The following is a 72089-nucleotide window of genomic DNA, read 5'->3' as shown; positions in this document are numbered from 1 at the left end:
AACACCAAAAATCCTAACTTATCAGGCAAACATGAATCAGAAGAATCAGAAGTCAGAAAATAAGAAGAAAGGAATGAAGAACAGAACGACACAGCAGCTGGAGAATGTTAAATGAATAGCCAAAGCTACAAGTAGTTTAGGCATTGTTTTCAGTAGCAGATAAGTCACACGTGTTGTTACTAATGCTTGCACGTGCTGTTACTAATTTCCTCATAATTAGGATAGTTAGTTAATTAGTTATACTCTGTTATGGACGTTTAGGTCCAGAGGTTGGGGATTACTGTATATAACTCTAATTTGTGTACAGATTCATTAATTCAATCAATTCAGAAATTTCTATACCTCTCTCTCTCATTTTCTCTGTGATAGCTTAGCTTCTTTTCCCTTTATTCTCTTATATGGTATCAGAGCTCGAGCCTTCATCAATGGCGCCGAATACTCAAGCTACACAGACCAGTTCATCTTCCTCCTCTCAGCGAGAGCTGACTCCAATGGAAGATCCACGAAGCCCATTCTTCTTGCACCATGGTGAAACACCAGGTGCGATTCTGGTTACTCAGCCACTAACTGAGGATAACTACCCTATGTGGTCCAGAGCAATGAGAATGGCTTTGGATGCCAAGAGCAAACTTGGATTTGTTGATGGCACTATCAATGCTTCCATGGCAGTCACGCCATTAGAGAAGCAAGCTTGGTCCAAGTGCAATTCAATGATCTCATCCTGGATCTTGAATTCTGTTTCTCCTCACCTTACTGCTAGTGTGATTTACAGAGACACTGCATTTGAGGTATAGAATACTCTCAAGAAACGATTCTCTCAAGCAAATGGACCAAGGATCTCTCAGCTTCAGAAGCAAATCACAACTATGTTGCAAGGTGCTGCTACTGTAACAGGATTTTTCACTGATCTTCAAGCTGCATGGGATCAATTGTTGAATTTCAGGCCTTTACCGTGTTGCTCATGTGGAAAATGCACTTGTGGAGTAAATGATAAAATTGCATCTTTTCAACATCAAGATTCTCTCATGTAATTTCTGAATGGCTTGAATGATTCTTACTCTCAGGTCAGAACTCAAATCCTTATGATGGAGCCTAGTCCTTCCATTGATAAGGCCTTTTCCTTAGTGATTCAAGAAGAAAGGCAAAGGTGTTTGGGTTTTCCTGCTATTCCTTCTGTTGAATCAACTGCTCTTGCAGTCAAGAATCAAGGATTCAACCAAGGAAATTCGTTCCAAGGGAACAACAGTAAGAACTTCAAAGGAAGTAATGCAAAAGGGAGGCCTGTGTGTAGTCACTGTGGGAGGCTCGGTCACATCATGGAGAAATGCTACAAACTGGTAGGATTTCCTCCTGGCTACAAGCAAAAAGGAAGAGTAGCTATGGCAAATCAAATCTTGGTTGAAGATGATCAAACCAATTCTGGTACTCAGCAGATTAATTCTTTCCCATTCACTTCAGAGCAGTATCAACAGCTGCTTTCAATGCTCAGCTCTCAGGCATCTACATTTGGTGGTGCCAATGATGCTTTACACTCAGCAAATTCTGCTCTTTCAGGTAATGTCTGTAATACTTGGTCTGATCATGTTTCCTTAGATTTGCATCATTCAGTTTTTGCTATTAACCCTGTCAACAAAAATGCTTATGGTAATGATGTATGGATTCTTGACACTGGAGCCACAGACCACATAGTCCATTCCCTATCCTTATTTACACATATCACTAGCTCAATTTCAACCTTTGTTCAACTACCTAATGGTGAAAAGGTCACTGTCACACATATAGGAACAATTCAAGTTACTTCAACCTTGAAACTTGAAAATGTTCTATGTGTTCCTTCATTCAATTTTAATTTGATTTCTGTGAGTCAATTAACCAAAACCTTATCATGTTGCCTTGTCTTTCTCTCAAATTTATGCTTTATACAGGACCTTACTTGTTGGAAAACGATTGGAATGGGTGAATTACATGACAACTTGTATCTGCTGCATACAACTTCATCTTGCAAGTCTGTTTCAGAAACTTCCTCAATTCTTGAGTCTGTTTTTCATTCCTTTGTTAATTCTGTGTCAAAGTCTATGTCCATTCCTAGTGTTACTAAGCCATACCTGTGGCATATGAGATTAGGACATGTATCTGATAATAAGCTGCATGCTTTACACAGTTGTATTCCTGATGTACATGCCTTTCACAGCAATAAAAATTGTATTCTTTGTCCAATTGCTAAACAGAAAAGATTAAGATTCCCTTCTTTTAATCATATTTCAGAGAATGCCTTTGATTTAATTCACTGTGATGTCTGGGGTCCTTTTGCAAAATTTACTCATGATGGTTATAGATATTTTCTTACCATTGTAGATGATGCAACTAGGTCCACTTGGGTATATCTTATGAAATCAAAGACTGATACTAGACCTCTATTGATTTCATTCTATAACATGATTAAAACACAATTTCATGTAGGTATCAAGAGCATTAGAACTGACAATGCTCATGAATTTTTCTTAAAAGATTTTTATGCCAATCATGGCATTATCCACCAACATTCATGTGTTGCCACTCCACAACAAAATTCAGTTGTGGAGAGGAAGCACCAACACATTTTGGGCATTGCAAGGGCATTAAAGTTTCAATCTAATGTTCCTATCTCTTATTGGGGTGAGTGTGTCTTAACTGCTGTCCATATCATCAATAGGCTGCCTTCCAAAATTCTGAAACACCAAACTCCTTTTGCAAAGCTTTATGGTAAACCTCCTTCCTATGCTCATTTGAGAGTCTTTGGTTCCCTATGTTTTGCATCTACTCTATCTCACAACAGATCAAAATTTGACCCGAGATCCTCATCTTGTGTTTTCCTTGGTTATCCATTTGGTGTTAAAGGTTACAAGTTGCTTGATTTAACTACCAAAAGGATTTTTATATCTAGGGATGTTCATTTTCTTGAAACAGTGTTTCCTTTTGTCTCATCTTCTCATTCTTTCTCTCCTCACACTAACATCCCTTTGCCTCACCTTTTCCCATCAGTGGCTCAACCATCTGTCTCTTTGTTTGATTTTCCTCTCTCCAACCCTGCTTCTTCCCTGCCACAAGTTCATCATTCTGATACTCCACCTAATCCCATTCTTCCCTTAGAAAATTCATCTTCCCCTATTGAAGCTTCTGCCAATTTACCTACTCATACTTCTGCAGATTCCTCAGCCCTTATTCCTTCTCACTCTATTCAGTCTTCTGCAGATTTACCTACTGTCATTTCTGCTGACTTATCAACCCATAATCCACCTCTTTCTATTTCCCCTATTCCTCATTCCACCATTGTTCCATCTGCTCCTTTGAGGAAGTCTTCTCGGGTACATAAAACACCTGCTTACTTGGATGATTTTAAGTGCAGCATAGTTGTCAGTGATCCTCTCACTTCTTCTGCCAACAAGTCAGGTACACACTACCCCTTATCCACTTACCTTAACTCCTCCAAACTCTCCTCCAATTATGCCCATTTTTGTTCTCTCATTTCTGTCATCCCTGAGCCTACATCTTACCAAGAAGCAGTCAAGGATCCTAATTGGCAGGCTGCTATGGCATCTGAAATTGCTGCTTTGGAAGCAAATCAGACCTGGGATATTACTCCATTACTTGCTAAGAAAAGGGCTATTGGGTGTAAATGGGTGTATAGGGTTAAATACAATGCTGATGGCTCCTTGGACAGATACAAAGCTAGGCTTGTTGCCAAGGGCTTCACCCAACAATCTGGTCTGGACTTTACTGACACCTTCTCTCCTGTTGCTAAGCTCACCACTGTCAAGACTTTGCTTGCTATTTCTACTGTGAGAGGCTGGCATTTGGTTCAACTTGATGTGAACAATGCCTTTCTAAATGGTGATCTCCATGAAGAGGTTTATATGCAATTGCCTCAAGGCTTTCACAGCAAGGGGGTGAACTTAGTTTGCAAGCTTAACAAGTCTTTGTATGGTCTCAAACAGGCATCAAGGCAGTGGTACTCCAAATTCTCTTCCACCATTTTGAAGTATGGATTCAAGCAGTCTAAATCCGATTACTCCTTGTTCACTAAGAAGTAGGATCAGATTTTTATAGCATTGCTAGTGTATGTTGATGATATCCTAATTGTAAGTAACAATATTCAGGCAGTTGAAGATCTCAAAAGTTCTTTGAATCATGACTTCAAGTTGAAAGATCTTGGAAATTTGAAATACTTTCTTGGTCTTGAGGTGGCTAGATCAGAAATGGGGATTTCATTATGCCAAAGAAAATATGCTATAGAGGTTCTTAAAGATGCTGGCATGACTGGTTGTAAACCCAGCAAAGTGCCAATGGAACAAAACTTGAAATTGAGTAAGTTTCAAGGGGATTTGCTGCCTGATTCTAGTATCTATAGAAGACTAGTTGGGAGGCTGCTCTATCTAACTATAACAAGACCAGACATCATGTATACTGTCCACAAACTTAGTCAATTCATGGCTAAGCCTAGGAAACCACATCTTGATGCAGCCTACAAAGTTTTGCAGTACATTAAAGGATGCCCTGGTCAAGGCATTCTCTTATCATCAAAATCAGATTTGCACTTAAAAGCTTACACAGATACGGATTGGGCCTCTTGTGTAGACACTAGAAGATCTACCACAGGTTTTTGTGTGTTCTTAGGAGATTCATTGGTCTCATGGAAATCTAAGAAACAATATATAGTTTCTAGATCCTCAACTGAAGCTGAGTACACGGCGATGGCTTTAACAGTGTGTGAAATGACTTGGCTACTGTCATTGTTAAAGGATTTAGAAGTTGAACATCCACAACCTGGCATGCTTTTCTGTGACAACCAGGCTGCAATTTACATTGGAGAGAACCCTGTCTTTCATGAGAGGACAAAACACATAGAGGTAGATTGCCATTTGGTTAGAGATAAAGTACAAGACAAGGTGATACGTTTGTTCTTCACTCCTACACATACACAGCTAGCTGACTTGTTTACTAAAGCTATTAGTAGTCAGCAGTTGAGGTTCCTAATTTCCAAGATGAATGTGTTGAACATACACAGCAGCGAGTCTCATCTTGAGGGGCAATATCAGGCAAACATGAATCAGAAGAATCAGAAGTTAGAAAATAAGAAGAAAGGAATGAAGAACAGAACGACACAGCAGCTGGAGAATGTTAAATGAATAGCCAAAGTTACAAGTAGTTTAGGCATTGTTTTCAGTAGCAGATAAGTCACACGTGTTGTTACTAATGCTTGCACGTGCTGTAACTAATTTCCTCATAATTAGGATAGTTAGTTAATTAGTTATACTCTGTTATGGACGTTTAGGTCCAGAGGTTGGGGATTACTGTATATAACTCTAATTTGTGTACAGATTCATTAATTCAATCAATTCAGAAATTTCTATACCTCTCTCTCTCATTTTCTCTGTGATAGCTTAGCTTCTTTTCCCTTTATTCTCTTATAACTCTTTGTTTTTTCCTCTAATCCTCTCATCCCTTCTCAAGAACATACTTTTCATACACATATCCTCTTAAAAATTCCAAGAAAACACTTTTCATCCATATATCCACCCATCCTCAAGAACAATCATCTCATTGTTCCCACCATCTCACATAAGGTAAAACTTTGTTTTACACTTTCTTTGCATTTTGCCAAGTGTGTGGGTGTGTTTATCTTTATTTCTTGTCTAGTTGTCTTGTTGTGATTAGATTATTCTACTCTTGTGTGTGTGCTTTTTTTGAATTTGGGTTCTTATGGCTAGTGTGTAAATCCATTTTCAAGCCCCAAAATATGATATCCTCTTCTTGATCCGTGGTTAGGTTCTCGTGTTAGGTAGGCTTGTTTGTTACACAAACCCAAGGACGTGTTGAGATATTTTAAATTCTGTCAATATATACGTCTGCTTTTTTACATTCTCATCAATAAGTATATTGTGTATTTTTGTATCTTTCATTCTTGTGAGTTGTGAGTATATGTGATTATAGGTGTATTTACGTTTCTATCATGTTATATTTATGCAAATACGCACACAATAATGCATGTTTATGCATGCGTGGTGAAATAAATTTATGAAAAATGTTATTTTCGCAATATTTTTTACAATATTTTCGCAACAAATCTTAAGATTATTACCTGTTATTGATGGATAAAAAAATAATTTTTGTAGTAAATTTAAATTAAAACCAATAACAAATTGATACTTAAGATTTATTGTGAAAGTGTTATGAAAATATCATTGAGTAATTATTTTTTCTAGATATTTATATATAATAGATATATAAAACGAGAAAATAAACAACCACTTTTTTTCTCTTTTTTATTTTTTTTTTGGAGTCGTTTTACGGTTTTTGTTTGTTCAAGTGGCGATCCGTTTTTGCCACATGGATCCAGGGGCCCACCTTGGGTGCCTCATTGGGTTTGTCTTCTTAGCCATTGCCCATGTCCATTGGACTCATGGACTACAAACGTGCTAAGTAAAATGCTTAGAATTGACCCATCTTTTTGCTCTAGCAAATACATACAGTGAAAACACAAATAGTTTTATCTTTTCACTTTTTTATTCTCTCAAAATGTTCTATTCCTCGATCCTTTTTTTCTGTCTTTCCAACCAAACAAGGATGAAGCAGCATGAGTAGACACATTAGTCATCTTTCCTTCTTACTTCTTAGTCACTATCAATTCTTCTAATCATTATTAGACCAATAATTTTAAGACCACAAACTTTATCAAATTATTTTTCACACCTATCCTACATAGTTAATTAATTATGAGTGGTAAAAAAAAAAGGTAGTGGGTCCATATAAAAATAATAAGAAGTTGATATCCATATAGAATAGTGCTAGAAAATAGTATGGTAAAGATTATGGTTCTAGAATAATTTGTTTATAGATACATAGTCCTTTTTTCAATAACTTCTAGTTTTTTTATTTTTTATTTTTTAATAGGAGTCAATAAATTCTTGTTGTTAAAAGTGCACTTGTGCAAGACATGGTCTCTTGCCTCATACCAATGGGCGAGGATATTGACGAAATGGAGATGCCTCTTGAGTTATTCTAGTACAACAACCTTTTCTACAATTCTCATATGTTGCATACTATAATTAGTTGCGGCAAAAAGTGTGTATGATTTGTGGTCCTAAAATTTTTGGACACCTCTCCCATTGTTGAGTTTATAAACATTACTTTTACACCACTCATACAATTTTTATTAGAGGAAATTTTGGAATATTATTTTTGTGCTTCAATTTTTGTCACAATCCTAATTTGGCTAAGGTGGAGACAAAATGATAAAACAAGTGTTGTGGTCCATTTGATTGAAGGGGTAGAAAAGTGGAAAGATAGAAAATATTTTAGTTTTCGTGTTGTTTGATTTGGAGGTGGAAAAATAGAGGGATAGAAAATGTAATTTGTATTAAAAAAAAGTAACAAACTAGGAGAAAAAAAAGGGATGAACCAAAAAAAATACAAAACAAAACATATGGAAAAAAAAAAAAAACAGATGAACACAACCGAAAATAAATAAATAAACAACCGAATGAGAAGTACAGAAAAAGATAAAAAGGAAAAAGGAAAATTATTTTAAAAAAAAAGGTCCCAAAGAAGAAACCAAGCAAAACCCAGTTAATGTTGCATGTTGCAGCATGGGGGTGCTTTAGTCCAGATCTTTTTCTTTCCATTTTTCCTTCCTAAAATCACACCAACCAAACACCCAAAAAAATTATTTTCTCTCAACTTTTTTCTCCCACCTTTTCCATCCTCCCTAAAATCTCTCCAATCATATGACCTTTATTTTTATTGATCTCTTCCAAACCTCAAAAGTAGATCAAACAAAAAATAATGGCTCACAAATGTCTTTCAGAACTATTTCTTTTTTTGTTATGGGCCTTATGGCATATTGAATCATTGATAGTCTTGTCCAGTTTTTTTCATCTCTCATTGTATCGGATTAAAAGATCTCAAAAAATATCAACTAGATGTAAGGTTTTTGAGAAAGAGGTGTTAGGTTTTTATCATTCACATCTAGAAATGAAAAAAAATTAAAAATTAAAAAAAATACAAAAAAAATACAAAAAAAAAAAGAAGCATTTTACATCATCAAAAATAATTTTATGTATTTTACATAACCACTTTAATAACACACCCAACATCTCGATATTTATTTTACAATTCAACTTACTAAAATAATACTATATTTTATATAGGAGGCAGAAAACAAAAATTATTTTTATTCTTTTTGTTGACATTAGAGGAGAGAGAGAATAAAAGGGAATAAAAAACTTATACATTTTACTATGTAGCAAGATGCAATTTTTTTTTCTTCTCCCAAAATGCCTCACCAAAGACTTTTCTGGATCTGATGTTACATAATACATACAATAAAATCTAAAATGTATAAAAATGCATTTTGCATCACCAGTTAATGCCCATTACAAGGACGAGCCCAAAGCTAGACCAAAGGGGCACTAACTCTTTTTATTTTTATTTTTAAAATACTACATGTATACACACAAAATTTTAGAATTGATATCCAAAATTTTGTTTAAAAGAATCCGATAGATCGAATGCTCATTACATAGACAAACAAAGCTAAATAGAGGGTCCATGGCCTAGATTTTTATTTTATTTTTTTAAAGAAAAATGCTACATATGTATACACACACAATTTTAAATTTTAAATCTAAAATAAGTATGCTTCCTTAAAAATTTGGTTAGAAGAATCTAATAAAAAAATTAGGCGTTAAACTCATATAAGCATTGTGAGATGAAATATTGTGCCTTTGTAATGTGTTGGATTTTACTTTTTGTTCACTTCAAAACACATTTGTTAATTATTTTCTTTTTGTTTTTTATTCAAAAGACTTGTGTTGTTAAGTTTTTTGACTATATTTGTCCATTAATTAATTAGTTTTTTAGATCAAAAAACAGTTAAGATACAATTAGATGATAAATATGATTTTATTTTATTGGTAAAGTATGGGAAATCTATTTGGTTTTTTCAAAAGAAAAATGCAAATAATTCAAAAACAATTACTTTGTGCATTTTCTTTTATTTATTGGTCAAAGAATTTATTTAGAATGGCACCACAACTACTATAAATTTTTACTTCATAGAATTTAAAAATTAATGCATCAATTTTTAGAAAACAACTAAAGCAATTAGAAAATTTATTTATTATATTGTTAATATGACACTAATAACATGTCAGTTTGTAAATATTATATAGTAAAATTAGTAATAGTTATGACTTTTTTTTGTAATCTAGATAATGCTAAATTTATTACAAATTTTAATGTCTCAAGAATATGATTGGTTTCACATTTTTTTTGTTTGATAGAGAGATAGTGAGGAGGATATAAATAAATGAACATTTAAATTACTATTTTTGGGATCAATGACATATCAATTTGTATGATTTATGTAATAAAATTTGTAGTATCCCTAACCTCATTTTTATTTATTTATTATGTTTTTGATGTGACAAATCATGTCTATTGTCACATCAATTTAAAATTTTTTTGCAAAATGTCAAAATTTAGTGTAATTCCTTAGATGTAATTAGTACATTAGGTTTCCCAATTTGATTCAATGTATATGTGTTTCAATTAATTGGAAAACCTAATTTACTGCTGTTAATGAGCATTATCTAAGTTTTACTCTTCATTAATTTTAGTAGCCGTTTCAAAGTTTCTCTTGTAGATATTTTGTAAATTAATACTAATAAATAAATATTAGTTTGCATTAAAACAAAATGGCTATACTTTGGTCCCCCAAGTTACCAAGGTTAAAATATTCCCTATTATATACTTGTTAGGTTAGGTCTCAAAATGGCTGCTAGAGCAATATAATAATCTATGTTTTTAGATTGTTGATCTTCGTGGCAGGATGCTTGTGGTTTAATAGAGTACAATACATAAAGCACGATATTAGAATCTGATCTTTTCCTGTTTTGTTTGTGCCCTTGTATTTGAGAGCTCATCTCAATAATATTAAATTGTGACTAAGGGTACGTTTGGTACACTGAATAGGGATTACGATAGGAATCGTAATCTTTATTACTAGGAATAAAATGTGTTGTAATGTAATAACTAAACTTATTCATTAGTTTGGTTGTAAGTTATAACATTATAATGAAACTTAACATTTATTTTAGGAAATTTCTTACTCATACAATTATATGTCCTTAAAAATTGTTATTTTTAAATTTAAGAGAGATATGTGTTATTTTTTATGATTTTTTATTTTTATAATTATTAGATGTATATGGAAAGTTTGTTTACTTGGAAATATATTAAGTTTTGAAATTATTACACTTACTAAAGAATAGCTAATACAACCTTTTAAAGAGGAATAGTTATTCCTCATTTTGAAGAATAGCTATTCATAAGGAATGATTATTCCTTGTAATAAAAACATAACCAAACTAAAGAATAACTAAATCATAGGAATAACTATTACATTACAGCGCCTATTACAGTCTACCAAACATGCCCTAAGTGTAATGTTGTATCCCAAGTAATGATGTATAAGTTCTAACTGCTTGTCTTTTGTTTTCTCAGCAACTAAATCATACGGTCGGTAAGTATAAGAAACAATGGAATCAAACTCAAAACGCCAGAGAATTTCTTATTCTGTGAAAAGCAATAGGCAAATAAAATATCAGGGTGGTGTTTCCTCAAGACGCCTGAACATTTTGAAGGGAGTCATAGTCCGCGAAAAGGAAGATAGGATCAGCAATTTACCATGCAAAGTACTTTGTCACATCCTCTCATTTCTTCCAACAAAACATGCAGTGGCAACTTCTGTTTTATCCACCAAGTGGAAGAATATTTGGGCTTTAGTCCCCATTTTAGACTTTGAGGATAGCTTATTGTTACATGAAGAAAACCTTCTCAATAAACCAGTAGGAGATTTGAGAGTGAGCTTCTCAAGTTTTGTGGATAGAGTGCTCATTCTACACAATGCACCACGCCTACATTGGTTTCGTTTGAAATGTGCTCAAAATTATGAATCCTCACATGTCAATGCATGGATTTACCAAGCACTTCGGCGTTATGTACAAAAGCTTGATCTGTGTGTCCCCACTGTGCATGGTGATCTTTTTAGATCAGAATCACTGGTTTACCTAAAACTAGGCACTAACTTTGTGCTCAATGTTCCTGCTTCTGTACTTTTACCAAGCCTCAAGACTCTCCATCTGAACTCAATTGAATTTTCAGATGATGCTTCTACTCATAAGCTCATTTCAAGTTGCCCAGTGCTAGAACAACTGTTTATAGAGGAATGTGGAATGAAAAACATTCGTTGTTTTAACATTTCTGCCCATGCACTCAAGTGTTTGGCCATGGAATGTGCTATATTAGATAATAAATATGCTACAGAATTCTGTGGGTATAAAATTGTTATTGATGCTCCAAAACTTGAATACCTTAGACTATATGATTATGTAGCAGAAGGGTATCATTTTAAGAATCTAAAGTCACTAATTGAAGCTCAAGTGCATGTGGATTTAAGCACTCGAAGGATAGAACAAAGGGATCGTGCTTATTATGGTCAAAAAGTACTGGAGCTAATCAAAGGTATTCATAATGTCAAGGTCTTGCATCTAACTGGTGATTCTATGGAGGTTAGCTTTCCTAACACTTACATTTTGTCCTTTTAAAATCTTCTCTCTGGCTCTCTTTCAGTATGCTAGTCAATTACTTTAGAGTTAAGAGTAGTGTCTATTACACACACTCTAATAGTGACTTAAAGTCACGAGTTCCCTTGTAAATTGCAATTTGTGTGTGATATGTATACACCTAGTTGTGTGCACTACTCATTTCTCATTACTTAATATGATTAAACAAGACACCTTTCAAGATTTGTTGATTTGACAAGTATTTTTTTAATGAATGAAGGCTCTCATGTTATCAGGTAGCAACCTGCCTACACTGCATAATGTGAGCCATTTGGAGGTAAATGCTAACAAACTTGTTGGATGTATGTTTTTGCCGGACCTACTCAAAAGCGTGCCTAACATACGAGCTCTTGACATTGGAGAGGTGAGTTTGTATTAGATTAAGTCTTCACGACTAAGCACTATTTCTGAAACTTGGTTTTTGTAATTGTTATCAAACATATTGGATGGCAGTTTCTGTCGAAGTTTCTATCGAACCGAAGTAGAATTGTGCCTAACGTAGCTCTCGCCCTAAAAGAGGTGAGTTTGTATTTGATTAGTCTTCACTAATAAGCATTATTTCTGAAACTTAGTTTTTGTTATTGTTATCTAACATATTGGATGACAGTTTCTGTTGAACCGAATCAAAAGTGTAATTAACATACAAGCTCTCGACTTTGGAGAGGTAAGTTTGTATTTGATTAGTCTTCACTAATAAGCACTATTTTTGAAACTTAGTTTTTGTTATTGTTATTGTTATCAAACATATTAGATGGTAGTTTCTGTCAAACCGACTCAAAAGTGTGTCTAACATACAAGCTCTCGACTTTGAGTTTGTATTTGATTAGTCCTTGCTGATAGGCAGTATTTCAAAAACATAGTTGATTTTTTTTAGGGCCTTGGAAGCAAATGGGGAGTGGCGGAATACAAGGGCAGTATTTCCACAATTAGCCACAACATTTTTAAGAAAGCCATAGTCCAAGAAGCCGAAGACAGGGTTTATCATAGCGAAAAGGAAGAGAAAGATGGAATCAACAGATTACCGTACAAAGTGCTTTGCCACATCCTATCTTTTCTTCCAACAAAATATGCGGTGGGGACATCCATTTTATCCACCACGTGGAAGAATCTTTGGTCTTCAGTACCCAGTTTGGACTTTGATGATGAGTTATTGTTACATGGAAGAAAGCCTTGCAGTAAATCAACACAAGATTTGAGAGTGAGCTTCTCAAGTTTTGTGAATAGAGTGCTTAAACTACACAATGCACCATGCACACACAGGTTTCATTTGAAATGTGGTCAAGACTATGAACCCTCACAGTTGAATGCATGGATTTGCAGTGCAGTGTGTGGTAAAGTTCAAGAGCTTGATCTCTGTTTCCCCATGAGAAACTCTAAATACTCTCTATATTGTGGCCTTTTTACATCTACATCACTGGTGTACCTTAAACTAGGAACAAAATTTGTGCTCAATGTTCCTGCTTCCGTACTTTTACCAAGTCTCAGGACTCTCCATCTGAATTCAATTGAATTTTCAGATGATGACTCAACTCATAAGTTATTTTCTAGCTGCCCTGTGCTAGAAGAACTGTCTATAGTGAAATGCGGAATGAAAAGAATACGTTACTTTAAGATTTCTGCCCCTATATTGAAGCGTTTGACCATTGAATGTGCTATAGAAGATGAATATAGTACGGAGTTCTGTGAGTACAAGATTATCATTGATACTCCAGCCCTTGAGTACTTTAGATTGTATGATTTTGTGGCAGAAGGGTATGATTTAAAGAATCTAAAGTCACTAACTGAAGCTCAATTTCATGTTGAATTAAGCACTCCAAAGTTGGAACAAAAAGGCTATGCTTACTATGGTCAAAGACAACTGGAACTAATGAAAGGTATTTGTGAGGTCAAAATCTTGCATTTAACTGGCGATTATATGGAGGTTAGCTTTCCTAACTCTTATATTAAATCATTGATCATTTTAAAATCTTTCTCTCTCTCTATTGAATATTAATCTTTGTTGCTTGAAGGTTCTCAAGTTATCAGATTGCAACCTGCCTACGTTACATAATGTGAGCCATTTGGAGCTGAGCATTAACAAACATTCTGGATGGCAGTTCTTGCCGGACTTGCTCAAAAGCTTGCCTAACCTACTAGCTCTCTACTTTCCAATGGTGAGTTTGTATCTGATTAGTTCGATCTGGCTGATAAGCAGTAATTCTGAAACTTGGTTTTTCTATTTTGCTTAGGGACTTGTACATGAGCGGGGAGGAGATTGCCCACGGGATCAACCTGAGTGGGTTCCTCGTTGCTTGTTGTCTTGTCTCAAGAAAATATTAATTTGGCAATTTCAGGGGCAGAAAGGTGAGTACAAGCTGGTGAAGTATTTGTTGCAGAATGCAAGCGTTTTAAGTGTGTTCAGTATAAAATCTCATAATAATTTGACTATAGAAGAAGAATTGAAGATTAGTAAGAAGTTGTTGTTGCTGCCAAGGGGCTCAAAGACATGTCAGGTTGTATTTTCATAATTCTACTTCCTATTTTGTATAGAAATTTATTATCATCGAAACTTTATAAGGGTAAACAAATACAAAACACAACAGGGTCATACTGCTTGCGCTATAGGCTTGTTACACACTACTACAATGCATGCGTTACAAAGGACCTACACTTGTTCTTCATTTGGACTGAGGTCACCTTGAATGATGGCCCGCCTATATTGGCTTGTTTGTACTCCTGTAGTTGGAAACAAATCTCTATTCCTAGCAACCCATATTGCCCATGTTAGCATCAAAACCATTCCTCAAACTATTTATCCCCGCATTTAGTGTTAACTTGTTCAAGGAAGGCTGCAAAATCTCTTTGTGAATCCTTGCTCCACTTATGAAAAGTTTCCTTCGTCGATGATGATGTATTCGTTGCTAAAGGGCATTGCCACAAGATATGAAATGTAGTTTCATCCTGCTGTGGCAAATGCCGCATGATGCTTCAATCTCCACCGCTCGGCTTCTCAAATTCTTTGTTGTTGGAAGAATTTTGGTACATTCCCTCGACACAAAGTGCTTGACCTTTGTTGGGATAAATGGAGAGTCCGTTTCTTAGTCTGGATTGGTATGAGGTAAATCTATGGCTAGAATATGCCAACATCATTTAAAAGAAAACAATTAATGCTAATTGGAGACTTTAATGGGGCATAACTTTAATCTCATTGTTCAACTCTTCGACAATACCAAAAGCCATTGTTCAAGGACAGAGGTAGCCTTTGACTTGGGGGCAATTGTCCCTCCCAATTTTTTCTTAAAAAAAAAAAAAAAAAAAAAAAAGAATATATACCGGGTATTAATCTTAGCAATTTTGTTCTATAAAATTATACTTTGCCCTCTTAGTAATATTATTAGTTCTTTTAAGAGTGATGTTATAATCACAAATTTTTCTACAATATTTTTATAAGAGAGATGTTACGTCTACAATATTTTTACAACAAATTACAGGTGGTTAGTTAGTTGTTATTGGTTCAAATTTGAAACTAACACTAAGATTACTTTTTTGCTCCAACAATAACAACCAGTAACAACCTGCCACTTCGGATTTGTTGTAAAAATATTATAGACATATCATTTCTCTTTTTATAAACTCTTGAGGTAGCAAATTCTTATTGGTTCGTATCTAAACCCACAATTTACTCCATTTTTTTACTTACCAATAACCACTCACTATATTAGTATTTTGTAAAAAAAATTGTAGCTCTCCTATTTTTTTTCTTTTTAAAAAACCATAAAAAATCTATAAATTTAAAAATTAATACAAAATATCTAAGCCCAAAAAAATTAGCCTAACAAAAAAAATTACCAATAGTGAAACTAAAAAATATTTAAGTTTAATCAACCAATTTTTCCCAAAACAAATAACCCAACCTTTTAAAAAATTTCAAACAAAATAATTGTCCTTACCTAACAACAAGCATCAAAGTCACAAAAAAAGACACCTTAAGGTGTGTTTAGATACCTCTTATCTTATTGAAAACTGAAAATAATAAAAAAATAATTTCTGGATTACTATTCACACCGAAAACACTGTTCATTTGCCTATTTGCACTATTCATGTCCAATGAACAGTGTAATAGGTGCTAGTTAAAAAAAAAAAAAATGGCTAAAACGCATCAGCGTGAAAACACAGACACAATCCAAACACCTTCCTAGTTGCTAAGAGCATCCACAGCAGTGGAGCTAAATTTTTAGCAATTTAGCTCCACCAAAAGTTACTTTATCTATTTTACCTACACACATACTGCAGCAGTGGATCTATTTTAGCTTTCAGCATAATAAAATAATATAAACATCACAATAAAATATTATAACTACTACAATAAAATAATATATTCCACTACCAAAAAAAATATTACACCACCAACCTCAACCACCTCTACCATCAACCACAAACACAACCACCACCACCACCACCACCACTACCGGCAGTCCACAGCAAAAAAAAAAAAAAAAAAAAACCACAACGAGCACAAGCCCACTGCCACAAACACAAACACAAACCCACTTGCCCACAATAGATCGGAAAACATAAACACAAACCCACATCGGCGCTGGGCCTCGCAGAGAGAGGGTGGAGCTCGGTCGGCACTGGGCCTCGCAGAGAGAGGGTGGAGCTCGGTTGGCGCTGGGCAGTGAGGAGTGGTCGGCGCTGGGTTGGGCTTCGATCGACGATTGGCGCTGGGCAGCGAGAAGTGGTCGGCGCTGGGCTGGGCTTCGATCAGCGATCGGTGCTGAGGAGTGGTCGACGTTGGGCTGGGCTTCGATCGGCGATCGGCGCTGGGCAACGAGGAGTGGTCGACGCTGGGATGGACTTCGATCGGCGATCGGCGCTGGGTAGTGAGGAGTGGTCGACGTTGGGCTTTGGAGCAACGGACTGAGCAGAGAGGTCGGTTTGATTAAAATGGAGGACTGGAAGAGGAAGAAAGAGGAAGAAAGAAGAGACACCGGAGAGAGAGAAAGAAAAAGAAAAAGGAAAAAATATTTTTTTAATAAAAGAGGAGAGAGGAATTTAATAAAATAATATTTTTTTCTTTTAGATGTTATGAACAGTGCACATCTATAAATAGATGTGCACTGTAGCAATGGAGCTAAATTTTTTAGATTTAGCTCCACTGCTGCAACAAGGTTTTTGGGTTTGAGGAGCTAAATTTTAGCATTATAGCATTTTAGCTCCACTGTTGCAAATGCTCTAAGCCACCATACACAACCAGCAGCAAAGTCGATCCTTATATATAAGTCTTAGCTTTGTCCCTGGTTCAACCCTTTGACAACATGTTGTTAAGTTTACCTAGAGAGGGGAAAAAAGGCTGAATACTAATAACAAAACAAAGAACAGGGAAGCAGGAAGACGAAAAGACTGAAGTTGTTAGATTGATTTAGAGTTGCTGGGTTGAATCTATTATTAAGTGAACAATCTTCCTCTACTTCACATTCACACAGGTAAACACTCTTCTCTTTCTCTGTTACGTTATTTTCTCTTTTTGATTTTATGTTCTATTTGTAATGCATTCATTTGGTTAATTGGCAATTGGGTTTGGTTCTCCTTTCTTATTAGCATTTTCTTTTTCTGGATTTTGTTTCATTTTTCGTTTGGTTGCTGAAAACGAAGGAAAGTGCTTATGTCCACATGTGATAAACAAATATCTCCTCTTTTCAACATTAAACTATCTAGAATAAAAATCACCTCATTTGTGTAGATAGAGAAAAAGTATATATCTTGGCAAAACAACTTTCTTCTTATAAAAAAAAGACAAATTATAACTTACTCACTTATGATTTGACCGAAATTTAAGTTGCCTACATGTAATTTGAAATTTAACAGTTTATCCACCTGAGGTTAACTTAGTTAGAATTCAGTAACCCAAAAACACAAAAAAAAAAAAAAAAAAATACATAAAAAATACAAGATCAAATAAGATAAAAAAAATAACCCAAACAGAACACTTGCATCATGGGATTTTAAATTACAATTTAACAACTTAAATTTTGATTAAACTTCAGGTGGGTAAAGTATCAAATTTTAAACCACATATAAGTAATTTAAATTTCGATCAAATCACACGTGGGTAAGTTGTAATTTATCTATATACACGTAAAAATAATTTGCTAACTATTCCTGAATTCTTTCAGTCTAACTCTAAAGTCTAGAAAGACAATGCCGACAAATCTTGGGCACTCAAATTTCCTGCCAATTCAAATTTCCTGATTTGTGTTGCAAGGTATTGAGGTAGGAAGAGTTAAACAGATGGGATGTCCTTGTGCATTTCTTCAGTCTCTTGTAGGTTCTCATGTCTGCATGCCAATAGACCATTTGGGAGTTCCCAGGCTTTGTCCAGTGGGCTTTTATCAGATTACATCAGCATTGGGTAGATAGTGCTATAAAGGGCACTTTATTGAGTTCAAGGTTTCCAGAAATAGGAATTGTTTCTTTCTGTTGTACACAGATGACACCTATCTTCTGTTTGATCTCAATTTGTATCATTTTCATGTTTGTATTGTATATAGGGATTTTTCCGGCCTGGAGAGGGGAGGGAGGAGGGAACTGGGGGCAAATTTTAAATCTCTCTTGGTCAACATGAAGGATCATTGATGTGTTGGTTTTAGGGTATCGTAGATTGGTTTAGGAAGTATCATTTTAAAAAGGTTTTGGAGTATTTTTTATCCCTGCCCTCCATCCAGGATGGGGTTTGGTCATATGATTAACATGTGACTTCTGTAAAGACTGCAGTCCATGCATGATTGCAGAGGAAATAGTGTTAAGTAATAGATGAGAAGGAAAAATATGTGGAACACACACACACACAGAGAGGGGGAGAGAGAGATCTTAGCAATTATGCCAGGTAAAGAAATTAATAATAATAATAATAACCCTTACTAGTTACTACTTCACTATAACAGTAAAATGAACCATACCTGCTGTTGGATACCTGCAATGTTAACACTATTAATTTGCTAGTAGCTGCTGCACCGCTTTAGGACTTGACAAAGGTAATTTATGCTGACTACCTAACCAAAAATTACAAAGTATGAAGCCAGATTGACTATATTATGACCATTTCATACGAAGAATATATATCCTGTATGAACTTAACTTTTACCTTTCTTGTTAGCATGCACGTCATCAAGGATATATATGAAGGAATAATGGGCCGCACTAGTTGTTGATGTGATGATACTTGGCCAAATTCAATATTGATGTTAGATCTTGATTGTTTGTCTGGCTGGTACAGTTGAAAAGGGAATTAGAAACTTTCTTTTAACAGGTTTGGCCTTAAACACCTCCATCAGTGATAGTATCCGACTTTTAAGTTGTATTTTAAACTTGTTCCATCACTTTTTTACTGTATTGGAGATTTTATTATGCCCATATTTTGCATTCTTTTTTGAATTATATGTTAGTGGATGCTGTCTTTTTGTTTCCATCGTCCCATTGTTAGCCCAATTTCTTTTGGGCAATTATGTTTACAAGAAATTGGTCTAATTGGCGTTTTGCTTTACCGGCAATTATGTTTGCAAGAAATTGGTCTAATTATTAGACCAAATTATGTTTAATTAGACCAATTTCTTGTAAACATAATTGCCCAAAAGATCCCAACCAACCAAAAACAAAAAGACGGTTTTGGCGTTTTGCTTTGCCGACTTCTCCACCAAGTGTGACTAGTATTCCTGAGATACCCTCCTCCTTTTTTTTATAGATATATAAAGGTAATTTGGTTTGGAGTGTAATTAGAGCACTGTATTGGATCTTTTGCCGTTGAAATGTTGGTTGAAGACGTGGAAATTAAGGGACAAATTAATGTGGGTTTAGGCTGAAAATTTTGTGTGTTGGTGTTGGAAGAGGGGATTTGCTTACACAAACAACTCTCTAGAGCATCTCCAAAGGCTTCTTTAAAGTCAATTTTAGAATATCAACACCCTCAAAAACCCACTCCAACAGTTTCTCTATCTCTATTTTTTAGAGTAAAGTTGCTACAGTATTTCTCTATAAGTAGAGATCATTGTAACTTTTACTGTTCATCCTTCAAATATTTTTTTCTTTTATAATAATTAAGTATTGAATAAAAAAAAATGTTAGAAGATGTTTAGTTATTAAAAAAGAATAAATAATAAATGAAGAAATAATATTTAAATGAGATAGAGAATCTGTTGGAAAGTGTATTTGAAAAAGTGGGTAGCTAAAAAGTAAAAGTCACTGTTCATTTTTAGAATAATAAAAAAATTTGAAGAATCTGCTGCAGATGCTCTTACCTTGATTCTTTAAAAAAAAAATTTCTCTTACTTTTTTTTACTAGTGACTGCTTGAAAACAACTTATTTAGCTGAAACTAAAAACTCTTTGTCTAAAATACTTTAAAAAAAAGAAGAAGCTAAAAGCTAGCTAGATAAATGGTACAGTAAACCCTATAAATAGTATTAAAAAGTGTAATAAAACTTATAAATAATAACAAAAATAAGCTAAAAACTCTATAATAAGTTGCGGGTTTCATCACTTCCAAAACACACTCTTAGAATATCATCCTTTCAAGAAAAGAAGTTCTAGATTTTGTTAGTGTAACTTGTCTTTTGAAGAGATGAGATTTAGGTAGACCAAAACTTTTAAAATGGTCACATTAGTTTTAGCAAGATCAACACATGCTTAAGGAATTGTCTTTCAAGAAACTAATTCCATGTGTAGATACAAAATTAAGAGCAGACACCATAAATTAAAATTCTTTAAAAAAAATGTAGAGACAAAAAAAATAAAAAATAAAAAATAAAACTACTATATCTAGTACTATTTTGCCAACATTTTTTTGAAAACTAATTAAACCAAAAAAATTTAAAAAAAAAAATTGCCCCAAAATAGTATACAAGAGTAAAATTGATATAAAAAAAATTTCCATCCCGATAATCAAACCGGAATAGTCATAGTCATTTAATGTTTGTCATATTCCTCCAGCAAAGAAAAATAACACTACATTTCGGGGAGACAACCTTGACCTATGATAATTTAATTATAGTAATATTGGAAGAAAACATTTTGGAACAGAAAGGTTATGTTAGGTGAGGCTCAAGTGTCAAGTGATTTTTTTTTTTTAAATAATTATTATATGCTCATATTGTGTAATTTAGTACTGTATGTATTGTTATATGATTATTTAAATCCCCACTCCTTTTGGGGTGGTTTCTCAAAAAAATATGATTATTTAAATAGAAAAGAAAAAAATTATTTAAAAAGTTAAAAAAAAATTAGAATTTTAAAAACAGAATGAAAATAGAAAAAGGAACGGCTTGACTGGCATATACACTAGTCAGATTTATAAAACTTTGTATTTGTTATTGAAAAAAAAAAAGAAAAATGAGGTGTGCTAAATCAGCCCGTAGTACATTTCATGTCAATTCAACTTGCTTGTCATATTCTAAATTCTCCTTACACTATGTTTCGGTTCTTCTTTTTCTTTGTTTATTTCCTTTCTAGGGAGCAACGCTCATGTGATCTTTCCACTAATCTATTTCCTTCTTTATTTTAATATCCTTCGAATATATTAAGTGTTTTTTGGGATCCAGATGAAAAAACCAACGTGTCTTGTCTGGCGTTTTCCTCTTTTTTTTTGTCTTTTTTTTTTAATTCACGCATTTCAGGAGACAGAGCATTGTTCATGTACTGTTTATATACTGTTTATGGGACCCACAATTACTTTATTCATAAAATATATATATTAAAAATGGATCTCACGGCATATTCACACATTTAAAAATTATTTATTATAATATTTTTAGTTTTCAACAAAATAAGTTGTAATACACAAATATTCCCTTTTCACCTCCTCTGTTCATGACACGAACACACAAATATTCCCTTTTCACCGACACAAGTTGTGGCTTGATATGGTCTATTGGTGACAACTTATTTAATTTGAAATTGAAATTTTTTTTCTGAAATTGTACTAAGTATGTTTGTTCCTTAAAAAAATTGAAAATATAAAAAAAAATGTGAGAAAAGTAAGGTTCTAAAAAGTTATACATAAAAGTAAAAAAAGCTAAAAACTAAAAACTAAACTTATAAACTCATGCATTTTTCAAAAAAAAAAAAAAAACTTATAAACTCATGTCAAACACATTTTAAGAGTTTTATTACTTGCAAGAAATGAATGGTTCAAGTGATGGTGGTTCGGCAAATCTATTGTACCTACAATGATAAACCCATCAAAACTTTGGTGGTATATATGATATTACTTTTACCGTCACATGACATGAGTCGATGAGTTCACATTGAAAACCCCCTTTTTTTTAGTCTCTTCCCTCTATTTTTCTTTTAAAAAATTTAATAATTCTTTTTCTTTTTGAAAATTTTGTTTCTCTTGATGGATATTCACTCTAATACTTGAAGGGTTGTCTTTCAATTATTATTTTTAAACTATATTAATTTTTTAAAGATATGCTATTTTGTTGCCATTATTTTTTAGCTTGTGGTATTGTTAATTATTTACTTCCAAACCGCTGATTCAATCCGACTCATCATTCAATGAACTATTCTTGCCTCTAATCACATTCTTTCTAAGTCATCATAATGTGACATTTTATTAAAATTTCAAGTTTTGACCTTGAATATATTTGATTAAAATTCTCTTTAAACTAGACAATTCTCAAAACATAAGGTTGATTTTCATTAATATATATATATATATATATATTTTTTTTACATTTTCAATAAAAATGTCCAAGGTTTGTGTCCACCCTACTTAATATGTATAAAACAAAAATACCATGAACCATGCAACCAAACATACAACCCTTTAACACCCCCATTTTAGGCCGGATAATACCTTCCTAAGCCCTAGAGCATGGGCATTGAGGGTGGGTCTCAGGTTCTAACTTTAGGGTAGCATGTTAGGACTTAGGATAAATTATGATAGATTAATAACTAGTTCAAAAAAGAAAAATCACAAGTACAAATGTACAATAGTTTCTAACTAATTAGGATTCAAACTTTACCTTCAAGAATCTTATCCTTTAATCCTTTAAAGGTACTGTTTGATTTTTTCCCAAAAGAAAATTTAAATTCAAATTCCCATTCCTACATATTTTAGTTATTCAAAAGGAAAAAAAGGAAAAAATTCAGCCTTTATCACTTAAAGTTTCTTAAACAAATTCTAGAAAACATTGTCATATGTTGCTTATTACGCTTGACCACTCCATCATAAGAAAAAATTCACCAATAAGGTGGTATTAACAATCAATAAGTTTAGTGACACAGTAGGTTACAGTTAACTCAACTAGTAAAGTCTTCGATGGTTGTATAAGGGATTTGGGATTCAATCTGCGCCTACACCAAAAATTGATTGGTGTTTTGGACTGATGATAAAGAGCTATCATCAGGTATTTTTCTCTCTCTCTGACACACACACACACACACACACACACGCACGCATGCACGCACGCACGCACGCACGCACGCACACACACACACACACACACACACATATATATAAATATTTATATGATTTGTTGTTATTGGTGTATAATAATAATAAGAGAAAGTGTAAGTACATATTTTTTGTTAAAATGTAATGCAAAGTGTATACTTATACTTGCACCTAAGCCAAGTTAAAGTGATATTTTTTAAATGTTTGTTAAAAATATTAGGGCAAAAGTTTAGCTCCAAATTTACTTGGAACATTATTCTTCACAACGTGAAAATTTGTAAGACTATTCGTGTATATTATTTAGAATAAAGTTTGGTTGCAAATTAATTTGTAGCTATCTTTTCCAACTAATTATGTGATGATTTATAAGATTATTCATTGCATTATTTAAATATGTCATATGACACATTTAAAAAAGTTACACAACTAAAACTACAAATGAATTATTTTTTTAATCATGGATTAGAGTAAGATCACTTCAAACTAGTTTAGAGTTTAACTTTATTTTATTATTTAAACAAGATTCATGATTTATTAAAAAAAATAAAATGACATTGTGGGGGGGGGGGAGCTGAGGACCGAGGAGTTCAATCTGAGGACGAATTTGCCCAATCTAGGCAAAGGCAAGCAAGCAAACTTCCAGGACTGCGCCTACCTGAGGAGAACAAGATTGCCAAAGGACAACTGGAATCCCTTAAAGGCCCAATGATAAGGGAAGTAATAGCAACGAGAGGGTACAAGACCTGCAAGGGTGGTGGGAGGAAGTTTCTTGAAGAAGACACTTCCCACCTCCACATTCAATGCTCTGCACCAACCTAACCAACTGCATTAATGAGAAAATGACTCCTGAATAGTAACTTCACAGCTAACAACTCCCTTTACCACCTCCAGAAGAGTTTTGATGGGACAAGTATCCTATGGAATCCCTTGAGACGTACAAGTGGAGGTTTCGGATGCAAGGGAAAGAGCTATATAAGGAGGGGAACCCCATAGAAAAAAAGGATGAACATTTTCCAAGAAGAAAGGAACAAGTGAGAGAACAAAGAAGTATGTTGTATAGCAATATCATCCTGACTGATCAATATAAGACCCATCCTCGAACTTGCCAGAGGAAGTATTTTCATGGAATCCCTAGTTCATTTACTTCTATTTCTCACTTAAGCTCTATTAGCTTTAGACTTGGAACAATTTCAGTGTTGCACTTGGTTTAGAATCCCTCTCTATTAAAAATTCATTATTTGGGCTTGGTTTGAAGATCCAGGTAACACTGTTCTAAGTGGGCTTAGGCCATTACATTTCTAGCTCTTATAGACATGATTAAAGTTATACATAAATGATCTCTTCAATGGCTACACTAGCCCAGAGCATTGTGGAAAATTGTTTCAAACGGTCTAAGAGCATTTGCATTTGTATATGCATAATAGAAAAATGTGTCAAATTTACACATTCAAGCCCCAAAATCACTCACATTAGTCAAGCTAAAGATGTGGAAATTTGCAAAGTTGTTATACTAACCATGTAAATATACATTATTAGAGCATTCACATCAGCTTATACAAAAAATTTCGTATATTTTAGCATAAAAACCTACTTTTTCTATTTTATATACTCACTTTTCAAAACAATTCACATCAGATTATCTATTTTACTCTACATTACATTAAAATATCAAATTTTCTTGATTTTTTAAAATTATTTCTCTTTCTTCATTCACAATAATTACTATCCACCTTCTTTCTTCAACCTCTGGCTATGTAAAGATGCAAACTAAATATTGTCAGTGTAAATTTACATAGTTACTATAGAAACTTTGCAAATTTACACATTTTTAACTTGATTGATATAGTTGACTTTTTTTTGGGTTGAATATGTAAAATTGACAACTTTTTCTATTTTACATTGTTTGATGCAAATACTCTTGTTGTAGCTTTGTATATCATTATTTTAATTTTTTTTCTCTCACTTCTTGTCTCATCAAATTCCTTTCTCTCTCTATGAAGATAATAATAAACAAAGAATGAAGAATTCTTATTTAAATAAAATAAAATAAAATGTAAAATAAATAATCTAATATAACTTAGTGTAGGTACTCTAAAAGTAAAAGCCCAAGCCCACTTAGAATAGTGTTGCTTGGTCCTTCAAATTCAAGCCCAACAATAGAATTTCTTTAGAGAGCGGGCAAATAATTCAAGTGCAATTCTAATTTGAACTCAAGTTGAAAACCGAAGAGTCTTGAATAACAGAAATGATTGATACAAGTATATGGAAAGAACAATAGCTCTCCTCGGGTTGATCTGAGGACTGGTCTTTTGCATACAAGGTCTAAGTATTACACTTAATAATTTATTGAACACCCTCTCTTTTTCCTAGTTTTCTTCTTCCCCCTAAAAGATCCCTCCTTTTTGGGGGACTCCTTTCCTTTTATACTCATCTTCTTCATACCCTAGCCCTCCATCTGTATGCCTCCAGGAGTTTCTAAGGACATTTGTCCCATCAATACTCTGTTGAAGGTGGTGGAAAGGGCTGCTAGCTGTGAAGATATTGTTTAGGGGTCATTTATCATTAAATGTAGTTGATAAGGTTGTTCTAGGACATTTAATGCAGAGGGGGAAGGTAAACTTCTCCATGAAGCTTCCTCCCACCATCATTGTTCTAAGACATTTAATTCACGTTTTAGTCCTCTTATTCGGTCCTCGAACCCCTCACACTTAGTATTAGATTTGTATAACTTAGTATTTGTTGTTGAATATAAAAAAAGAAAAAGAAAAAAAGAACTGAGGTGTGCTAAATCAGCCCGTAGTATATGTCTATTCAATTCTTGAGTTAGGGTGACTCAACTTGCTTGGCATATTCTCCCATAGTATGTTTCGGTTCTTCTTTTTCTTTGTTTATTTATTTTCTAGGAAGTAAAGCTCATATGATCTTTACCCTAATCTATTTCCTCCTTTCTTTTAATATCTTTCGAATATTAACTCTTTCCTCTGTTCATCACACAAACACAAGAATATTCCCTTTTCACCGACGCAGGGTGTGGCTTGAAATTAGAATTGTACTGTTTTATGTGATATTTGACCGAAGTTGAGTGGTTCGAAAAGTGGTGGTTCAACAAATGTATTGTGTCTACAATGATAGACATATCAAAAAAAAAAAGAAAAGAAAAAAAGATAGACTTATCAAGGCCTTCGTGCCTTGTTGGTACGCATAATGTTATCTTTATTGTCACATGACATGTTTTGAAGAGTCCATACTGAAGACCCATTTTTTATTCAGTCCCTTCTCTCTATTATTTTCTTTAAAAAAATTAATAATTCTTTTTCTTTTTAAAAATTTCATTTCTCTTGATAGATATTCACTCTTATACTGGAAGGGTTATCCTTCTATTATTATTTTAAAACTATATTAATTTTTTAAAGATATGTTATTTTGTTGCCATTAGTTTTTAGCTTGTGGTATCGTAAATTATTTACTTTCAAACAGTTGATTCAATCCAACTCATTATTCAATGAACTATTCTTGCCTCTAATCACATTCTTTATAAATCATCATAATGTGACATTTTATTAAATTTTTGAATTTTAAGTTTTGACCTTGAATATAAAAATATTTCATTAAAATTTTCTTTAAACCAGACAATTTCTCAAAACGTTAGGTTAATTTTCATTAATTTTATTTATTACATTTTCAATTAAAAAAAATCCAAAGTTCGCGTCCACCCTACTTAATATGTATATAATAAATAAATAAATAAATAAAAACCCATGAACCATGCAATCAAACATACAAAATTTTCTATCGTTTATCTCAAAAAAAAATACAAACTTTTACCATAGTTTTAAAAATCAGACTGGCCGATCTGATCGGTTGAACCAGAAACCGACCACTAATCCGGTCTAGAAAAAACACTAAAAATCGGTCAAGGCTGGATAAAATTGGGAGCTGAAGGCAAATTTGGTTTTGCCCCAATTCGATTTTTAAAACCATGCCTTTAACACCCCCATTTTAAGCCGAATAGTACCTTCCTAAGCCTTAGGGCATGGGGCTTGTGGGTGGGTCTTGGGTTCTAACTCCACGGTAGCACTTTAGGATAGATTGTGATAGATTTATAACTAGTTCAAAACAGAAGAATCACAAGTACAAATGTACAATAGTTTCTAAATAATTAGGATTCAAACTTTACCTTCAAGAATATTATCCTTTAATGGTACTGTTTAGTTTTTTCCATGAAAGAAAATTTAAATTCAAATTCCCATTCCTACTTATTTCAGTTATTCAAAAGGAAAAAAAGAAAAAAAAAATCAGCCTTTATCCCTTAAAGTTTCTTAAACAAATTCAAGAAAACATTGTTATATGTTGCTTATTACGCTTGACCACTCCCATCTAAGAAAATTCACCAATAATTGAGCATTCACAATCAATAAGTTTAGTGGCATGATATTCTTCGCACACATATACATATATAAATATTTATATGATTTGTTGTTATTGGTGTATAATAATAATTGTAAGAGCCTGATTTTAGACTACTAGCCCAACGTGTATATGGACTTAAGCCCAAATCAGCCCAAAACAATAAATTTGTAGAGAGTGTTTTGGAAAACTGGGCTCTCGTGAATCAGATAACAGAGAAACAGATTTTGATGCTAAAAAGAGAAAGATAACAGAAGTTTGTTAAGGAATAACGCTCTCAGACTGGTCCGAGGACACTGATTCTTAAATATTTACTCTTAAAACTTTATTACAGATTTGTTTACAGTTTTTTCCTCCTCTTTTTCATGGAGGGTCTTTCACGTTATATAGCCCTCCTCGAACCATCTTGATCCTACACTTGTTGATCATCTGAGCCCTTACTTAAGTACTTGTCCCATCAGACACCCTCTTTGGCTTTCTGTGAGTTGTGTTTGCCAAGGCAGCACTGTTCAGAGGTCTTCTCCACATAAATACGGCCAGAAAAGTAGCTGTAGTGCATTTAACGCAGTGGTAACAGCTTTCCCTTAGATATTTTGAGTTTCCTTCCTTCTTGCACATTCATGAGACACATTCCTATTGCTAGAGCTTTTTGGAGGATTACCTTAGTTGCTGGAATATACGCTTGAGCTACATTCATCATATTTGAAGAGGAGTTCCTCCTCGGATCACCTTTCGTTCGTTCCTCACTTATAAGACTTTCACTAGAGGCTTCTGATAACTACTTGCTTCTCCTTGGACAATTCAGTGTTCCCAGACAAAGGCTCAAGGCCCAAGGCCCAACATGTCATTCTGGGCCTTGATCCCTACAATAATAATAATAAAGAGAAAGTGTAAGTACTTTTTTTTTTTTCAAATGTAATGTAAAGTGTATATTTATACTTGCACCTAAACCAAGTAAAAGTGATATTTTTCATACAGTTTTGAAAAAATATTAGGGTAAAATTTAGCTCCAAATTGATTTGGAATGTTATTCTTCAACTCACAACATGATGATTTGTAAGACTATTAATGTATATTATTTAGAATAAAGTTTTGTTGCAAATTAGCTTGTAACTATTTTTTCCAATCAATTACGTGATGATTTATAAGATTATTCAGTGCATTATTTAAACATGTTATATAACACATTAAAAAAGTTACATGACTAAAACTACAAATAAATTTTTTTTTTTAATCATGGGTTAGAGTAAGGTTGCTTCAAACTAGTTTAGAGCTAAACTTTATTTTATTATTTAAACAAGTTGTATGATTTATTAAAAAAAAATGACATGATTAAAGCTATACATAAATGATCTCTTTAATGATTACACTAGCTCAGAGCATTGTGAAACATAGTTTCAAACATTAAGAGCATTTGCATTAGTATGTGCTTAATATAAAAATATATCAAATTTATACATTCAAGCTCCAAAATCACTCACATCAATCAAGCTAAAGAAAGATGTGTAAATATACATTATTAGAGTATTCACATCAGCTTATACAAAAAATTTCGTCTATTTTAACATAAGAACATATTTTTCTATTTTATATACTCATTTTTCAAAACACTCTATATTAGATTATCTATTTTATTCTACACTAGTCGCTAACCCGTGCGATACACGAGAAAACTATTAGAAAATAATAAAGCATGCATATATTAAAAGACAATTTAAGTTCATGTGTGCTTGCAAGGAATACATACCTAAATAGTTCTTGCGGTAGAAATAAAAGCCTTATCTTTGAAATAAAGAACTGATGGAAACAAACTAACCTTACATAAAACAAATTAAAAAAAAAAAAAAAACATAAAACTGATGTCACGAGAAATTCAGCCACATAGTAGTAATATATAAATCTCTTAAAACCTAAACCTAAACCTAAACGTAAGGACTAAATATTTATGCACCTTCTCTTGCTTTCCTGATGTATTTGGTTAACAATATAAAACTGATGTCACGGGAAATTTAGCCACATAGTAGTAATATATAAATCTCTTAAAACCTAAACCTAAACCTAAACCTAAACCTAAACCTAAAGACTAAATATATAAACAAACTAACCTTACAAAAGCTGAACTTTATAAGCTAAAATCTATACCGTGAGTTGTAGATCTTGAATGTTATACTGTACGTTTAGGGCTTCCTACATTTGGAGAGAGAGAGAGTTTGCAGAAACCAAAGAAAATCTCTTTATACCTTAAGAAACACAATATAATAAAATCAAAGAGATAAAATTTTCAGAAGACAAAATATTATAGATAATTTAAAAGAATTTTGGTTTAATTCTTGAACACTGCAACTCCATAAAATTCATACTAATAATAATATTTTATGATAGCGCAGTTAGAATTTTGGTTTAATTCTTGAACACTGAATTGGAAATTGATTATATGAGTATTCAATGGTGAACAAAGTACTACGTATTAATTAATATATAAACAAAACTAACCTTACAAAAGCTGAACTTTATAAGCTAAAATCTATACCGTGCATTGTAGATCTTGAATGCTTTAGGGCTTCCTACGTCTGGAGAGAGAGAGAGTTTGCAGAAACCGTGGCTTTATATTTCTTAACTTGAGAGAAGGGTAAGGTTGCTAGGGTTTTGAGGAGTTATAATTTTTTTTTTTTTAAATATTGTGCTGACGTGGAAAATTGTGGTACCAGTAAAGGCTTCGGTTATATATATATATATATATATATATAGATTATATTAAAATATCAATTTTTAAAAAAATTATTTCTCTTTTTCGCACATAATAATCACTATCTACATTCTTTCTTCGACCTTAGGATATGTAAAGAAATAATAAAATTACTATGCAAACTGAATAGTATCAGTATAAATATACACAGTTACTATATAAATTTTACAAATTTACATATTTTTAACTTGACTGATGTAGTTGACTTTTTTTGGGGTTGAATATGTAAAATTGATAACTTTTTCTATTTTGCATTGTTGGATGCAAATACTCTTGTTGTTGTTTTATATATCATTATTTTAATATTTTTTTCTCTCATCTCTTGTCTTATCAAATTTCTTTCTCTCTCTATGAAAATAATAATAAACAAAGAATGAAAAATTCTTATTTAAATAAAATAAATAATATAATATAAGTGTTTTTTAAAAAAATTGTGTAAAAAAAAAAAAAAGTCCCTGTGCTAAAATAAACATAAATTTTTGAAAGGACTGGATCCAAATGTTCCTCCAAAAAAAGATTTTGTAATTAGCTTTACTTCCAAGTACAGCACAACTCACACAAGAGGAACAGTGGGTTTTCACTGAGAGAGTGGATTATTGGCTGCAACCATAAAAAAAATATAACACATGACCACAGCATAGCAAAACCCAAACAAAACCAACTTTCCTCACCTTTTACAACAGAGGGAATTGTTGGTCCAAATAACCTTTTTAAATGCAAAAACATAAAAAAAGGGAAACAAGACACATGAATATTTGGTAACAAAAACACACAGACTGGACTGAGATTTCAGAGAAGCAACCATTGTAGATTTCACTACCAAGCATCCCAACTCTCAAAGTTCAAACCCTTTGTTGACCTCCTCATCAAAATTCACCTACCCTCCTCATCCAAAACCAAACAAATCCTCTTTCTCTCTCTTTCTTTTATACTCATTACTGTGTCAAAGTTATTTATAGATCACACCCGTAATTCACTCCTACTGTCTGCCTATAATATTTTATAGATCATCATAACCCAAATATCATTTTTTTTTTTTCCTGTTTTAAGCCTTGATCATATTCATAAGTTGGAAAAAATAAATAAATAAATAAATATATATATAAAAGATCGTTGCTTTTTTTTCTTTTCTTTTTTAGGTCAAAGGCTTTTTGGAAAAAGGTTTTTCAAAAGCAAAGCAAAGCCGTGAAGGTTTTGGCTTTTACTGCTTCTTTGAAGTTTGATCTCCGTGAACAACTAAAACTATATATATATTTCTGTGATCGTGTTTTTGTGAAAGACCCATAAAACCCACTTGGAATTTTGCTCTCAAAGTTCGAATCTTTTACGCCATGATTTGTTCTGTGAAGCAATCCGTGTCCCCAACGATTAATGGGTCCGATTTGTTTCTCCGAAAAAAGCCGTATCCGGCACGGCCGGTTCTGCAACTCGTACCGGCGTTGAGAAAACCGGAGCGACTCGGCTTGGTAACGGTGTCGAGGCCTTTGCATGTAAATTCAGTTGAGAAACTGAGTTTTGGGTCGGTGAGATATCGGGAGGATCGGATCAAATGCGAGGCGTATGAGGCTGCGGATCAGTCTAAACCGGTCGAACCGGCCGAGACGAAATCGGAGGCGGCGCGGAAGTTGAAGATCGGAATTTACTTCGCTACTTGGTGGGCTCTGAATGTGGTGTTCAATATCTACAACAAGAAGGTGTTGAATGCTTTCCCTTACCCATGGCTGACCTCAACTCTCTCGCTTGCATGTGGGTCTCTCATGATGTTAATCTCTTGGGTCACAAGGATCGCTGAGACTCCCAAGACTGACTTTGAGTTTTGGAAGACTTTGTTCCCGGTGAGTTTGAAAAAAGTTTAAAATTGGGTCTTGTTTTTATGGTTGCATGTTGTTTTGGGATGGAAGACTTTTTGATTCTTGTGATTTTGATTTGATTTGGTGGGAAAAGTGGAGCAAGTTGAGAGTATATTATGAAGTTTAAGGTTGTGTCTGTTGATTTTGTTTTGATGTTTGATGGAAGAGTTTGTTTGGGGTGAGTGAAAATTTGGGTTTTGTTTGGTTGGTGAGAAGGAGGAAGATGGAAAGAGTATGATTCTATTTTAGGCCTTTTGATGTTATTTTTGGTTTGATCTGATAGTTGATTTTAGGATTTGTGATCCGTTAGTTGATTTTGGAAATTGTGAATATATTTGAATATAAGAAAATGTAGAAAGTTACCCTTTTGTTTGGTTGCTGAGAAAGTTCAGGAGAGAGAAAGAAAGTGATGTTTTGAATTGTTTGTTTTTGTTGTTTGATTTCAAATATTCAAGAAAATTAATAGCCTCAAGTAGGCCAAGTAGTTGAATTTTGTCCAGTTCACTGGAATTTTTTTGTGCTTGGGGGTTTTAGTGATAAAAATTTGGAGGTATATAAATTATGATTCCATGATTTTACCTACATTTTATTGGCAACCAAGGAAACAATCAGGGTTCTGGTGTCTCTTGGGTTTATTATATGGCTTGGATTTTATCTCAATGATTGAATTCTTTGACTTTCTGGAATGGATTGTGATCTTAGCGTTTGCCTGTGTTTCAATAGGTTGCTGTGGCACATACGATTGGGCATGTTGCGGCAACTGTGAGTATGTCAAAGGTTGCAGTTTCATTCACCCACATCATCAAGAGTGGTGAGCCTGCTTTCAGTGTATTGGTTTCAAGGTTCCTGTTGGGTGAGAGCTTCCCTGTGCCAGTATACCTGTCCCTTATCCCAATTATTGGTGGTTGCGCACTTTCTGCTGCAACTGAGCTCAACTTCAACATGACTGGTAAAAATAAAACTTTATTATGTGATACACTTGCGATTACTTAATTGCTTGATCTATCATCTTATCATCTCTTTATATTGGTGTTCCATTTTCCAAATGTATATTTTTAACTGTGTTGACTGCTCAGAAGAGGCAGGAAAAGATAAACATTGAATTCTGAATTTTTATTTGTTTATTTTTTTAATATTGGGACTTTGGATCAAAACTACTTTTGTTTAATAAAGCGAAGTATGGGCAAGTTTTGTGTTTTGCCTAAAATTGTGACACATAAATCATAAATATTTTCTCTCTTTATTCAAATGTTCTCAGCAACCAATTTGAAGGTGAATCTTTTAGTTTATGTTTTTCATATTGATCTTTTTGCCTTTTCTGGTGACTTAAATTTAAGGTGTCAAAATTGGTTTGTTTGTTTACTTTTCAACCCAGGAGTCTATAATCTGTTGATGACAGTTTTGTGTTGTAGAGTATATCGTCATTGGAGGAGGTTATATGGTTGGACTTCAATTTTTATTGTTTTGTGTCTTGTTTTCAGAGCCCTGAATTTGGTTTCTTGAATTTCACTATTCAGGTTTTATGGGTGCCATGATATCGAACTTGGCATTTGTCTTCAGGAACATCTTCTCAAAGAAGGGCATGAAGGGGAAGTCTGTTAGTGGGATGAACTATTATGCATGTCTGTCTATGATGTCCCTTTTGATTCTCACACCGTTTGCTATTGCTGTAGAGGGACCACAAATGTGGGCAGCTGGTTGGCAAACAGCCATCTCTCAAATTGGACCCCATTTCATATGGTAATTATGTAGCAACTGTCAATTCTAGCCTAATGTCCTTGTTTGGTTGCATAGTTGCACTCTTTGTTTCTACGCATTTGTTTTTCCATGGTAGATCATAGAGATGTATGTTAAATCGATTCTTGAAAGTAATAATTATTCCTGATTCAGATGAAAACATTTTATGCCATATTTATTGGCTTTAATTTTTGAGAACCTGTATATGCTTTTCATATTGTATGACTATCTCACTAATAATTCAAGTTTGACATTTTTCATACCATCTATTTTTTCTACCAAGTGAAATCTCTTCTAGAGATGTTTTGGATCTTCTGGGTAGGATGCACATGGCACGTAATTGCTTAGGATGTCGTGCACGTTAAGTTGATCCTCTCAGATGATAATGTGTATACCATTTGTGTCTTTCTTTTCTTGTTTTTTTTCTGCCCAGATAAATTAGAAAATCAAGAACCAACTTGTGATATTTAACCTAGGAGCTCATGTAAGTTTTCAATAATCTATTTTCTTGCTTTTGTTCATGCTCAAATCTGTGAAATGTACAGTGTTCTTGAGGGTTCTAGAATTTCATATCTGAATGAATGTGCTGTCCTGTCTCCAATAGAACTCAAGAGCTTTATAGCTTTGCTCATGGAAAGACAATCAAAAAATTTACTTGAATGCCTTATTTCAAATGTACCCAACTATTATGTAGACTAGAAAATAAAAACTTAGTCCATCAGCCCTGGCCCCTGGGGCTGCAGGTCTGGTGGTGAGGGTGGGGTGGGATTGGGATAGGTGATAGGTATTAAGGTTCAATGTTGACAAGAAAAATAGGAAACTTAGTTATGTGGCAGTCAATGCCATATTATTTGGGTTTGTTTAATGATCCATCCAGCATTGTTTGACCATGGTGAATTTGAAAATTTGTTTCTTGCTGATTTTCACTCATATATTGCAGATGGCTCTACAGAATAGTATGTGGGTTATCTAGTATTCTGCTCAAAGACTTGATTCTAATAATTTTGGTGTTCTAATATGTTAATATTATGCCATTCCACCAATTGATCAGATGCTGATAGTAAACTTAAATTTATGACTGAAGGTGTTAGATCTTCCTCATGATGCCGTCAGGTTTTTTCTATTCTTTTTTTCCTTCTCTGGGAATGTGATGATGTTTAGGCTTTGTGACAGAATGTGTACATTGTATTTCATGTTGGATTCTGTTCTTCTTAAAAAGTTTGATGTTATTTTCCTTTTCCCTTTCCATTTACTAATGGTGTGGCTGTTAATTGTACACATAGGTGGGTGGCGGCCCAGAGTGTGTTCTATCATCTCTACAACCAGGTGTCATACATGTCCCTGGACCAGATCTCTCCCTTGACATTTAGCATTGGTAACACCATGAAACGAATATCCGTCATAGTCTCATCAATCATTATATTCAAAACGCCAGTCCAGCCCATCAATGCTCTTGGAGCTGCCATAGCTATCCTTGGAACCTTCTTGTATTCCCAGGTATTTTGTTGTTCTCTTTATTTGTTGAACAATATTGCTGTTCTCTCTCTCTCTCTCTCTCTCTCTCTCTCTCTCTATATATATATATATATATATATATAAAATTGGAATAGAACTCTTTAGTGTTGATTTTTCCATACTTGAAAAAATAACCTTATCACTTGGGTGTGTTTGTTTGGAGGTGAAATAAGGTAGATAGAAAACTTTGGAGAGAAAATGGGAAGAAAAACTTTTTTGAGTGTGTTTGGTTGGGTGGAGAGGAAGGAAAATAAATGATGGGGTCCAGGTGTTTTCTCCCCGGGTCCACTAAAAAGTTTTCTCCCCAAAATGGAGAGAAAAGTGAAGAGAGAAATTGGGCATCATTTTTGGACGAAAATGTCCATGTGCAATTGCACTCGTTGCTTTTCTTCACACTTTTTTTTTTTTTTTATTCCTCTTGGATGTTGCCTACTTTTTTTTTTTTTTTAATGGACAATGCTTGCCTTTTTTTTTTCCTTTTTTTCCTTTCATTTGTGTGTTTTTCTTTTTTTAGATGTAATTTTTTTTATGGACATGATTTTTATTTTTTAATAAATTTAGGTGATTGATTTTTTTTTTGTTGTTTTATCACTTTTTTGGTTTTAATTGGGCATCATTTTTTAATAAGGGTATATGCGTAAATTTATATAAACTCATTTTTTCCATCCCTTCATTTTTTCATTCTCAACCAAACAAAAAGGAAGGAAATTAAAATATTTTCTGTTCTTCTACTTTTTCATCTTCTCACCATTTTCTATCCTTTTACTTTTCCACCCCTCAAATACCCTAAATGAAAATGATCTAATAAAAAGACAAATTAAAAACATAAAGATAAATTGAGAAATTTAAAATTCTCCTTCATAGGGGGACCACACTAGAAAATCTTTACCTACTTCTGAAAGCATGGAAGGGTTTGAGTTGAAGTTTAGGTGGAACAACGACTCAAACTCGGCGGTTCTGGAGTCTTATATACGTGGTAGGCTAATTCGATAAAACACCAGTTGGGTTGATTAGTTGCCCTCACTACAAGCTTGTTTAGGTGTTGGGGTTAGGTGGGGTGGGGTTGGGGAGTATGAGTGTGGATCTTAGTTACCAATTATGATTGATTTGTTGTTAGGTGAATTTATATTAGCTACCAAAAGTAATATTTTTTGGGTAAATAAATATTATTCCTGCTGATAAGCTGTAGTTCAAAACTTCAAATGGCAGTCTCTTCTTTCAAGTACTAGGTGAGGGGTCATAAGATTGTGTTTCTAAGACCAAGTTGGGTGCATGTGTAACTTATTATTAATAAAATAATTAGGATATTCCTTTGCTTATCTTTTTTATAAAAGTCAGGATGACTTTGAGTGAAGTTGACTGTAGCCATATGTTATGGGAATATGCTTAATTTATTCCCTTTACATTAGAGCCTTGTATCTCATATGTTTAAAGATTGCCATGAACTTAAAATGTTTTCTATTTTACAGGCTAAGCAATGAAAAGCTTGGGGGTTCTGCAATTTAGATTCGTTGCTTAGAGCATAAGAAGGCGGAAGAGTGTGGCGTCAGGATCAGCTCTGCCAGAGGCGTTGTTAAGAATTTGCTTTTCAGAGTCCGGACTACTGGATTTTATTCCGATGAACCAGCAGTTTTATCTTTTTGTAGATAATAATAAATATTATCTAGTTATCAACATTACTGGTATACGGGTTTACTGAGTGGCTTTTTATTTATTTTTTTATCCCCTAGTGAGGTTGGAAGGAAAAATGTTTTAATAAACAAGGATAATGTCTTAACCTTGTCTGTTTTGAGAAACATAAAATTGCAAAATATGTTCTTTGATTTATTCACAGTTCTTTATTATAAAGTTTTTTTTATTTTTTATTTTAATGGGAGTGTGGACCAATGGGTTTGGTGGAGATGGAGATGTATGAGTAATTTACAGGGATCCGGGGGTAGGGTATCTGGATATAAAAAAGCATCTTCGTAATTACATTTTGCGGCGAAGTTGACTTTTTGGTGGCAACTGTTTTCATTTGGGACATATCTTGTGAGAAATTCAATACGTTGATTTGGAGTTTTTGACTTCTTTGGGTCGGCCATATTGTGTCATGGGAGTGTGCCGAATAGTCAGAAATGGTCAATCTTCTATGTTTTAGATGATCGGACTATTTTTGGGCTAAATAGAAGATTGGATTTGTTAGAGTATCAAACTCATACGTCCAATCTAAGCAAAATGCTCGGCTGTATATTTCTTTTAGCTTTGGACATTCACATTGGGCTAGGTACTAGCTTATAGATGATTTTTCCAGTCAAATTCTAGCTAGCCCTGCCCTAAACATATGCTTCTCACCAAGCTAGCCACCAGCTATCGCTAAATTGTAAAAAAGTTATAGTTTCTTGTCAGGCTTGTTCAGGTATCAGCCTAGCAAATTATTTCTTCTCTTTACTCTTTGCAGTCTAGCAAATGAATCTCTTGTTTTTATTACCTCCAACGTTCCTCTTTCTCTCTCTCTCTCACACACACACAAAAGGGCTTGGACGCCGATCTTGAACTCAACTGTTGCAATACCATGTGAAAAGCTTTGTAACTCATCTAGTATCTTATTGTGTTTTCAACAGAGATATTTCACTCCTAATTATTAATTTTTTTTATTAAAAAAAAAATCTGTTGCAATACCATGATTTTCAAAACCTAGCAAACTTCAAATCGCAAGCCAGCATAACCCATATTTAACTTATTTAAATAAGCAAAATAAGACAATGAATTGTTTATTCACGAGTTTTTCAAAAAGAATGAATTGGATTAGGGGTATTTATTACACACAAATTGTTACACATTTTTAAACACCCCATTCTTAAACTGAAATAATGACTTGAAGTCAATTTTAAACTTGGAAATCGTGATTCCATATCACGGTTTCAGTTAAAAAATGAAACGTGTATAATAGCTTGTGTGCAACAAGTATTATCTTTGGATTTGTGGCCATTTATAAATCAAAGGATGGTTTTTTTTTTTTTTTTCCTTTATTGAAAAAAAAGTTTTTCCTTTTTTGGCATTGAGAGATAGTTTTGCAGCAGCATGGGCAGCCACATTACAGTCCCTCTTAATTCAACGAAAAAGACATCATGAGAACTCTTTCAAAAAAAAAAAAAAAAGACATCATGAGAACCTGGACTTAAAGTCAAGTATTGCACATAATATTAGCGATGGACCAATAGGGGGTTACTTCTTTTGAAGAAAGACGATCAAAACAGTTTTTTTGAGTCACCTTCTACGATGATATGATTCCAAAATTCTTGATGCACTAGCTGGACAGCCCAAGGAATGGCAGAAGCTTCAGCTGAAATGGGGGAGCATTTGGTATGGATTTTGGACCAAACTTTAATGATGTTTCCTCTAAAATCTCTAGCAACTATGGCTAGTGCTGAGAAGGTCTCGGTTATTATTTTGTTGAAGTGGCATCAATTACATTCATTTATCAATTTATAAATTTTTTTAAAAAATAAATTTTATAATAACTTTGCACATCAATTTATAAAATAACTTTTAACATTTTTTTTTTTGATGGCTTTTCAAGTTGAGCTGGTGGCCTAAAAAGTGACCATGGGGTCACTAGGTTGCAAGGTTCTCATAAAACTTTCATCTTTAATATTTTTGAGATAGACAATGTAAAAAAATACTCTATTGTCCTTTTTTTTATTCAAGAAATTGTTCTTGAAACGGTATATTTATAAAGATCACCAATTAAATTGAGAAATACTCTTTTGAAAGTGGTATAAACTCCTCATCTGTCCTGTCTCTTTTTTGCTCAGGAGTGTCTCATTCCGTTTGCAATAGCAAGCTTTCAAACCTCTCATCTCCTCGCTCCTAAGGGCTTTCTTTTTATTTTCTTTCTGTTCTGCTTCTACTTTCCTTCTCTTCTACAAAAAATGGATGACGATTTTGTAAACTTATGGAAGCTTTTAATACTCATTGAAGCTGAAATTTTGATGAAGAAAAAAAGATGTAACAGCTTTGCCAATGAATTTAATTTATTGTTTAAATTGCAGTTATATATCTACAAAGTTTGTATGATTATTAACCCAGCATCACAGCAACGGGACTGGTTTCTTGCATTAAGAGTGCGTTTAAGAATTTTTTTTTTTTTTTTTTTTTTCAGAGAATAAACAGTAAAAGTACTGTTCATATACTGTACTAGAGACAAATTTTACTGTACATATACTGTTTACATACTGTTCATGAGACCTACATTTACTTTATTCGTAAAAAAATATTAAAAATGAATCTCACGTACTATTTACACATTTAAAAATTATTTTACTACAGTATTTTTTAATTTTCATTTAAAAATTATTTTACTACAATATTTTTTAATTTTCCAAACGGACCCATACGTATCCATAGTCAATAAATAAGAATTACAAGATTTGAAAATGTTTAACTAGCATTTTTAGGAGCTTTCCCATAGGATAAACTCCTCCAAAAATAGGCGTATGCCACCATTTGCGGCGTGCAGACGGTATTCTTTAGTAAAAGGCGAAAGAATAGTTCGCTCTGTGCTCACCGCGTGGCTGCGTGTATTGGAAATGAAATGACTTGCCATTTTAATAACAGCTATCTTACACAACTTTATTGTCTGTTCGATATGGGACATCAACGCGAATTTGAAAGCACTTCTTCATACATGCGTAAATTAAGACTATGGCCGTGGAGAGACTTTGGTCTTCTTGAGGCAAAAGTGCCAGGCTAATGGGAACGGAGAACAGTAATTTCTTCCTTTAGCTCATGTAATATGATGTATAAAATGGAGTTGAAGGTTGTAACTAACAGGATGAAAGCCAAGATAAGTCCAAGCATGGCTCTAAAGCTGAATTTGAGTAAGGCCTATGATAGAGTGGAATGCAGAATTTACAAGCAATAATGCTAAAGATGGGCTACGTTAGACTGGGACAAGGAATTAGGAAAGGAAATCCTATCTCCCTACCCCTTTCTCATTTGTGCAGGCGATCCATCTGCATTATTGATAGCAGGTGTGTCAATCTCGAGAGGACCAAAGATTTTTCACTTAGTTTTTGCAAATGATAGCATTTTATTTTGTAAAGCCATAGCGGAAGAATGTCTGGCTATATCAGAACCCTTAAGTTGTGAGAACGGGCATCCAGACAAGAATTGAATTTTGGTGATAAATGATTGGCATCAAAATAGGAAATAAAGTTTGTCCCATGCTTTCCAAGCAATGAACTTACTTTGTTTTGATGCCAAGCATAGTGTTTGAACTTAAAAACAAGGGTGATACAGCTCAAGATTGGTGATAAAGCTCGGGTTTGAGGTAATAAATGATTGGCATCAAAACATGGACGAAAGATAGTTTCACCATATATAGTTATTCTAGAAAATGCATTCACGTCCCCATCTTTTAGAAATTCTTGATTGATTCTATTTTCTTCCCTTTGTAGCTTCTCAAATTCAAGCCGGACTCGTTAGTGTGGATGGGTACCTCAAATGGAAAATTCAGAGTGGAAAGTCAAGTTATTAGTGAAGGTCTTGTAGAATATGGCTCGAATTAGGAGTTCAACTCTTTGTTGGATTTGGATAAGAAATGAACTTTATTCATTTTGGGTAACTGTTACTTGAAGTTATTAGGCTCTATTTGAAGTCTTGTCTACTACTTGATTTGGAATTCCTTTTCGAATAGGAGTGATTCTCCTTTGTGTGTGGAAAAGAAGTCTAGTCTTTTTTGGTTTTGGATATACTAGCCGAATCAAGTCTCCTATATAAGCATAGTACTGCTACAGAAAATTAGAGAGAAAGATGAGAGTGTGTGAAAAAAAGGCTTTCTCTTCGTTTGGTTCTTTGATATTTGTGGGTTGCAATTTGGAATAGTGAGAGGGGTTTGTTGCCGCTTAGTTTTGGTTCTGCGGTTTGGTGATTTACTCTCTCTTGCTGTGTTGCAACTTTTGGATTTGCTTTGTGGCTCTCTCTTTGGTTTGTGTGCAATTTGCATTTGGTATTTGGTATTTGTAAACCTTTGGTTCTTTGGTTTTGTATTTGTGAGAGAGAGCTATTTGGGTGTATTTGAGATTTGGATTTGTGAGAATACCTCTACACCAATTTGTATTATCCCAAATTTGTTATAGTGAAATTTGTTTGTCGTCACCCGTGGATGTAAGCTATAGCCGAACCACGTAAATCTTGGTGTTTTGTGTCTATTTTCTTTTGGATTAATTTTCTTCGTTCTTATTATTAGTTTGAAGATCTTTCACAATCCTAAAATATTTTCACAATCAATTTTGATAATTTGAGCTTTTGCTATTTTACAACAGGTGTGAAGGATGAGACTCAAGGGTAATGCTCATGATATTTGGAATGGTCTTTGGGCTTTCTTGGTTTCTCATAAATGAATCAAGTCATTTGCTTGACAAAGGAATATCTTCTACATTTGCTTGTGTCTACTGCTTGAAGGAGGCTGAAACTGTTTCTCATGTGCTTTGGAGTTGTGATTTTGCAGAGTCGGTGTGGAGTGGATTTCGATTCAAGGTTTGATCAAGTCATATCCTTTCAAAGAGAAAGTATCTTATACACCCAGCATATAAGACCTATGTGAGACAAACATATGAGTCCCACAACTATACACTGGACGAATACAAGATTTTTGTCCATTTAAGAGGTGGTTCACTATGTTGAAAATCTAGGAACTGGACACTAATGGTTATGTTTGAGACATAAAAAGATAAGAGGGAGAGGAGAGAGGATTATGCAGGTAGTCGGAATGTACTAAATTTTGGTATATTCTGACTATCTGCCCTCCCCTACCTCCATCTCCCTCCGTCCAAAACATGGGGTAGTGGAACCTTTCTAGGGATTGTGCACGCTGATAAAATGATATCAAACAGCATATCTGAAAAACAGAAATTTTCAACTATGTAAAGATAGCCAAGCTATTAAAATAATGCTTGAGAACTTTCTACCACCACATTATGCGAACGTGTTTTCTTATCATTCAAATATGAACTTTGATAAAGCAGTTATCTTTCAAAAAGAAGCATCAGAGTGCTCCATAGTCCATACTAACACTCATACATCCAATCTAGCAAAATTGGTAAAATACTCAGTTGTATGTTTGTTTTAGCTTTCAGCATTCACATTGGGCTAGCTACTAGCTTATAGATGATTTTCCCAGTCAAATTCTAGCTAGCCCTGCTCAAAACAATGCTTCTCACCGTGCTAGCCACATGCTAGCTAAATTGAAAAAACGCTATAGTATCTTTGTCAGGCTTGGTCAGGTATTGTATTAGTAGCCTAGCAAATTATTTCTTCTCTTTGGTATTGTAGCATGCAAATGAATCTTTTTTTATTACCTCCAACGTTTCTCTCTCTCACACAAAAAGGCTTGGACACCGATCTTGAACTCAATTGTTGCAACACCAAGATTATTGAAACCCGTTGCAACCTCAAGTCATCGGCACAACCCTTGACTTGTCTAACTTGTTTAAATAAGCAAAATAAGCCAATGAATTTAAAATTTTCCATAGAGTTTTACCATTTTTATTCACAAGTCTTCCAAAAAGAATGAATTGAATGTGTGCCACTAACAAATCAGAGGTTGGTGGTACTTACAAAAGCCGTGTTTTAGATATTACAAATTTTGCTATATAGGTCTTACAACCTAATATGTTACTAATCACAAAAAAATAATTCAAACACTCATTTATTATCTTATTGATGTGTAGTATTGATTATATTCATTATCACATCAATTAATAAATTTTTTTGTGATAAATTTTATAGTAAATTAACATTTTTTTGTAGACTACTTTTCGAGTCAAGCTAGTGGCCTAAGAACTTACCATGGGGTCACTAGGTTGCCAGGTTCTCAGAAATTTTTTTGACGTAGACCATGTAAATTTCCCTATCATTGTATTTTCAATTTTTTAAATAAATTATTCTTGAAAACAATTTCTTTAGAAAGATAAGCAAAATATTCTCTTTTAAAAGTAGTTTTATTTTTTATCAAAAAAACAGTGGTTTTTTTAATTAAAAAAATTAAATACGATAAATAGTTTCACACTGCCACTTTATACACATAATATTCATAATTTCACATATGCTCATATAAGCATGTTCACATTTAACACATGAAATAGATGTTGTATAGGGCCATGTAAACTAAAGTGTGCGATAGTCAATGCCCCAAGCTTTCAAACCTCTCATCTCCTCATTCATCATTTTATTTTCGTTCTGTTCTCTCTGCTTCTACTCTTCTTTTCGTTTTGGTTCTGTTCTCTTTGCTTCTACTGTTCTTCTCCTGTAGAAAAATGGATGATGGTTTTGTGAATTTATGGAAGAATTTGAAACTCTTCGTGGCTGAAGTAGGGGAAGGGGGGTGAAATTTTGATGACGAAAGCAAGCTCAAATATTTAGTTTATTGTTCAAGCAGTTTAATGAGGCTTTCAACACAAAAAAGGAAAGCCTATTCTTAGCTGTGTTCGAGAAGGAAAAGGATTTGGAGTCTATTCTCTTAAAATCCACAATAGCTCAAGCTGTGGAGTCTCATTGTGATGAGGTTATATGATGGCCATCCAACAAGTCACTCATCATATGAAATGTTATATACATCACCTCCTATGTAGTTAAATAACTGAAACTTCCATATATCACAGCCATAGATTTTAGTTTCTGGAATTGCGTGTTCTTTAACAATATTTCTTAAAAGAGGCTGAAACAAGGTTTTGAAAATGTTAGACTAGTATTTTTAGGAGCTTCCCTTTGGGAGAACCCCTCCAAAAATAGGCGTATGCCACTATTTGCGGCGCGCACACGGTATTCTTTAGTAAAAGGCGAAAGAATAGTTCGCTCTGTGCTCACCGCGTGGCTGCGTACTTTTGACAATAAAATGACTTACCGTTTTAATAACAGCAATCTTACACAACCTTAATGTATGTGTTCAATATGGGACATCTTCGCGAATTTGAAAGCAATTCTTCATACATGCGTAAAATAAGACTATGGCCGTGGAGAGACTTTGGCCTTCTTGAGACAAAAGTGCCAGGCTAATGGGAACGGAGAATAATAATTTCTTCCTTTAGCTCATGTAATGTGATGTATAAAATGGAGTGGAAGGTTGTAACTAACAGGATGAAAACCAAGATAAGTCCAAGCATGGCTCCAAAGCTGAATTTGAGTAAGGTCTATGATAGAGTGGAATGCGGAATTTACAAGCAATAATGCTAAAGATGGGCTACATTAGACCGGGACAAGGAATTAGGCAAGGAAATCCTGTCTCCCTACCCATTTTTCATTTGTGCTGAAGGTCCATCTGCGTTATTGAGACGTGATGAGAGAGAAGTCAATATTAGAGGTGTGTCAATCTCGAGAGGTCCAAAGATTTTTCACTTATTTTTTGTGAATGGTAGCCTTTTGTTTTGTAAAGCCACAATGGAGGAATGTCTGGCTATATATCGGAACCCTTGAGTTGTATGGACGGGCATCGGGAAAAAATTCGAATTTTGGTAAGACGTTCTCGTTTTTCAGTTTAAACACTATGCCTGTGTGAAGAATGATACTAGGACAGCTTTACGTGCAACTTCTCTGGTTCCTTTTGAGAAGTACCTTCAGTTACCTCCTTTAATTGGTAGAGGCAAGAGTTTGGCTTTTGAAGAGATAAAGAGTCCAGTTCATAAAAAAAAAATTGAAGGGTGGAAGGAGAAGATTTTATTTCAAGCTGGTAGGAAGATCTTGATCATAACAGTAGTTCAGGCTATCTCAATTTATGCCATGAGTTGCTTTAGTGAACTGGATGGATTTTGCTCTGAATTAAATTCTTTAATGAGTAGGGTTGGGCTAAATTATCTCAATTTCACATATCATCACATAAGCATATTCACATTTAACAGATGAAATAGATGATGTATAGGGCCATGTACACTAATGAATGTGTAATAGTCAATGCCCCAAGCTTTCAAACCTCTCATCTCCTCGTTCATTGTTTTGTTTTCGTTCTGTTCTCTTTGCTTCTACTCTTCTTCTCTTGTAGAAAAATGGATGATGGTTCTGCGAAGTTATGGAAGAATTTGAAATTCTGTGGCTGAAGTAGGGGAAGGGGGTGAAATTTTGATGAAGAAAAGCAAGCTCAAATATTAATTTAGTTTATTGTTCAAGCAGTTTAATGAGGCTTTCAACCCAAAAAAGGAAAACCCATTTTTAGCTGTGTTCGATAAGGAAAAGGATTTGGAGTCTATTCTCTTAAAATCCACAATAGCTCATGCTGTTGAGACTCATTGTTATGATGGCTTACTGTCATGACATTGTGGTATGAATAGAGTCCATCCAACAAGTCACTCATCATATGAAATGTTACGTACATGACCTCCTTGTGTATTTAAATATCTAAAATTTCCCTATGTCACAGCTAAAGATCTAGTTTCTGGAATTGCGGGTTCTTTAACTATATTTCTTAAAAGAGACTGAAACAACGTATTGAAAATGTTAAACTTGTATTTTTGGGAGCTTCCCCTTAGGAGAAACCCCTCCAAAAATAGGCGTATGCCACTATTTGCGGCGTGCACACGGTATTCTTTAGTAAAAGGCGAAAGAATAGTTCGCTCTGTGCTCACCGCGTGGCTGCGTGGTTTGGAAACGAAATGAGTTTCCATTTTATTACAGCTATCTTATACAACTTTATTGTATCTGTTCTATATGGGACATATACGCGAATTTGAAAGCACTTCATACGTGCGTTAAGAGTTAAAACTATGGCCGTGGAGAGTTCTACCTAACAGGATGAAAAAGGTGCTGCTCTGCATCATCTCTGAAAATCAAAGAGCATTTGTTCCTAGGGGATTACTAACAAACATCAGCTTGGTGGCTTTTGAAATTTTGCATCATATGAAAACCAAGACAAGGGGTAGAAGTCCACACATGGCTCTTAAGCTTGATGAGTAAGGCATATGATAACAAGTGGAATGGAGATATTGTCAAGAAATAATGCTAAGATGGACTTTCATTTTTGTTAGGTTAGTATCATTATGCAATGTATTATGTATCTCCTGAGTCTTAATTCCCTTTGTCTTCACTCTCTAGCATGCATCAAACGGTTCCCACCAGTTTATTACCATTTTGGCAAAGACGCTTTTTTAGTAGAGAATCTCCCAAAAGAGCTCTTCCAAACCATCCTCTCTGTAATCTCTTCAGCCACGGGTCCCACCTCCCTTGCATTGGCTAGGTTACAAATTGGTGGGACTCTGGTCGTTCTACTCTGTTTCTTTCTTATGCTTTTTCTTTTTCTTTCCCGTGCATTTTTTGCCACTATTACCTGGTGTTGTTTCACTGTTTTTACCCTCGCAGAATTAAGGTTTTCCCTCATCCCCTGGGTAAGAGCAGCATGGGCTTCTTAAGCTTGCCATATTACATCCTGCTGGGCTGGACTTACTGGCTTTTTGGCTCCTCCCCTTTCTTTTTCATTGGATTTTGCTGGGCAACATTTGTCGGGTCTTATCTTACTCTTTCACTTTTGGGCTTTTCAAGACCCATTTTACTCTTCAATAAGGGTCATTCTACTCTTATGTAGGAATGGCAACGGGTCGGGTTCGAGGCGGGTTTTTCTATACCCGGACCCGACCCGTTTACTAAGCGGGTTTTTTTCCCGGGGCTCAAACTCACCCCCGTCGGGCCCTATGGGCCTCGTTAAGGGATTGGGTCCAATTCGTGGCCCAACCAAAAAAAAAAAAGAATTGAAGCCCAAATTTATTTTTGCCTACATTCAAGCCTAGATAACGTGGCCCAAATGCCAAGCCCAACCAAAAAAAAAAAAAGAATTGAAGCCCAAATTTATTTTTGCCTACATTCAAGCCTAGATAATGTGGCCCAAACCCCAAATGCCAAATCAATCCAAATCATAAATCAATAAATCATCTGTTACTTATAAATCTATAAATCAATAAACCATAACTAATACCATAATCATAATTCAATAAATCATAACTAAGATTTTAAATCAATAAATCACCAAGCTAAGATAACTATTTAATCATTAATCAACAAAATCATAACTAAAATCACCAACTATGAATTAATTGTGACACAACCCCCATCTTCTTCATTTGGCTCCCCATCATCAAGAATTGATTGAAATGTACAATCTCTAGATATAGTTAAAGAACCTACAACAACAATGAATTAAAAAATGGAATAAACTTCATCAAACTGTAACTAGTAAATATAAAAACATAATTTTGATTTTATAAATAGAAATTAGACAATTGCTAACCGTTGATTTTACTTCATAACCAATTCTGAGCACACATCATTGCCTCTATAGTCTTGGGATGTAGCCTACTACAGTGTGGACTTAAAAGTCTCCCACTATTGCTAAAGGTAGATTCTAAAGCAACAGTTGTAACGGGAATGGCTAAAATATTTCTTGCAATCCTTTGTAAAGTAGGATATTTGAGACCATTACTTTTCCACCATGCCAAAATATCAAAGTCTTCACTCCTCTTCAACAGTCCCTCATCTATGAAATGATCAAATTTCATTCTAGCACTCCCATGTTTCTTTGAACTACTTGAACTATTGTTCACAAACAAATCAAAACATGACATTGCCCCACTCAACCTAAATTTCATTTGTGCCACTTGATTTGAAGTACTTGCAGGCATATGAGAACTTCCTTCATTATCTACAGGAGACTCATCTAAATCTCCATACTCATCAAGCAAATCATAACAAAGATTCTTAATTTTTTCAATCTCCAAATCAGAATTATCACCATAAATGTTAGGATAATAAAACTCCAATAACTTCATCTTATATTTTTTATCTAAGATAGCAGCAACAGCCATAACAACACTAACATTAGCCCAATAAGAATTAAATTTAGCAAGCATGCTTTCTGCTATCGTACTTATCATCTCACTTGAAGACAAACTTCATTCATTCAATGCAATTTTCAACTCACACACCAAAGCAAAATACAGATTAGTTGTGGGGTACTTACGACCAGAAAAAAACTCAGTCACACTATGAAACAACTCCAACCTCCCACAAATATCTTTAGCTACCTCCCAATCATAATCATGTGGTAGACAAGTATAAGATGTTTCACGTTTAGCCAAACGCGAGAAAACATTTTTATAAATCAATGCAGTAGAAAGCATTAAGTAAGTTAAATTTCAACGAGTTTTACAATCTAAGACTAACTCTTTGGTGCATTGAACACGCAATTGACGTGCATTTTTTTCAAATTTCAGTCTCCTTTTTGGTGACCCAATTCAATAAATCACACTATCACGAATCCTTTCAATACCATCACCAATAAGAGACAACCCATCTTGAATAATCAAATTTAAAATATGTGTAGCACACCTCATATGTAACATAGACCCACCCAATATAAGAGAACTAGTATCAAGCTTATTCAAGAGAAGTCTTATCATGACATCATTAGTACTACAATTATCAACAGTTATTGTAGACAACTTCCTATCAATGTTCCACTCTAAAAAACAATCAACAAGGATTTCAGCAAGGACATCTTTCGTGTGTGGAGAAGGAACATAAACAAGCCTAGAAAAATAATATGAATAATTATAATATAACTCAATAAACATTCAATTTAACATAACTCAATAAACATTCTAAATGTAAAGTTTTTAACATTCAATTTACAGATAAAAAAATTAACTTAAAACCCGGCTTTACAACGTCCAAGTATGATCAATAAAATGAGCGGTAATGACCATAAACCCTCTCTTTTTGTTACTTGAAGTCCACATATCAGTTTTAATTGCCATCCTACTTCCATTCTTGTCTGTCATCTGCAAAGCTTTCTCCTTCTCATTATCATAGATTTTAAGAATGTCACTCTTCAAAGTATTTCTTGTGACAAGTTTAAACATAGGTTGAAGATCAGCCACAAATTCTCTAAACCCAATGTGGTCAACTACTGAAAATGGATATTCATGTAGGATGACCATACGAGCAAGCTTATTCCTCACTCTAACTTGATCAAATTGGTAAGTATTCAAACTCATAGTTTCATCCACCTTATTTTGTTGTTTAATTAAGATTTGTTGTCGCATATCCCTTATATCTTTAAACTTCATTCGTGGACATCTTGCTAAATGATTACGCAAATGAGTTGTATATTGGCTAGACTCACCCAAGTAAAGTTTGTTACAATGATGGCATTGGGCTTTAAATTTCCCATTAACTTTCTTCCTTGTAAAATGAGCCCAAACATCTGAGGTAGTTTTTCTTTTTTTACTTGTATCCAAATCCTCATTTGTAGGCTCTTGCTCTCCCTTTTCCTCTGTCCCTTCTTGTTCCTTTACCTCTAAGTCTTCTCCCACTAAGTCCACCGTCGGGGATTTCGGATTCCTAATTGGTTCAGAAGTTTGAGAGTTAGAATCAAAACAAATTATCACAAATTTATTATTACACATACTCATTGATTGATAGGCACAAATTCATAATTACACAGATTCACAAACTCTATCAACGCAATCATAATTAAACATGATTAACTACGAATTCAAATACTTACTCGTTGTTTAATAGTGATCCTGAGGGTGAGCTGTCAGGCGACAATGGTGAGGGTGATCGTGAAAATGGCGAAGGAGACCGCATAGTTGGCAAGGGACAACGTCCGGTTCTCAAGGGAGAGCCACTTGGCGAGGAAGAACCAGATTTGTTTGTGTCTGTGTTTGTGTCTTCCATCTCCGTTTTAGGCTCTACATTCCCAACAAACACAAAAAACAAACAATTTCTTCCATTAAACAAACTATGCAGATATGAAGGGAAAGAACAGGGGAACAGAATGCTTTGAGGCTTGAATTAGGTAAAAGATATGTGGACAAAAATTCACTACCATATTTCACGCTTAGTTTCACTGATTTCAACATCCCCAATGTATTACTTATCATCAAATCCAATCATAATTACCAAAACAAACCCAATAACACCACAAAAACCTTAACCCATAAACCAAACCCTCACCCACCCAAAACCCAAATAAACATTATTATCATCACAACAAATTCAATGAACCACCACACAATCAAAACCTCCAAACAAATTTTAATGAAACACTGAAAAAAAAAATCCAAAATTTTAAAACAAAAACCGGACATTTTGCCTCTTTATCAAATCCAAAAATCGCAATGATAGATCATACATTTTGCCTCTTTATCATCAAAAAATCCAAAATTTTAAAACAAAAACCGAACATTTTGCCTCTTTATCAAATCCAAAAATCGCAATGATAGATCATACATTTTGCCTCTTTATCATCAAATCGAACAACAGAGGAAGAGCGAGGTGTACACAGTAAAAGAAACTACAATGTGAGCTTGTCAAATCCTTTTTGTGGCAAGCTAAACACAAAATCAAAATGATTAAATTAAGAGTACTTACAATTGCTACACCTTCCTTATCAGCACAAGTAATATATACACAAAATGTGGCTACTATGACGAAGGTCAATGGAGCAATAGCAGATACTCAAAATAATCGAAATGAGTGAGATCATATAAAAAAGCTTTACAAATCGGACAACAGAGGAAGAGCGAGGTGTACGTAAGGTCCCGAGAAAGAGCGAGGCCGTGAGAGTGAGAAGGCGAGGCGTGGCATGACTGCATGAGTGAGGGCATGTGCGTGAGGCAGTGACTGAGAGTGAGTGAGGGCTGTGAGGCCGTGTGCTAAGGGAGTGTCGGAGTGAGGGTGAGGAGGCGAGGGAGGTGTGACTGAGCTGAAATGAGGGAGTGTTGGAGTGAGCTGAAATGAGGGACTGAGCTGAGGGAGAGGGAGTGTCAGACTGAGGGAGGCTGAAGAAATGAGGGATTAGGGTTAGATTGTAGGTATATATATAGGGTATTTTTGTAATTTAGGGTACCGGGTTTCGGGTCGGGTCTCGGGTTGGGTCTCGGATTTTTTTGATAAAACCCGGACCCGCTTCGGGTTTTTTTTTTTTTTAAAAACCCATACCCGACCTTATTCCTAATCAGATCGGGTAAAACCCGGCCCATTAGGGTCAGGTCGGGCCGGGTACCCACGGGTCGGGCAAAAATTGTCATCCCTACTCCTCTGCATTACCCCTCTCTTAAAGAGGGCCTATGAGCCCACTTTGGGCTTTTTTTTTTTTTTTTCAATAAATATTCTTTCTTTTTCGGCCATTGCTTGGGCCACATTTGTGTGCTTTCTTACTTTTCGAGCTCTTGGAGTACGGCCCAGTTACCTTTTCTTTGCCCACACCTCAACTCATTCCTGGGGCTGACTTGGGCATTTCTCCTCATTGGGCCTTCGGGGGCATGGATTGCAAAAATAGGTATCAATAATAGTTTTGACGTAGACCATGTAAAAATCCCTTATTGTCGTATTTTCAATTTTTTAAAAAAGTTATTCTTGAAAAAAATATTTTTATAAAGATCATCAAATATGTTCTTTTAAAAGTAGTTTTTCTTTTTTTTAATCAAAAAAAGAAAGTGGTTTTTTTAATTGAAAAATATATCAAATACGATAAATATATATACATCAAAACCTCCTAAAGCATGTTTCTGGAAATGCCATACTTAAGTGTGACCCGTGGAGTCTCAATGTTTATGTGGTTATGACCTGAAAACCTAGTGTCACATCTTATGAAATGTTATATACATCAACTCCTGTGTAGTTAAATATCCAAAACTTCCATATATCACAGCCACAGATTTTAGTTTCTGGAATTGCGTGTTCTTTCACAATATTTCTTAAAAGAGGCTGAAACAGGGTTCTGAAAACGTTAGAATAGTATTTTTAGGAGCTTCCCTTTGGGAGAAACCCCTCCAAAAATAGGCGTATGCCACTATTTGCGGCGTGCACACGGTATTCTTTAGTAAAAGGCGAAAGAATAGTTCGCTCTGTGCTCACCGCGTGGCTGCGTATTATTGAAAGCAAAATGAGCTTCCTTTCTATAGCAGCTATCTTACAAAACTTTATCGTACCTGTTCGATATGGGACACCTACGCGAATTTGCAACCACTGTGGAATTCTCAGTTGACTGATTCTATTTTTCTCCCCCTTTGAAGCTTCCCAAATCAAGTATACCTTTGTCTCATAGACGATTAGATGTCAGCTGGATTTGTCATTGTGGATGGGTGACTCAAATGGAAAATTTGTTGTGAAAAATTCATGAATTATTAGTGAAGGATGCGACTCCTAAGATATAAAATAACATCAGAGGGCTCTTCATCCAATCAAAAGGGTGTGCATTATTTTTGGAATGGCCTTTGGGCTGTTTCGGTTCCTCATAAATGAATCAAATCATTTATATGGCGTGTGCCAAGTGAGGGTAGGTATACTTCCTACAACAACAAATTTAATTCACAGGGGGATATCTTCTACGTTTGCTTCTGTCCACTGCTTGGAGGAGGCTGAAACTGCTTCTCATGTACTTTGGAGTTGTGATTTTGCAGTGTTGGTGTAGAGTGGATTTCGGTTCAAGGTTGATCAAGTGGTATCTTTTCAAAAGGTGGTCCACTGTGTGTTGAAAATCTAGGAACTGGACACTAATGATTATGTTGCACACTGATAAAATGTTATCAAACGCCATTATCTGTAAACCAGAATTTTAACTAGTCAAGCTATTAATATAGTGTTTGAGAACTTTCTACCACCACATTATGCGAACATGTTTTCTTATCTTTCAAATATGAACTTCGATAAAGCATCTCTTTCAAAAAGAAGCATCAGAGTGCTCCTAGATGCCCAGATGAAACTCTCAAGCAATCTGCAGCCATTCACTGAAAACTACAATATAAAGATGATCTGCAGTGATAACTGCATTTATACATTCCAAATTTGTTTTAAACTTGAGTATCAAAGGGTTGAAAATAGTCTTACAAGTGACAAACAAAACTGAAACATCTCAACCCAAAAAAAAAAAAAAAACAAAGAGGGTGTTCTTTAGTTTATTTGTAATGGCATACCGCATACATGAACACCACCATCAAAGCTGCAAACGCTTGATAGCTGTTTGAACATCCTTATCCCCTCTGCCACTTAAATTAAGCACAACCCTAGTTCCATTGGGGAGAGTAGGGCAGAGCTGCTCCAAATAAGCCAGTGCATGAGACGTCTCCAAAGCTGGGATTATGCCCTCTAGTCGAGATAATCTCTTGAAAGCTACATATAAAAAAATAACCAATAAAGGAACAGATTTAAGTGGATAAAAAGACAATTTTAAAAGCAACTTCAACCTAGGGCAACAGTGAAATAACAGATTTTGCCAGTAATGGTAGATTGCTCATACGTAACCTCAAAAAAAGCATTCAGGGCCTCATTATCAGTTGGAAACAGCAAACAGGCATTTTTCTGGGTGGACAAAGTTTTCCTCCAAGCCAATACATGGTGGTTTCCCAAGTTTATATAATTCCAACAAGACTATTAAGATTATGTTCTATCAATATACTGTAATCCAACACCTAAACCATCAAAAACATGCCTTCTTCTGAAAATAAACCATTCATGTAAAGCTAGAGGTAAAATAATGTTCTAGTAAACTGTATTGGTTAGTTCATCATATCAAGTCATTCATGACAAGATTGCAAATCCAAAACAAGGTGAATGTGAGACAAAATACGTTTGTAAACATGGAATCAAGGTTGACGTTTTCAACAGCAGAAAAAGTTTCCATCATAATGATCTTTGATCAACAACCATCTGTGTTGTAAAAACATGGAAATTTTTTTTTTCAGAAAATGTGATTCTTTTCAATTCTTTTCTAGTTTGTCTAAACTTCAAATAAATAGAAGCTGTTCTCTCTCTCTCTCTCTCTCTCTCCCCAAAAGAAAAAGGAAGAAGATGATCAACCATGTGCTACTAGAGGCCTTTTTACCTTTTTTTTGGCAAGAAAAGTAACTGAAAAGAAAATGACTTCTACAAAGAGACAAGAAATTGATGGTTGAATGACAAATACATCATACTATCATAGTACATTAGAGGACTCTAATTTGATAACAGTGTTATTTAGGCCTTGTATGTTAAGTTTCAAAATTTATCCTATTAGAAAAAGGAAAAAACTCATTGGCAAAGAGACAACATGCATCCCCATAATAATGTCAAATGTCGCAGATATAAACATATTATTAGCAACAATCAATGCAATGCAATACTCATCATCATGTATGACATAATTGACCCCCCTTCCGAAATAAAATAAAATAAAATAAAAAATTACCAGCACCCCCCCCCCCCCCTGCGGGGGGCGGGGAAAACCCCAAGAATACAACAGAAAACGTAAAGAAGTTTGTAGACGCCATACCTTCTAATGCTTCATCATCTGTGACACTATAATATTCAGCACGTCCTATATCTTTCAAGTAACTGTGCTCTGGCCCAACTCCAGGATAATCCAAGCTATAAGCCATAAAGACAATATGTACATTTAGAAAGAATACAACATAAATTACACCAAATGTGATAATGGAAAAAATCAATCAACTGTCTTACCCCGCACTTATGGAATGTGGTTCAATGATTTGCCCATCATCATCCTGTAATAAATAGCTCATAGCTCCATGCAAAACCCCAACTTCCCCTTTTGTCAGAGTAGCAGCATGCTTACCACTATCCAATCCAAACCCTGCAGCTTCCACACCAATTAACCTTACATCTTTGTCATCTACAAACTCATGGAAGAGCCCCATGGCATTCGAACCTCCACCAACACATGCGACCAGAACGTCTGGTCCCCCTCCCCATTTTTCCAGTGCTTGTTTTCTGGTTTCTTTACCAATTACCGCGTGGAATTCTCGAACCATCATGGGGTATGGATGTGGCCCAGCAACCGAGCCCAAAATATAATGAGTCGTCTCTACATTTGTTACCCAGTCCCTAATAGCTTCTGATGTTGCATCTTTCAGGGTGGCTGTCCCAGAATGGACTGGTCTAACCTGTAATAGGAAAAGAGAAATTCATAACTTAATGATGCAACATTGGCAAGAGCAATTTCATATAAAAATTGAGGATAACTGCAACATAAAAATCCATCTGAGCCCTTTAAATACTACAATTAGTAATATATCAGGAACTAAATGAATCTTGTCATCCCAAGAACCTAAAAATGATTTTTAAGAGAATTTGATGGTGGCATTTAATGAAAAAAATAATTAAAAGAAAGAAAATATTCAAAAGAGGAATCAATGACATATACAAATTGTGTTCCCAATCCCAAAGACTCCTTACAAACAGTTGCAAAACCAAGAGATTGCTAATTATCAGCAGAATGGATTCCATACTATAAGTAAAAGATGGGTGACCTAAAAGCTTAATAGCAAAGAAAGAATGTAAAACCAGCTCAGACTGGAACACCTAGGCAACAATCTCATTTAGCACTGTCTGCCTATAAGAACAGCCAGAAGTATGTTTCTGTTTGGCCCTGCTTGGTACATAGTACAAAGTTTGCTTCAGATATATATATAACGAAGAGCCAGTTAAAAGAACATTATTCAAATAAGGCTGCTAACATCACAAAGGATTCCTCAACTTCTAGGATTACTTTAACTTTGTTATGATGAGAGAAAATGAAACAGCAGTGCTGGAAAATATGCAATGTCTAATCAGACCAGTTAAATGAACCATGGGATTGTGAAATGGTCTATGTATAAATTAGGCTACATAGCTCAAAGAACTGAAGGATGAAAACTATGACAACCAACCTCAGCTCCAAGAAGCCGCATTCTGAAGACATTAAGTGCCTGCCTCTCCATATCTTGTGCGCCCATATAAATGATACATTGCAAACCAAACCGAGCACAAACAGTCGCTGTTGCAACTCCATGCTGACCAGCTCCAGTTTCAGCAATAATCCGCTTTTTGCCCAACCGCTTAGCAAGCAAAGCTTGGGCAATGGCATTGTTGATCTTGTGAGCCCCAGTATGATTCAGATCTTCTCTCTTGAGGTAAATGAGTGGACCTTCACCATTGGGACGCTTATAATGCTCCGTCAGCCGCTCTGCAAAATAAAGAGGACTCTCCCTCCCTACATAGTCTTTCAAGATCCCGTTCAGTTCTTTCTGCAAAATCGAATATTTCCCCTAAATTCAATAGCTTTGACATATATTCACACAGAAACACACACGCAATCAGAGTTCCTCCCCCCCCCCCCCCCCCAAAAAGATACTTGAGTAGTCAATTACATTTTCAATGAAGATTGAACTTTATAGTCTAATTCAGCTTTGGCAAACAAAAACAAGTAAAATTTTCTCTAAAAAAAAAAAATTTAAGGTTCATTGCAATGCCAAGACGTAAGATACAAACTTCTTTTTTGTAATCAATAATGGATTCCTCAAAATTCATAGTAAGCAGTAAAGTCCCATATCAGAGTCTCATCAATCCCACACTAAGCTAATACTACCATAACACATCAAAATAACATGAAAATCAAGGCAATAAAAGCCTATGCCAAGATAACCATTTCCTTAAGACCTTCCATTTGGTAATTGAGAAAATTAAGGAAACCAAAATAACCCCACATTTCTAGAGAATTTTTTTTTTTTTTTTTAATAAAAATTATTGGTAAGCTGCACACACTGGAGTGGGTCTAAAACCCACGACCTCACCATTATTATGAGACAAGGAAGTACCATTTGAGCTATATGCCTATATAGCTCATTAGCCCACATTTTTACAAATCCAAACAAAATGAAAAAAGCTTTTCAAATTGCAATATAGAGCTTCTACTCTAGCAACACCAAAATCATTTTCTGCATTCAATACCATACCAATTTGCTCCTCAAAACTAATTTCTTTTCCCAAACTTCCAACAGAACCAAACACAGCCAAAGCACAAAAAACAAACCAAAATTGAAAACAAATATTCAAAAATGAAGAACCCCAACAAGTCCCACAAAATAGGTCCTTCTTTTCAAACAAATTATCCAATCCTCAAAGTAATCACATTAAGCAATTAAGGTCTTATCAATCCCCACACTAAAAATCCAAACAAAACTTCAAGCATTTCATTTTCACCCCCAAGAAAAATTCACTCTTTTTCTTTTTCCCAAACTTTCCACGGAACCAAACACAATTGAAAGGATTGAAATGGAGGAGAGAACCTGAAACTCGTGGTCACCAGCGAGAGCATGGAAAGCAGACTCGAGCTCGGAGAGGGCGTGCATTAGGGTTTCAGGGACGTACTTCCCGCCAAACTTGCCGAAACGGCCGAACGAATCGGGTCTCTGGAGTCGGGTGGAAGATCCGTTTTCGTCCATTCGGAGCTCCGGTGGGTCACGGGTGGAGATAGTGCAAGAGATAGCGAGCGAAGAAGCAGAGGGGTAGGTGGGCGTAAATCTGCGGAACCTAAAGGGCAAATGTATAGAGGGCTTGAAACGGTGAGTTCTAATAGAAGAAGAAGAATGGGTTGGTGTGGTGGTGGTGGTGGCGGCAGCAGCTGATGCCATTATAGGAAAGAACAAGGGTTGTTTACTTTCTTTTTTGGTTTATTTGGGTTTTTGATGGCAAAGTTTTTTTTTTTTTTTTTGAGTCTGTTTTTTGGTTAGTTAATAATGACCACTTTTTGATCCAAAAAAATGTAACGTTTTTGGATTTTTTCTGATGATATCATATCATACACCTTTGGAATTGTGTTGGACCATAACCATTATGTGTGTCCAAATCAGGACTTGCGAAGTACACGTGCATGTAGTTTTCATCACGAATTGATGTGTACACGTTTTAGTTTTTACTTTTACCTACTGTCTAACCACCACCAAAGGTAATATGTACTAATTTTGAAATTTTGATTCGCAAAATAGTACTACTTTGATTGGCTAACATTCAATGGTGTAATTGCATCGAATTTTGCTATTTTGATTTCTAATTGTAGGACGTGACTCGTTTTTTGTGTGAAACCAATAGCAACTAGTTGCCTAGATGGACCGATGAAAATGACTTGCAAACAAGAGACCATTGTAGACGAATATGATTGTTGTCTCTATTGTGTGTACCGCTATTATGTATGAAACTTAATGTATCTGGGTATCCACGAGAGATCTCACTATGTATAAATAGTTTACTTAAATAAATAAAACTTCCCTTTTCGACTAAAAAATATAAAATGTGTAAATATTTCTCTATTTTTATGTGTATAGAATGTCAAATTTAACAAAAACTCAGGATCTTATAGCTCGTTTTGGCCTTAAATTGAATATAGTTTTGAATTTTTATTCATTTATTGGCAATATTAAACACCTAAGCTTAATGCCAAAAATGATATAATTCTTATAGGTCTTTATGTGTGTGTATATATATTTCAATTCTTTATAAGAAAAACCACAAACCTCTTTATCATTAAGGCCCTATTTGAATTCATTTGTATAAGCACTTAAGTTGATAATTATAAACAAGGCTGGTTCAAGAGATTTTGGGCCTAAGGCGACATTTAAAGTAAGGCTTTTATATATTTAAATTTTATGAAATAATTTTTTTACTTAAAATCCATTCTTCTAATTTGTTTAGAAGCAATTTTTTTTTTTTTTTTTTTTTTTTTTTTTTTATAATGAATTTCTTGTTCATTTGTGAGTTATCTAATTTTTTTTTTTTAAATGCGGAGACTTTCACCTAATTTTTTTATTATTATATATAGTAACAAATTATCTAGAGAACCCTTTTGAGATATGATTATTGTAAGGACTGAAATTGGATCGGACTTAATATCGGATTGGGTTTTAGGTCAAGAAGCCCAAACAATAAATTTATAGAGCGTGAATGAAAGAACTAGATCTACTCCATAAAAAAAAACGATAAAATTTGCTAATTTAAGGCTACTAAACACAAGTAAGATAAGAAAGTCTGTCCTCGGAATAGTCTGAAGAGCTTATATTATATTGTCTTGTTCATCAACAAAGTTTTACAAGAGTTTACAGTCTTATCGTAAAAATTACTTGATTTCTTTTCCGATTCCCTTTTTAGTGCATCTTCCCATGCTATATACTACAATCTTGGTGTCATCCCTACCATACACGTGTAGGTTAGATTCGGAGAACTTCTTCCTGTCCCATCCAACACCTCCCAAAACCATCAACTAATAGTTGTAAGGCTACTTGATCACTGTTCAGGCATCACCTCCACATTAATGCGGTTAGAGAATTGGTTGGGAGACATTTAATGTGGAGGTAACAGCTTTTTAAAGATATTTGTTGCCCTTCTCCTTTCTTACCCTTTGTCCATCGTCTAACCCTTAGTTGCGATGTAACTTCGAAGAAGGTCCATGATGATATGACATTCTTACTGACCTCGGACCCTTGTTACTGAGATGACTTTTCTCTTCGAATATTCGTTGGACTTATCTTTTATTATCTCTATTTTTCTCTTTACTTTGTTCCCCTTATAATCTCATCTGGACATCTTCAGATGGTCTAATGTCCTTGGATTGAGCCATAAACCCAGTTAGTACAGACTTAACACTACCTCCTGATTAATTGGCCCCCACAATTATTTTTTCAGAAAATTTAATTAATTTTTTTTGTTAACTAGTATATAAATAAATCTACAAAGATAAATTTTTATTAAAAAGAAATGAGTGGATGGTGGTCCACTTACACTTTACTAATTTTTTTTATTTTTTATTTTTTTTATGTGTGACTTTGATAAACAATTTCTTTTAAATAATGCTAGGGACAAAAAAAAAAAAAAGTCACAATAATTATACAAAATTCCTAAATTAACATAGCAAAAGATTTAAATCAGAGATTGTGGTGAACCCAATGTGTGAGTTGGCACTTTAATTTAGAAATGTTGTGAAACTATTGTGATATTTTGTTGTGCTCATAACATACTCTCTTGTTTTTAATCTATTGGGCATAATAATTACTTTTATAGATAGAGAAATATTTCAATTGGTTAAAATTTGGGGTCATGTTCCACTTGGAAGCATAAGGCGACGGACTAATTGGCCCAGTGATAGGGCTGGCCCTGATTGTAAACACTCCACCATATGGATTACATTATGAGTTATTCTAAGACCACAACTAATTCCACACCTATTTTTCACAACAATCTTATGGCATAATGTGACTAAGATCTACAACATTTATTTCACTACTCACAATTAGTCACATTGAATAGTTGGGAAAATAGGTGTGGAATTGGTCGTGATCCTAGAATTTTTCTTATATCCTCTTTAAACACATATTTAAGTACCATTTCGATTTAGTGGTTTTTGGACGGAAATATACCACAAATCAAGAACTTAATTATAGGGTCATGACTCATGACCTCGACAAGTACTAATTATATTAATTTTTCTTTTTTTAGGTATTAGTTACAAAAGAATAATAAATATCTGTGTATACGCTAATTTGATTTTTTAAATAGTTAAAGCTTAATTGGTGTAGTGCTGGTTCCCATAAATATATATATATATATATATATATATATATATTTAAAAGTTGGGGTGTCGGTGCTGGTGGTGTTCTAGGAAGAAGTTGTTTTATTCATTTAAGTTTTGGGGTTCTTTTACTTATTATTATTTTTTCTGATAGAATTTACTTACTTCTTTTAGGTAAACCGTAAATGAATGAAACGTTCTTTTTTGGATTCAAATCTGAGCTGATCTGATTCTCAAAAAAAAAAAAAATATATATATATATATATATATCTGAGCTGATCTCACTTTGGTCCAAATGCTAGTGACTATACACCAAATGTCAAAATCAAGACATGCAAGTGATGTATGCATTTTGCATGTACCAACTTCCTACGCACATTCCACATTTTACGTACTGTACACCACATGTGCCAAGTTGCCAAACCCACCGTTTTGTCTTACCACGAACAAACCCCTTACGATGAAACAAATAGTTTTACCACTAATTTGATTCTCAAAAAAAAAAAAAAAAAAAAAAGATTTATTTTTTCTATTTTTTATTTTTACCAATAATTTGAACTCTCTTGTAAATACAAGACTCCTGGCCGTTTCATATATATTGTAAACGGGGATATACCATAAATTAAGAGCTTAAATATTGAACCATCAACCATGACCTCGACAAGTAATTATAATAATTTTTTAAAACATAAATAACAATTACAGTCTTTTTGTTTACCATATTCATCAAACAAGTAATTATAATAAATGGATTGAGATTCAATATTTTGTTATAATTCAATGGGAGTAAAATAACCACTAATCACGTGAATGCTAAAATTTAAAAAGTTGTGCATAGTTGTCCGTACACGTTTTCCATTTTAAATCTTCTTAGCAAGTACAAAATTTCTGGGATTCCAATTTTTGCTTTCTCAGCTCGGGCCATCGCAGTGAAAGATTTGAGGCTGTCTCTGGGTACCTAGGAGATCCTCTATTGTGATTGCTAATAGCCTCAAATTTGTCAAATCAATCTTTGAAGGGAGGTCCTTACTAGTCTGTAGTATCAAATTCATCGAATGGCTTTTCTTTTGTGGTGAACCGCTGAACATTGATTGAGACTCAATTGGCACTTCTCCCAAGTGACACTTATTTTCTCCCAAAAAGAATGAGAAGGATGAGATCCTAACCATAATTTCAAAATTCAGTAAGTGCATATGCAACTTATCAATAATTAAAGGGGAAAAATTGGGGGGTTAAGGCTGAAAGTGAAACTCAACATCAGTATAGCACATTGGATTAGGAAATCCGAGGAAAACTCTGATCCAACCTCGCTCTATTGTCATCCCTACTTCCAAAATCCTAGAGCAAGTGATCATGCGAGCTATACGACTAGCAGCATAAGTCCTAATCAACAGAGTAATAAGATCTGACACAAAGAAATGTAAAATGAAGAGAGATTGACTTCAAGTGAGGCTGCCACAAAAATACTGTCTTCCATAATTTGTATGAAGATACATGTCTTAAGCCATTTAAACCGTTCCTTCCAGCACCATTGGCAAAAAGACAATCAAACTGAATTGCACCCATAGAAAACGCAGCACAAATACACTTTAAATAGTTCCCACACATCAACGAATCAATATGTTCCTCATGTTGAAAGGAGGCACATTGGAGTAGCCAAAATTTGCCCATCACTCGGCTGATTCCTCGTGCAGTAGTACATACTCTCGGCTACAAAAACCAATATATATAAACAAATTAAAATGATGCAACATGAACTGTTCAGATTAATACAGTAAGGTCAAGAAATCATAACAGCAGCAGAACACAAGAAATTCTTAAGCGTAGTGATTCTAAAAAAATTCTCAGTTCAACACATACCCACTTGACAACCAATGAATACATCAATTTCCCTAACCACACATGACTAATAAGCTCCCATGTGTACGGAAGAATTTTCTTTAAATGAGTTTAATACACAGTAAGATTACTCACAAGCAGGCCTATCAGGCAGAAATGCTCAAACTTATTCACACATCGGAATCCAATATAAAGAGCTCAACACTCTTTTATCCAGTCTTTACATATTCCGAAGCTGCTCATTCTATTTACTTCTATCTATAAAAAAATAAATTTTCTGAACAAGAAAACGATTAAAACTGTCATAACTCATGACCGCACACACAATTAAGGTCACAGGAAAAACCAGTTCTGGAAGAGGAGGAAGAGAAGGGAGGGGTAGATTGAGCCTACAAAGGTTTCTGGAAACAAGTGCTCACTGTTTACAAGAAAAACATGCTTTTGGGGTCATCACAAAAAGAATTCCTTTGGCTGAAAAGCCACAAGAATTGCTATCTTTATCTCTTATAAAGGCGATAGGAACCTTTTTTCTAGGAAACAAATTATTGCTTATAATTAACACCATAAATCTTTATGTTATCCCATGGCCAAGAAAGATTCAACCTTGCTTAAGCAACAAAAATGAAATGTATTCAACATTTTCCAAATATCCTTATTCCTCTGGTTTTACATAACAATGTGACCAAATTCATCTTCTAAGATAATCAAACCCCTAAAATTTAAGGTGAAGGAAATCAGGAGTTCCTTTACAAGTCCGAAACTACCTAATATAACTACTAAATGAAAAATGAAACTCATCAATCCCATAAGAAAACAACCGTTTGCAAACAAACAGTACTATTTCTTAGAACCATTGCAAATAATTTTTTTCTGCACGGATAAACTCCAATGATAAAATAACACTCAACTCAGGTACCCTCATGCTGCACAATATTATATATCTAGGATTTGACAAGCGATGAACTACGTTTTACTTCCCTTTTCTTTACTTTCAAGAACAAACCCCTACTTTGTTGTGTGAATGTGAGAAAGATGGGCTGCATTACATTTAAAGGGAGCATCATAATTCATCACTTGAACTTTACATGCTTTTAGATTCCACTCAATTAATTAGCTGTGATCACAGATATCTCAATTTCAATATCCCTCCTCTCTTTTTTACGGTTTGTATTTTCCATCAACACCCACCCAGCTTCTGTCATAAAAATCCAAATGCAAACCAAAACAAGATTTGTTAGCTTACAGTTATTGGATAGTCCATAGTAAAACCACAAACCTACAGCTGAAATTTCATACTTCCCTGGGTACATATATGAATAGATGACTTGATATTGTTGAAGAGACTCAAAAGAGCTGACAGTATAAGAGTCACAAGTCACAACAACCCATATTAAGAATTACCTAAATATTTCAAAGAACATCACCACATCTAGACACAGGAGTTACCTTTTCCACCTTAATCTATTCAGCAGACTATGTTCCTAGTACTAAATAGGGAAGAAAGGAGGGGGAGGGGGGGAAATGTTACATGAAAATGGATGAACTCTTTATTTGGACCATCTTAGAAAGGGGGGCAAAAATGTATTACGTGTTTTTATGAAAATATCAAATCATGTTGAAAAAAATCAAGTCACAAACTACTACTAACACATTAAAACATACATTCACATTCAATTGCAAATTTCATCATCAAATTGAATAAAATAATACTAAATGTGATCAAAAGCATATATTAAATGTTAATTAGTGGCCTACCTACTATTACCAAATCTAACAGTGTCTTTTTCTATAAGTTCATAATAGCGTTGAGGTTCAACGGCATTATCCTGCAAACACAAGAGAACATGTTACACAAAATTGCTATAACAGACGAGCAAATTTCAATTAGTTAACACTATTACACCCCAAAAACCAAGAAACAATATATATAAAGAAATGGAAACAAGATACCAATATGAGCAACTTACATTAATATAAGTTTTATTTGTGCTTCCAAGGTCCATTAAGTAAGGCCTGCCATGGTTAAAAAAAAAGGTCCTTAGATATTAGATCGAAGATATTCTGATTACCAAAAAAAAATCTCTATCCAATGAGTTAAAGTAATCACATATCAGTTTTCAGTTTTAGTCTTACCTTACTTGCTTTGATACTGTACCATCAGGTTGCTCCTTTTCCACTTGTCTGAAAATTTAGGGGCCAAAAGTTAAAACAGTGTTCAAAAATGCTGATTAAAAATATGAAACTGCTGAATATGAATATACCTGAATTGAATAACAGCATGTTGCTTGCTGCAGGATGGGTGGTCTGTTGGAATGTCTGCCACCCTTCGTTCCCTCCCAAAAAGGTAACAACTTTGACGATGTATATAAAGGGGTTCTGTTGAAGATATGTACTTCTTAGAGCGCATAAATATTACAAGGAACTATAAAAACTTTTTTTGATCATTAAGAATATTTATCACAAACATAAATTAATAATGCAAGAAGAATGAAAGGACTTATTACATGCAAAACAAGGAAATATCTTAATGAAAAAATGTGCTTGAACATCATCAAACACAAAGTTGTCATAGAAAAGAAAACGGAACAAAGGATTAATCCTTTAAGGCTAGGAGAAACTAAAATTGACCAGTCATATAACTATCTTCTTGGGGAAAAGCTTTTTTTTTTTTTTAAGTTACAATTATAAATAATGAAGTTTAACCCCATTTCACAGATGTTAGTTGTATAAGATACATACATGTGCTTTCCATTTATAAAAAAAATAATAAAAAAAGGTAATGTTCAATATAGATATTTCCTTAATTATAAGAATAGTGATTGCTAATAATGTCTCATCCACAAGAAGGACATTTTTATTTTTTTATGACAAGGATCCCCCTCAAGGTATGGGCCAGTGGGACCACCCCTGAGGGGCAAACCCCAGATGCCTACACACCCCCACTGAGCAGGCATTGGGTAAATTGCAAAATGCCTCAACTAGGAGTTGAATTAGAGACTTCTGGGTTTACAGGTAGTCCAGGAACTCTCTCTTACTGCTGAATCACCCCGAGTGGGGGCAGGAAGGACATTTTAAAATATGTCGAGAGAATCTTCAAACCTTGATAACTTTAAGGGAAAATTCTTAGATACTCCTGGAGCACGAAGAAATGGTGCTCCCTCCTCTCACATTTATGATGGACCCTATCATGAATTTAATGAGTGGACCCTCTCATAAATGTGAGAGGAGAGAGCACTATTCTCTGTGCTCCGGGAGTACCTAAGAATTACTCGACTTTAAGTGAATAAAACTGAAAACCTGCCCAACCAAGAAAATGACACATTTCTGTTCGGAACAAAATAAGTATCTTAGAGTATGTTGCAAGAAGGGAAGCAAGAATGAGGAGAGAGCACTTGGAAACTTGCATATATAAGCTCTATAAGACTTACCATTTAGCACTTCGCCACCCTTGAAAACATAAAGCCGCCATCTTACATCAGGTTTTCGAGCCTCTGGGGGTTCATTGAACAGAAGTGTCACACCTGACAAAGTAACACCCTCTTAGAAAAGGATAAAAAATTTAAGGTAAAAACCACTTTTACATCCAATTGAACAATTGAATCAGAAAGTCCTTCGCTACCAAGCAGACAACACAATGTGAATAGTGTATCAAATTCTAGGAAATAAAAAATCACCTTTGACTCTATTGGTTTCTGCAGCAAGCTTTCCTGATAACTCGAATGAAGGTTTTTGCTGCAATAAACATAACAGTGATTAAATGGGATTACGATGCATATCATTTACCCCTTTTTTTTTGGCTAGGTAAAGGGGGTGGGAGGATTCAACCCCCAGATGTGCCCCACCCAAGGGGGTGGACATGCTGGTTGGCCTATAGGCCATTGGCCTTTACCCATTTAAAACGACAAACTTTGCACCGTGATAAGACTGCTCAGAATTTAAGGATAACAAAGACCTGTTTTTGCCACAACTTGTATTCAGGTCAATAGGGGTAAGTTGGCACAGATAACCAAAAAACAAACCATAATCTTGGCATTATGACAAAAAGCAATAGCCAAGCTAAATGATACCTTTTCCTTTGCTTCCAAGGCCTCCTGGGCAGCCTTCATCTTAGCTACTGAATCATTCTCATTATTCCTGCACAAGCAGCAAGCAACCACCGGTCAAAAGCTATGTCAAGGCTGACACAGGACAAGACCAAAACCAAAACCAAGACAACGAATAAAAGATAGGCAACCGTCAACACCAAAGCCTGCTTGGTGTCAGCAGTCAGCACTAAGCAAGAAAGAGGACTCTAAGAATTTAATACAATACGAATAACCTAATTAACTACTAATAACTAAAATATAATTGATCAATAAAAATACAATTGACACCAAAATTATATAAGAATAAATAAATAAATAAATAATTCCTTGCACTCTCTGCATCAAAGACTGATTTCAATAATAGTAGTGCACTCTTAATCTTGAGAAAGATGAAAGAAAAAAAAGAAAAAGAAAAGTAAACAAAGACAAAGTTAAGTCTATTAACTCAGATTTAATTTACTTATGCTAAAAGGTGCAAATTCAAAAGGCATTTTTGGTGCAACTGGAGCAAACTCAGATCCTTGAACTACAGAGCAGCAAATTACATCTTTTACATTACATTTTTATTTTTAATGACATCAGTAAAGTGATTCTCAAGATTTGCTTCAGAAATTTCTTTTTCTTTTGAAGCCAAATCCTTCAAAATTCTTGTAAAATCTCATTTCATAAATTTATTCTTTCTGTTCTTTGCAGCTGCTGTGATTTTTATATTAATTTTATTGTTCATCAACTATACATGATGCTTGTCCCTTGTTGGCAGGGGAAAGAGAGAGCTGAAATCTAGAACCAAGGGTATAAGACATAACTATGATGATGAAACTGAAAATTTCACATAACAGGGAACACTAAGCATAAATTCCTTTTCTTTCTCCATCAATTTAAAAAGAATCAATACGTCACAAATACAAGGAAAAGATGGCATTACTCCAATGCAAAATTCTCCACTTCCATCACATCATAAACTGATGAAAGCTTAGTCAATCAAATGGGGCAGGTTGGTCAGGCTGCAGCTTTTCAAGATTTAGGAATGAGAGAATCTCAGCAGTGTTAAAGAACTACCATTGAGCTGCTTCTTTAAAATCTTCCTAGACCCACTATGAAAGTAACCAAATACCAAGGCTGCAGGGTAGCTTCTGCTTTTTGGAAGCAAAAGCAATACTGAAATAATAAAGTTTAGTTACAAAATTGATTGTAGCATTAAGCTACAACCTTACTTAATAAAATAAATATTAGTACTTTTTTTTTTTTTTTTATAGGTAATATTAGTACATATTTTGAAAATCTATCTGTTGAATTGCATATTTTTTACACTCTTAATACACATATCAAATTTTGTGTCAATTAGATATTATTTACTATATGATCTATAAGTTAATATTTTATGCACGATTTTAAATTACAAAAACTTGCAATTTAAATAATTTATTAATGACATAACTATTAATCTTCAATTTTTTAGAAATTTTGCAAGCATGGAGAATATAAGAAGAATATGTCATCCAATGGTAGATTTGTCAAAATTCACCTCCAATAAAAAGATATTGAGTAAGATTGTTGCCTAAGACTATAACCAATTTTGTAGCTAAACTTTATCCTTTCTAAAAAAGCTGGCCCTACACCTTGGTAACAATATAATGATTCCAATGGACTGCACCAATCAACATACACCTAAAGTATATAATATGGCTAAAATACCAAGTTACAAGATTACTTTGGACATCATAAGTGACTTCTTTGTTTTCTACTTTTATTGTTATTATTATTTTTTAAATTCCTCACCTTATATGATTAATGTTTCCATAAAAGTAAACTCTAAACTAGATATAACAAGTTCCTTATTGAAGCTAAGTGAAGAGTTTGCAGTTCATCAGCAGCTTACCGCTCTTCAGATCCTCTTAAGTCTGTCACCTGAAAAGGTTTGACCAATGATATCACAGTCAGTCACTTTATAAAAAATGAAATGAAAAACACTATCCACAAATATGCATCACTAATCATACGCTCAGAAATCAAGAATCATAGATTCTGAAATACTTTGATTGTTAAATTTAGTTTTGAGCTATGACTATGAGCATCAGAGAAATACATGCCAAATTTAAAAGAATAAATAAATTTACAGCTCAGAGGTCAAGCTGAAATTAATCTGGAAACTCTAATTTAATGTTTCCAATTTGAACTCATGAAAATTGTTCTAATATGAATTACATTTGATAAAATATTATTTCCTAGTTTCACAACAACAAAAAATTAAAGGCACCATTAAACCTTTCAGTATAACATGCATGCTTCTACTTTAATCCTACTTTCTTTACAATCTCTCCCAATTGCCTACCTTCTTGTGGGTAGTTAGATTAGGGAACAAAAACTATCCATTCATAAAATCAGGTGACATCATCCAACTGACTAGAAGGTCCTATATAGTCTACTAGTTACACAGTAATTGCTCCTTACTATGAATTGAAGTCGTAGTACCCCTAAAAAAATCAACATATAAATGGTAATATAATGAGTTTTGTGATGACCCATGAAAACAAATGTTCAGGAATTAAGGGTCATCTGCAAAATAACTTTTGCCATCTTACAATGAAAAGCAAAACAATTTTCTTGCATTGGTTTTCCTGAAGTGAAAAATATCATAAGAAAACAACTAAATGAGGAAAGACATTTGAAGGGGTGGATATCACCAGACACCTCGTCACGATCTCTGGAATCAGCAGCTGGTTGAGGTGATTGAGATCTGTGCCTGCTCTTGTGATGACGATCTAATGGAGAAGTAGACCGCTCGTGTCTTGATCTTGAAGACTTGCTATCATCTCTACCTGACCTCTCTTTTCTATCGCCCCTAGTTTCCCTATCAGAACCCTTTTCCCTAAGTGTCCCCCTATCGCTTCCCCTGCTATGATGAATTTCATGCTCTCTCTCAACCTCATTATCATCCCTCCTCCCCCTACTATGATTACTTTCACGCTCTCTCTCAACCTCATTATCATCCCTCCTCGACCTCCTCTCTTTTCTCTCAACCCCACTTTCTCTCTCAAAACCCCTTTCCCTATATGCCCCCCTATCAATCCCCTTTCCATGATTTTTTTCATGCTCTCTCTCAGTTTCTCTCTCAACCTCATTATCATGCTTAGCTGGCCTTCTCTCTTTTCTCTCGTCCCCAGTTTCCCTTTGTCTCCCCCTATCACTCCCCCTGCCATGATTCTTTTCATGCTCTCTCTCGGTTTCTCTCTCAACCTCCCTTTCATCTTGAGCTCTCCTTGACCGCTTCGTTCGGGGAGAAGGCGAGCGAGCTCTCTCAGTTTCTCTATCAACCTCCCTTTCAGCCTGAGCTCTCCTCAACCGTTTTGTCCTGGGAGAAGGTGACCGAGCAACAGGAGAGCTCGAAGGTGCCTGCTTTGGAGACTTGGCACGACCAGAATGTTTCTCTCTTGCCTCCGAACCATTTCTGTGGGAACCCCTATGTCGGGCGGGTGATCTTTCTCTTCGAGATGGACTCCTCCTATGAGGAGACCTCCGCCCCCTAACCGGAGATTCTGAATGATTGGAAACATCACGCCCCATACTTGATCCACAATGTACTACCTACTGAAAATAAGTTCAACATAAAGTCACAAAAATTCGGCCATTACCCATCAAAACAAGCATCTAGACATTATACATAACATAAGTTTCCAACCCAAAAGTTGAAGCTTTGTGCATTGGGTACAACCACTATAAGTTTCCAACCCACAATACAAAAACAACCCCAAAAGTATATATTTCCAAAAATTTGAACACAATATTTTCCGTTGCACATTGGATGTTAGCTAAAGCTATCAATCATTTCACTTTCGAAAACAAAAAACATAATGTTGGGCTTACATCACCTAAGCCATAAAGTTGAACTAAGACCTAACTAATCCATCACTACATTTCTAAAATCACTGTAAAATGAAATTATAAAACAAATAATCTCAAAATTCAATTTGGAATATTACCCTACATTCTCTCATCCCCAATGTCGAAAAAAAAAAACACAAACACACACACACACATAAATTACGAATTTAAAACCCTAAGGGCTAAGGCACCGTTAGTTTGGTTAGAAAATTCCAAAGAAGAAGGAAAGTATTTAGGGAATATGAAATGTTGTGAGGAAAACAAAGGAGCGAAAGAGAAAAATTTACCGAGTGAGAGGAGAATCGGAGTGAACTCGCCAACTCGGGGGTGATACTGATAGGGTTTGGGATTCGTTGGTGTTTGTATTTTGTATGTGTGTGTTTTCACAGTGATTGAGAAGAGGGGTTTTGGGGGAAGGCTAGAGTGTATACTCAGTTTTAGTGGGTTTCAGTCCAGTTGGTTTTGGTGACCAATGGGCATTGGCCACGTGGAGGGTATTTGTTACCGGACCAGGGGATTTTTTTTTTTTTTAATTTCTGGATTTTTTTAATTAACTTTTTTTAGAAAATAACGTAATAAAATTAATTTTAAATTTAAATTAAAGCAAAACAACAGTTGTTTTGGTAATTTAACTGCAGCATAACGGAAGTTTGAATTTAAGTGTTTTAAAATTTAAAAACAATATAACATCGTGCAACCTTAGCACGATGGTCACTCTACAAATATAAATACTTGTAAGGTGTGTGGGGGGTAAGAGCCGGAATTCAAATTTTTAGAAGAGAGCTTCACATATACACATTTAGATTAGACTAGAGTAGAATTTTACCTTAAAACAAAAAAAAAAATTAAAATAAAAATTTAAAGGACTAAAATGAAAGAAGACAAACTTAGAGGATTGAAAAGAAAAATAGGGAAACTTAGAGAGTGAGTTTTGAAATTTGGAAGAACTGTCCCCTCTAGTACACTATTAGCTAGTAGGGGTAAGTGAGTTTCATCATTATTTTTGTCTGTTGTGTTGTGTTTTCTTTAGCTGCAGGAATGGAGGACTTAACACGGAGTTGGCAAAAGTTGTCCCTTACCAATAAAGAACGGGTGAATGTGGATCTTACTAAGAGTAGGAAAGTTCATGGTTTTGCTCTTGCTACTAAATTCTTCACTTGGAGGTCACTGAATATTGATGCAATGGTTCGGACTTTTAGACCCTTATGGCACACGAAGGGGAGCTTTCAAGCTAGTGATGCAAAACAGAATTTCATGGTGTTCACTTTTGATCTGGAAGAGGATGTTGGAAAAGTGCTCATGGGAGAACCATGGTCGTTTGATAGACATCTGGTGGTTTTCAAAGGTATGATGGAGCAACCCCTATTTAGGAGATCAATTTTGATCGGGTCTCCTTTTGGGTGTAGATCCACCACTTACCATTTTCTCTGCTAACGGAGGAGGTGGCTTTTAAGTTGGGAGACATGCTTGGTAATGTCATAAGAAATGGGGATTCATCAGACATGCATGGAAGGACTTTCATGAGAGTGAGGGTGTCTTTGAACATCTTGGAATTTATTTGTCGTGGCCACCATGTTACTTTTGGACAAAACT

The 72089-nt window shown here is 34.6% G+C and overlaps 4 protein-coding genes and 4 non-coding genes across 12 annotated transcripts; 2 read left to right on the top strand and 6 right to left on the bottom strand.

Annotated features, from left to right (window-relative positions):
• The first annotated feature begins 11877 nt into the window (after positions 1–11877).
• LOC115994647 (F-box/LRR-repeat protein At4g14103-like) lies at positions 11878–14170 on the top strand. The gene is made up of 6 exons (XM_031118865.1): positions 11878–12027; positions 12117–12182; positions 12271–12327; positions 12538–13584; positions 13673–13816; positions 13892–14170. Exons 1-6 carry the CDS (start codon positions 11878–11880, stop codon positions 14168–14170), a joined length of 1743 nt encoding a protein of 580 aa, XP_030974725.1.
• Positions 14171–31368: 17198 nt separating this feature from the next.
• LOC115995156 (glucose-6-phosphate/phosphate translocator 1, chloroplastic-like) lies at positions 31369–37181 on the top strand. Its single transcript, XM_031119608.1, has 5 exons — positions 31369–32081; positions 32820–33045; positions 33614–33836; positions 35117–35330; positions 36818–37181. The coding sequence occupies exons 1-5, from the start codon at positions 31578–31580 to the stop codon at positions 36827–36829; spliced, it is 1179 nt and encodes a 392-aa protein (XP_030975468.1). The 5' UTR covers positions 31369–31577; the 3' UTR covers positions 36830–37181.
• A 2607-nt stretch (positions 37182–39788) lies between these two features.
• On the bottom strand, positions 39789–39906 carry LOC115951112. The gene has a single exon (XR_004083238.1). It is a non-coding gene; the product is annotated as a U5 spliceosomal RNA (small nuclear RNA).
• Positions 39907–44090: 4184 nt separating this feature from the next.
• Positions 44091–44207, bottom strand: LOC115951109. Its single transcript, XR_004083235.1, has one exon. It is a non-coding gene; the product is annotated as a U5 spliceosomal RNA (small nuclear RNA).
• Positions 44208–45839: 1632 nt separating this feature from the next.
• On the bottom strand, positions 45840–45955 carry LOC115951111. The gene has a single exon (XR_004083237.1). It is a non-coding gene; the product is annotated as a U5 spliceosomal RNA (small nuclear RNA).
• A 6168-nt stretch (positions 45956–52123) lies between these two features.
• LOC115951110 lies at positions 52124–52241 on the bottom strand. Its single transcript, XR_004083236.1, has one exon. It is a non-coding gene; the product is annotated as a U5 spliceosomal RNA (small nuclear RNA).
• Positions 52242–53074: 833 nt separating this feature from the next.
• LOC115950516 (tryptophan synthase beta chain 1) lies at positions 53075–57935 on the bottom strand. Its single transcript, XM_031067706.1, has 5 exons — positions 57419–57935; positions 56021–56377; positions 54813–55255; positions 54625–54719; positions 53075–53486 (listed from the first exon to the last, which is right to left on the bottom strand). Exons 1-5 carry the CDS (start codon positions 57761–57763, stop codon positions 53311–53313), a joined length of 1416 nt encoding a protein of 471 aa, XP_030923566.1. The 5' UTR covers positions 57764–57935; the 3' UTR covers positions 53075–53310.
• Positions 57936–61900: 3965 nt separating this feature from the next.
• On the bottom strand, positions 61901–70881 carry LOC115995432 (FHA domain-containing protein DDL-like). 5 transcript variants are annotated; one of them, XM_031120001.1, is made up of 11 exons: positions 70784–70881; positions 69306–70202; positions 68494–68522; positions 66597–66663; positions 66204–66261; positions 65958–66050; positions 64791–64905; positions 64663–64710; positions 64497–64542; positions 64285–64355; positions 61901–62400 (listed from the first exon to the last, which is right to left on the bottom strand). In XM_031120001.1, the coding sequence occupies exons 2-11, from the start codon at positions 70176–70178 to the stop codon at positions 62361–62363; spliced, it is 1440 nt and encodes a 479-aa protein (XP_030975861.1). In that variant the 5' UTR covers positions 70179–70202; positions 70784–70881; the 3' UTR covers positions 61901–62360. The 5 variants fall into 5 exon arrangements, with proteins under 5 accessions (XP_030975861.1, XP_030975858.1, XP_030975859.1 ...); XM_031120000.1 differs by having other exon boundaries at positions 62223–62400; positions 64295–64355; XM_031120002.1 differs by lacking the exon at positions 61901–62400 and adding an exon at positions 63576–63724.
• Positions 70882–72089: the final 1208 nt, after the last annotated feature.

This window comes from Quercus lobata, chromosome 6, assembly GCF_001633185.2.
Source record: "Quercus lobata isolate SW786 chromosome 6, ValleyOak3.0 Primary Assembly, whole genome shotgun sequence".
Classification (NCBI taxonomy): Eukaryota; Viridiplantae; Streptophyta; class Magnoliopsida; order Fagales; family Fagaceae; genus Quercus; species Quercus lobata.
Note: the sequence above shows the minus strand (reverse complement) of the source record. Positions and strands in the feature narration are given on the sequence as shown.

Bases quoted from the DNA above. Each gene is read 5' to 3' on its own strand.
- LOC115994647 (XM_031118865.1), top strand. From the start codon at position 11,878: ATGAAGGCTCTCATGTTATCAGGTAGCAACCTGCCTACACTGCATAAT. The intron at 13,585-13,672 runs GTTAGCTTTCCT...TGTTGCTTGAAG, and splicing joins TAACTGGCGATTATATGGAG to GTTCTCAAGTTATCAGATTG. The intron at 13,817-13,891 runs GTGAGTTTGTAT...TATTTTGCTTAG, and splicing joins TAGCTCTCTACTTTCCAATG to GGACTTGTACATGAGCGGGG.
- LOC115995156 (XM_031119608.1), top strand. From the start codon at position 31,578: ATGATTTGTTCTGTGAAGCAATCCGTGTCCCCAACGATTAATGGGTCC. The intron at 32,082-32,819 runs GTGAGTTTGAAA...GTGTTTCAATAG, and splicing joins TTTGGAAGACTTTGTTCCCG to GTTGCTGTGGCACATACGAT. The intron at 33,046-33,613 runs GTAAAAATAAAA...TTCACTATTCAG, and splicing joins GCTCAACTTCAACATGACTG to GTTTTATGGGTGCCATGATA.
- LOC115950516 (XM_031067706.1), bottom strand. From the start codon at position 57,763: ATGGCATCAGCTGCTGCCGCCACCACCACCACCACACCAACCCATTCT. The intron at 56,378-57,418 runs GTTCTCTCCTCC...TCGATTTTGCAG, and splicing joins CTGGTGACCACGAGTTTCAG to AAAGAACTGAACGGGATCTT. The intron at 54,720-54,812 runs GTAAGACAGTTG...TATGGCTTATAG, and splicing joins CCACATTCCATAAGTGCGGG to CTTGGATTATCCTGGAGTTG.
- LOC115995432 (XM_031119998.1), bottom strand. From the start codon at position 70,178: ATGGGGCGTGATGTTTCCAATCATTCAGAATCTCCGGTTAGGGGGCGG. The intron at 64,906-65,957 runs GTAAGTCTTATA...TATCTTCAACAG, and splicing joins GGGTGGCGAAGTGCTAAATG to AACCCCTTTATATACATCGT. The intron at 64,711-64,790 runs GTATATTCATAT...CTAAATTTTCAG, and splicing joins CATGCTGTTATTCAATTCAG to ACAAGTGGAAAAGGAGCAAC.